This window comes from Lissotriton vulgaris, chromosome 9 (assembly GCF_964263255.1).
Source record: "Lissotriton vulgaris chromosome 9, aLisVul1.2, whole genome shotgun sequence".
Classification (NCBI taxonomy): Eukaryota; Metazoa; Chordata; class Amphibia; order Caudata; family Salamandridae; genus Lissotriton; species Lissotriton vulgaris.
Genome location: NC_141697.1, coordinates 1,117,819,321 through 1,117,891,409, shown reverse-complemented (window position 1 = coordinate 1,117,891,409; position 72,089 = coordinate 1,117,819,321). Strand labels below are relative to the sequence as shown.

The window sequence follows — 72,089 nt, the reverse complement described above, 5'->3', positions numbered from 1 at the left end:
TATAAGTTCTGTTTTTGAGCCTCCCATGATGAAGTCTGTGGCAGAATTTTAGATCTCTTTAGGAGCAGGCAGCACAGACTATACTAGCACAGGCAAATTCAGTATTTACTACGGTGCCTAGGAGACCAGCTATTATAATGTAAAGTTTACTTGGTAGGTAAAAGCATTTACTTGGGGCCAAATTATGAGTCTGGTGGACCGAGGACCGCCAGACTTGCGAGACGTGATGGTGGCCTTCCAGCCACCACTGCAACGACAGTACGACTGCCGCATTATAAGTCTGGAGGCCGGACAGCCATTGCACCACCACAGTCACCAGGGAACCGTGTTCCATGGTGGTGGCGCAGCGTTAAGGGCCTCAGTAATAATCTGGTGTTGCCGCTGTGGCACAGCTGTGCATATTACAGGTTTCATGATCGCCAGCGGTGTTATGGAGGTCTTTCCTCACTGAAATTCCTGGCGTCCCGAAACAATGGGGGCCATACAGGGCCCCCTGTTTCCCATTTGCATAGGGATGCATGCAGGGGGCACAACATGTGCCCCCCTATGTGCATGCGCCCCACTTCCTGCACAGCATGGACTTTATAGTCCAAGCCGTGCAGGACTGCATATCAACCACACCAGGTAAGTAATCCTGGTGGGGGTCAAAGCAGGGGGCAAATGAGATTAGTTCAAATAAAGTGCTGTCCCATCGTGGCCCTGCGCAACAATGGAAACAGTTGCCTGCTACCACAAAGGGCTGAAAAATTGTTCCCTAAAAACAACTTTGCAAACATCTCACTTCACACAGCATTCATCCTTTAAACAAACACTGCAATGTGGCAAAGCAAATAACTAAAACGTTGCACATCTCTTCTTTAAATCCGATCATCACGCGCATAGTTACCGGGTGAGTGTGTTTTAAAATGTACCTTTCTAAATATTTTTCACCTATTCCTCTTCGCACACTAAAATCAATAATGCAAAATATATGTATATATATATATATATATATATGTATATATATATATATATATATATATATATATATATATATATATATATTCTGTATTAAACCTTTACTTATCGTACAATTTTCACTCACACCTACAGATATCGACAGAGACATTTTACCCCATTGCCCCTATTTTATGCTGCATTATTATTAGAAACCATGCCCCATAGTTGCATACTCCTAGCATTAGGCATTGGATCTCATGGTCATTCTATAAGAGGCTGATGAGAGGTATTTTGTCAGGAACTAATTTATAGGTTTTTTACCATAGGACAGCGCAGCAGCCTTGCTGCTGTGCTGCCCTATGGCTAAAGAAAAGGGCAGGCATGCGGTGTATTTTATGTGATACAGCGCATTCCTGTCCTTTTTCTCTGGGCCGGACGACAGTGGGCTGCTGTGTGCCAACGCAGGCACCTTTGCACCTTAGTGCAAGGGAGCCTGTGTTGCTGAGATAATTCTTTTTGTGATTGCAGCACACTTAGAAAGAGGAAAAACAAGGAGAAATAAAAATATTTCTACTTGTTGTGCCTCCCTTACGCCCCCCCATAGGGGGTTGTACATTTTTGGCACTGTCTCGAAATCTGGGTCAGTGTCAAAAAGCCATGGATGTTGCTGGATCACCCCCATTCAGATTTCTGCGTGAAGCGAACACATATTTATACAGCCATGAAAATGCCACATAACATGGCCTTATAAATATACCAGTGGCACATTGCACCACCGGAACGTAAAAAACATGCATTGGCATAGCCAATAGGTCTCACATTTGGGACCTTATAAGTGTTTAGTTATCCAGCACAATATCCTTGGTGCAACAACATCCAAGGTTGCATGGCTAAACCCTTATAAGGTCCCAAAGGCGAGACCTATTGGCTATGCCAATGCTTGTTTTGAGTGAGTGGCTCGTGCAGGTATGCTACTGTGAGGTAGAGAAGCTTTACAGACGCCCCTGTGACATTGCGCCTCTTCAAAATGTATCTTGGGTCTGGTGTATTACTTCTAGCCCCTATTCCTGTCTTCTCACACCCAATGGATCCTCAAAATGTCCCATGTACAGCCGGGGTTGACACTCATATTACCCCTGCCCTCCAGTGACACTTTACCCATCAGGGGTTGTGGTGGGGGGGTGGTGGTGAATGTGGTGGTGGGCGTGGTGGTGGACGTGGTGGTGGTGGACGCAGTGGTGGTGGACGCAGTGGTGGTGAACGTGGTGGTGGTGGTGGATATGGATGTGGTGGTGGACGTGTTGGTGGTAGTTGATGTGGTGGACGTGGTGTGGACGTGGTGGGGGATGTGGTGGTGGTGGACATGGTGGTGGTGGTGATGGTGGACATGGTGGTGGACGTGGTGGTGGATGTGGTAGTGGTGGACATGGTGGTGGACGTGGTGGTGGACATGGAGGTGTTGTTGAACCTGGTGGTGGTGGATAAAGGTGGTGGTGGATGTGATGATGGACGTGGTGGTGGATGTGGTGGTGGTGGCGGTGGACATGGTGGTGGTGGTGGGCGTGGTGGTGGATGTGGTGATGGATGTGGTGGTGGTGGACGTGGTGGTGGAGGATGTGGTATTGGTGGACGTGGTGGATGTGATGGATGTGGTGGTGGTGGTGGACGTGGTGGTGGTGGTGGACATGGTGGTGGTGGACGTGGTGGTAGACATGGTGGTGGTGGATGTGATGGTGGTGGTGGATGTGGTGGTAGTGGTGGTGTTGGATGTGGTGGTGGACCTGGTGGTGGTGGTGGATGTGGTGGTGGTGAACATGGTGGTGGTGGACGTGGTGGTGGACATGATGATGGTGGATGTGGTGGTGGTGGGAGGACATGGTGGTGGTGGATGTGGTGGTAGTGGACGTGGTAGTGATGGAAATGGTTGTGGTGGACATGTGGGTGGTGGTGGATGTGGTAGTGGTGGACCTGGTGGTGGATGTTGTGGTGGACATGGTAGTGGTGGATGTGCTGGTGGTGGATGTGATGGTGGACATGGTAGATCGGTGGTGGATGTGGTGGTGGTGGACGTGGTGGTGGAAGTGGTGGTGGATGTGGTGGTGGACGGGATGGTGGACGTGTTGGTGGTGGACGTGGTGGTGAACGTGGTGGTGGTGGATGTGGTGGTTATGGTGAACGTGGTGGTGGATCTGGTGGAGGATCTGGTGGTTGATGTGGTGGTGGTGGACATGGTGGTGGATGTGGTGGTGGACATGGTGGTGGATGTGGTGGTGGACGTGGTGGTGGTGATGGTGGATGTGGTGGTGGACATGGTGGCAGATGTGGTGGTGGACGTGGACTTGGTGGTGGTGGTGATGGTGGACGTGGTGGTAGTGGACATGGTGGATGTGGAGGTGGTGGACGTGGTCATGGTGGACATGGTGGTGGTGGATGTGGTGGAGGACGTCGTGGTGGTGGTGGATGTGGTTGATGTGGTCGTGGTGGACGTGGTGGTGATGGACTTGGTGGTGGTGGTTGATGTGGTGGTGGTGGACGTTGTGGTGGTGGACGTGATAGTGGACGTGCACATGGTGATCGTGGTGGTGGACGTGGTGGTGAATGTGGTAGTGGTGGACATGGTGGTGGATGTAGTGGTGATGGCGGACGTGGTGGACATGGTGTTGGTGGACGTAGTGGTGGTGGTGGTGGACATGGTGGTTGTGGACGTGGTGGGGGCAGTGGACGTGGTGGTGGTGGACGTGCTGGTGTTGGATGGGGTGGTGGTGGACATGGTGGTGGTGATCGACATGGTGGTGGTGCACGTGGTGGCAGTGGTGGATATGGAAGTGATGGACGTGGTGGTGGTGGACGTGGTGGTGGGCATGGTGGTGGTGGTGGACGTTGTGGTGGACATGGTGGTGGTGGTGGATGAGGTGGTGGTGGACGTGGTGGTAGACGTGGTGGTGGTGGACATGTGGTCATGGCTATGATGGATGTGCACATGGTGGTGGTGGTGGACATGGTGGTGGACATGGTGGTGGTGGTGGGCATGGTGGTGGGGGTGGTGGACGACTATTGGGTAGGAATGTGGAAGCAGAGGAGGATCCTGAAGGGGGCACATGGGAAAGAAGAAAGAGGCTGAATATTAAATAGTTGATGTTTAGGAGGTGGGAGGGGTGTTCTGTGCAGAAAGGCATTACGGCGTTCTAGTAAATTAATAAATAAAACAAGCACGGTATGCGAACTTGAAAGCGACCGCATTTGGAGCTGAAAGTGCACGCTGTGCTTAATAAGCCATGAAGAGGGAGGCAAGCTGTGCTTGCTCCCGCGGATCCTAGGCCAGGGCAAAGCGAAGGCGGGACATGCACCCGCCTTTGGCCAATTGCATGCTGTCTTTCTTAGAAAGATGCATGCAAAGGCCAATAGCGGGTGAAGAAAACAAAAGCACACAAACGAGCGTGTGTTCCAAAGTTTAACCCCTTCCGTGCTCGCGTCGTCTGTCGCGGGTGCTGCGCACGGCCGTTGGCCAACACAGCCCCGCCTGCGCAATAGAACACCCGCACCATGGCAGAATGTCCGCTGCGACAAACGGGTTAAAGCCTTTACTAAATGTCTCATAGTGCAGCCCATGCGCGCTGGCTCAGGGGAGACCGAAAAAGTGACGTTCCTGCAGTGCAAAAGTACTGCCCTCAGTGTGTCTTGCTGGTCTCGAGGGAGTAGCCAGAAAATTAAAATAACCCCCACTTCAAACCACACTTTTTATGGCAGCAAACAAAAAAAACAACTCAAAAGAGCTCTCTTGTCTCTTTCATCCAAGAATCCATCCATTCACTCTTCCATCCACCTGCTGATATCCACACTTTCACCTTTAAATTCTGTCAATCTTTCATTTTTTCATCTATCATTCAGAGTTTCACCATTAATTCAACCCATCTGTATCCAAACCTATCCGTCCATCCTTTCACTTATCCATCTCTCCACCCACTCTTTCACTCATCCATCCATTCATTCTTTGATCCCTCGATATTCCCTTTTATTCATAAATTGTTTTACTTATCCATCCACCCTTTCATTCATCCATCCACCCTTTCAATCATCCATCCATTTTTTCTCCCATCCATCCCCCCTTTCCCTCACCTATCCACCCTTTCACTTGCACACCAATCCAACCATCCTTTCACCCACTGAACCAACCAACCATCCACCCTTTCACCTTACGTATGAGTCTGTGTCTGCTGAGTTGCAGACAGAAGAGGCCCATCAAGAACTTTACCCCCACTGTAGTTGCTGAAGCAGGGGTGTACACTACGCCTCAGTGGTAAGTAATTTGAACATAAACATGAATGTAAAAACTTGCAGTAAGCAGGCTTATAACACATGCTCATAAGTGGCTAAATGTATTTATTTTATTTATGCAATTTATTGAGCGCACGATTACCCAAGGGTGTCTTGGCGCTATGATAGACAAAAATTGAAGGTTGGGCCCGGGAATCAAGGAGTTAGTAATTGAACAACCACGTCTTCAACTGCTTCCTGAATGATAGTAATGTTGGAGCATTCTTTAGGTGTCCTGGCATGGTGTTCCGTAATTTGGCAGTAGCTACTGCAAAAGACCTGTCTCCCCAAGTTGCTTTTTTAGTTTTAATTACTTCCAGAAGATTGGCATCAGCAGATCTAAGATTGCGTGAAGGTCGATAGGGATGAAGGGCATCTTTAAGAAAGGCTGGTGCTTTTTCATGAATGCTCTTGAAGGCAATGCAGAGGACTTTGAATGTAATGCGTTGTCTGATTGGCAACCAATGGAGATTACGGATGATATTAGAGATTGGCTTGAATTTTGGTGTACCTGTGACGAGTCGTGCTGCCGCGTTTTGGACCAGCTGCAGTTTGTTGACTACTTGTTCTTGGGCGTTAAGCATGAGTGCATTGCAGTAGTCGACTCTAGCCATTAATAAGGTAGATTTTTTTTATCATTTTGAGTATGAAAAAAGAGGCAGAAACTATAGAGTTGGCTTGTTGATTAAATGAAAGTTTATTATCAAAGATAACACCAAGATTTCTAACCTTGGTGACAGGATTGGGCGGAGGGCCAAGATCTTGCGGCATATAGAAGACCATGCAGGGGTAAGTTTCCCAAACACCATCACCTCGGTTTTATCCGAATTGAGTTTCAGACAATTTAAGTGCATCCAGTTACATATGGCAATCATTCCTTTCTGGACGTTGTTGGCAACCTCCATTCCATTGTTGTTGATAGCCAGGACAAGCTGTGTATCGTCTGCGTACGATGTAACTGCTAGACGATAGGCTTTGATGATCCTCGCTAAGTCTGCCACATAAATGTTAAAAAGTGTCGGGCTTAGCGAGGATCCCTGGGGGACTCCACAAGGTAGTGTAAAAGAGTCAGAAGAGAATGTGCCCATGGAGACTGATTGCTCTCGGTCTGTCAGGAAGGATGCCAGGAGTGAGAGAGCATCAGATGATATTCCAGCTTTTCCGACACGGTCGATCAGAATAGAATGATCGACCGTGTCGAAAGCTGCGGACAGATCGAGTAGTATGAGCACCGCGGTGCCTCCTTTGTCAAGGATCATTCGTATCTCGTCTGAGGCCTTTATTAATGCTGTCTCCATCCCGTGTCCCCTCCTGAAGCCAAATTGAGAGGCATCTAGACAGTTGTTAGAGTCTATATATTCGGATAGTTGAATATTCATGATCTTCTCAATGATCTTAGATGGATAGGGAATGCATGCTATCGGTCTGTAACTGGTTACTTTGGATGGGTCCAAAGTAGTTTTCTTGAGTAGAGGCTTAATGACAGTTTTTTTCCATATGGTAGGATAAATACAGGATGAAATCATGGCGTTAAAGATGTTTGCAAGAGCAATTGAAATCTTCTCTGGAGCCATTTTAATGACTGAAGGTGGGCAGGGATCATACCACCAAGCTCAACAGATTAACTTAATTAAGAAGTCATAAGAGCCTTAAAACTGTAAAACTTAGAACGAGTGTGAAAAATGATGAAAAGCTATCACTCCCTGCATAGAAGAGAATGGAGAACAGCTTTTGTTACAGTTGAAATTACCTATAAATATGTGCAAGTGAAACAAATAGAAGGTTCTCTATTATTACAGATAAAATTATGCTTCACTGCTTTCTCGGACTGCAGCTGATCAAAATCCGAGTGTCACATTCTTAGGAAAGGAGCCCTGGGCGTTGCAGTCCTATACAGGCCACTCATAAATAGCAACAAGCATTTATAATGCAATAGGCCTCGCATTACTGAACGTTTGAGCAATTGGCATTGCAAACAATAATGCAACATCAATAGCTGAAACTTTCAGTAATGCAAGACTTATTGCATTGGAAATGCATTGCAAAGCAAGGCTGCAGGTGCAGCAGCAGATTGAAGGGTTGATTAGCATCAATTGCAAAGTAATGTAGCTCTGAAAAATAACTCTTTCAGGAGTGAACCAAGAAGCCATCTTGGTGAAGTCTCTTCCCCATGGCACAAAGAGCTAAACATAACAGCCATACTGAGAGGGTTCCCATCTGGATCACCTTGTTAATAGGCATCATGTGGTGCCTGAAAGTGTGTGGGCCGGGCAGTGATTTTTGTATAAGAACAACAAAACATGTCCGTGCTCACTCCTCCTCCCAGCCACCCGGCTAACGAGAAGGAACCTACATGAGGTTGTACGCTCGAGAAAAGCAAGGATGCAAACACCTCCATCAAGGATTACAGCTAACTTTTCTCTTTGGCAAAGTGGAGAAAACACACTTGCTTAGCCTTGACTGCGTGCACAAAGTTAGGCTGTTTAATACGTTACAAAAGTGGAGCTTCCACTCCGGTACCTGCTTTTTTAGGTCTCGGCTAAACGCGCGGAAGCGCGTCTCCGCCGAGATCTTTTGTTAGCGAGTGTGCTTCCCAGGAGACAGTTTCGGCCGCGCGCATCCTTGGAGCCGATTTGAAACGGGAACGCGCGCTGTGGCCAGGCGCTGTCTCCTGGGAAGCTCAAGCACCACACACGCATGCGCATACACACACACAAGCGCCCATGCACGCACGCACATACATACATACAGAGACACCCCCCTCTGACACATACACACACACGCGCACACACACAAGTGCACCGAGGCCCCCCCTCCCTCCCCCGCCGTCGCACACATACATACACACACGAGCATACACGCACACACACAAGTGCACCAAGCCCCCCCAGCCTTTTGGAACTTACCTGGCCAATGTCGGGGACTCTGCTCTCAGCACGCGGCGCCCAACCTCCTGCTGGCGCGGCCCCGGGGCTCCACACCGCTCAGAGGAGCCCCGGGCGCGAGACGCATTTGACTCGCCTGCCTCCTCTTCCGGTCTGGACGTGGCCCCGCCCCCGTCACAGGCGACCGTGCCTGACTTCCGGGGCGGCCGCAGCGGGATTCCGGGGGCATTGTCAACCCTTCCCACGTTATTAGCTGCAATCTCACGTGTTGAAAGTGCAAGTGATGTGTTTTGACATCGCCTGCATAGTGCGAAAGACATTCCACCCGTTCAACTTAATGGATGCCCTGCCACAGAGATCACATGAAGCGAAACTGAAACGACGTCCAACACGGAATTGCGGAATTTGAGCATTACTGTTTTAGTTTTTACACGTCGAATTTCCTCGAGGGCCTAATGTCTTTAAATCTATCGATTTAAAACCGATGTGCTCTTTTGGTTATTTCGTTTTCCAAGCAATTTACGATATGACTGATTCAAATGGTTCCTTATAATTATTTGCAACTTTGCGTTCTACACTATCAAAGAATGCTTATTTTTAAATATGTATATTGCATCTCATGATTATCCAAGTGAAGTTGTTATTTCTGATAAAATTGTTAATAAACAGCTTCTTGGTTCAGCATAGTTTCTATATCGATTGAGGAATACAAATGCTGCCTTTTATCAAGTTAGGAATACACTGATACATGATTCATGAATCGAACTGTGATACTGAGTCATGCATTTATGGACTTTCTGCCCTTTATTACGCTCTATGCACTTTAAACCCTTAATCAAGCTCATATCCACCTTAGTGCAGAGTAGTGAGTGCAGAGTAGTAATGCAGAGTAGTGAGTGCAGAGTAGTGAGTGCAGAGTAGTGAGTGCAGAGTAGTGAGTGCAGAGTAGTAATGCAGAGTAGTGAGTGCTGAGTGCAGAGTAGTAATGCAGAGTAGTGAGTAGTGAGTGCTGAGTGCAGAGTACTGAGTGCAGAGTGCAGAGTGCAGAGTAGTGAGTGCAGAGTAGTGAGTGCAGAGTAGTGAGTGCAGAGTAGTGAGTGCAGAGTAGTGAGTGCATAGTGAGTGCAGAGTAGTAATGCAGAGTAGCGAGTGGTGAGTGCAGAGTAGTGAGTGCAGAGTAGTGAGTGCTGAGTAGTGAGTGGTGAGTGCAGAGTAGTGAGTGCAGAGTAGTGAGTGCAGAGTAGTGAGTGCAGAGTAGTGAGTGCAGAGTAGTAATGCAGAGTAGTGAGTGCTGAGTGCAGAGTAGTGAGTGCAGAGTAGTGAGTGCAGAGTATTGAGTGCAGAGTAGTAATGCAGAGTAGTAATGCAGAGTAGTGAGTGCTGAGTGCAGAGTAGTGAGTGCAGAGTAGTGAGTGCAGAGTAGTGAGTGCAGAGTAGTGAGTGCAGAGTAGTGAATGCAGAGTAGTGAGTAGTGAGTGCTGAGTGCAGAGTAGTGAGTGCAGAGTAGTGAGTGCAGAGTAGTGAGTGCAGAGTAGTGAGTGCAGAGTTGTGAGTGCAGAGTAGTGAGTGCAGAGTAGTGAGTAGTGAGTGCAGAGTAGTGAGTAGTGAGTGCAGAGTAGTGAGTGGTGAGTGCAGAGTAGTGAGTAGTGAGTGCAGAGTAGTGAGTGCAGAGTAGTGAGTGCAGAGTAGTGAGTGCAGAGTAGTGAGTAGTGAGTGCAGAGTAGTGAGTAGTGAGTGCAGAGTAGTGAGTGCAGAGTAGTGAGTGCAGAGTAGTGAGTGCAGAGTAGTGAGTGCAGAGTGGTGAGTGCAGAGTAGTGAGTGCAGAGTAGTGAGTGCAGAGTAGTGAGTAGTGAGTGCAGAGTAGTGAGTAGTGAGTGCAGAGTACTGAGTAGTGAGTGCAGAGTACTGAGTGCAGAGTACTGAGTGCAGAGTAGTGAGTGCAGAGTAGTGAGTGCAGAGTAGTGAGTGCAGAGTAGTGAGTGCAGAGTAGTGAGTAGTGAGTGCAGAGTAGTGAGTGCAGAGTGCTGAGTGCAGAGTAGTGAGTGCAGAGTAGTGAGTAGTGAGTGCTGAGTGCAGAGTAGTGAGTAGTGAGTGCAGAGTAGTGAGTAGTGAGTGTGCAGAGTAGTGAGTGCAGAGAGTGTGCAGAGTAGTGAGTGCAGAGTGAGTGTGCAGAGTAGTGAGTGCAGAGTGAGTGTGCAGAGCAGTGAGTGCAGAGGAGTGTGCAGAGCAGTGAGTGCAGAGTGAGTGTGCAGAGCAGTGAGTGCAGAGTGAGTGTGCAGAGCAGTGAGTGCAGAGTGAGTGTGCAGAGCAGTGAGTGCAGAGTGAGTGTGCAGAGCATTGTGTGCTGTTGAGTGCAGAGTGCTGTGTATTGGCAATGTTAATGACAATGCCATTTATTTTTGATTTAAAGAAAAAAAAATGTCATGAGCAATGCCAATAGCTCTACCTTTAATGATGCCGAGACCATTGCATTGCAAATGCTTGTTTATTTCTGTAAGTGTTTCCTCTTGAGATTTAATTTTTGTGACACTGTCCTGGCATGCACCAAAAGAGATCAGATTCACCACCAGCAGCGTCAAGAAGACAGCGCCTATGTCATGTTATAAAGAAGTTATCTTGGAAAGGTGCAGCTGCCATTGTTACTGATTAGGAGTGGCGTGTTGCAGTGTTCTAAATAGAATGTAGAAAGATGTTGAAATAGAGTTGAGAGAGCCAACTGGCCGCCATTGTTGAAAATTAAGTGCAATGTGCTGCACCACTGTAAAAAAATGCTAATTAATACGAATTTTAAAAAAACAATCATAAAAGCGGGAACCTGCTAAAATATTATGCATGGAGCCTGTGCTGTTAATATGAAAGTAAAAAGCAGGCACTGTGCTGCAACATAAAGCGTGGCTCCCGTGCTGTTGATATAAAAGCAGGTGACATGCTGAAACCTCAAGCATAACGCCGGGGGGGGGGGGGGGGGGTATAGGGGGGATGGGGCTGTTACCCGCGGGCACCATTGTTCACTGTGCACTGTGTATTGATTGATTTGGGTGAGCTGCGCACAACATAAGAAATGCGCAGTTGCCATTCTTAAACCTGATGCGTTGCCTCGCTTTGAAAAAAAAGAACATAAAGCGCATCTTAAAAGCAATGTGCTTTGAAAAAATATATATTATGGCATAAGCAAGGTGAATGGCGAGCCCGCCATTTTTTAAGCAAAATAAATAACATAAGATAAAGGATGGCCGCGCTGCCTAAAAAAACAAGAGGTTGCAGAACAGCATGTCTTGCGTAAAATAGGAGTAAGTCATTTATAAAAATAGTGCTCGTAGACTGTAAATAAAGCATGCTGAGTAACAAAACACGCAAGAGGGCCAGTCCTTCAAAAGGTTGAAAAAGGAGAACAGGAGGTATTAAAGAGGGGATTACTAAGCCTATTAATGAATGAAAAGCAACTATTTAAAAAGGTCATTAACACAAGCCAATTGAAAAGATGGGCAGAAAATAAACAAAAAAGCAACAAGTCCATACCTAAATACAGCGCTGCCTAGGCAACACCTACAAATAAGCCTGTAGACTACAGACCCCAAGGAACAACTGTGTCTTGTGTATACAGTTGTGAGACAACACAGCCAGTACTGTGTTTCAGAGTCACATTTAAATTGAACTGGTGAGTTTGACTCCCTTAGAACGAATCTCTTTTTGCATAATAGGGCCCACCAACACCACTCCTGCTCCAGCTGATAAAGCAGGGGTTGCGAAGCCTCTGGCTGGTCTTCGTCTAGGGCAGAGGTCCTCAAACTTTTGGATGCCGAGACCCCCTGTCAACATTTTCAAGCGTAAGGACCCCCTCCTGACAAAAATTTCTAAACCTCTAGGTTATGAGGAAGGTGAGGACCAAATTATGCGACAGGCTTGACTAAATTGTGTGAGTAGAACATGTAAATAATGTTCTGTGATGCTGCGTATTTTGGGGTAGCATTGCTTTATTATTTAGAATTTTTTTAAACACAGTAATACTGAGGAAAGATTTCACCCCATCAGTACCAGTTTATAACCAAAATACAGCAATTAACATCAGAAAGGTGTCTAGTCAACCTCTGTGAAGGGCCTCCCAATCCACAGGATTATGCGCTGCCACATTAGAAGCTCACCTGGCCATGGCCGGGAGCAGCAAGGGTGCATTCAAACCGTGGCGGTCTTGTGCAGAGTTAAGCAGTTTACCCATGCCCCTTTCCTCTCACCCCCTTCCTTCCATCCCTCTCTTCTCTCCTCTCCCAACCCCGGATCCCTCTCTCACATTGCAGGCAGATGGTTATTAGCCCCAGGACACCTTTTGGTAACAGTAGCACACTACAAATGTAAATAATAGGCAGAAGCAGGGGATCCACTAGACCCGAACTTCGGGGGGGGGGGGTTAACACTCCCAGCCAGGGCTTGTCCAAGCACTGGTCGCACACGGTGCAACAGACTTTCCACCTTTTCCATGAATTCCCTCAGTACCACTCACCAACAATACACCTCATCTCTCTATAGCACCTGTCTGACAAACATTTCATTTTTTTATAGCGCTACTCATAGTTTACTCACACTCAGTTCTGTGATGTGCATGGTACATCTTCTTTGTACCAGGCACTTTAACCTTCTGCACTGTGTGGGTGACAAGAGTGCCCATGTGACTGCACGGTGAGCAATGCAACAGTGTGAGAGTAGGGTAAAAGGAGTGACTGCAGGGTGAGTGAGGTGACCATATGAATTTGGTTTCATCTGTAAGTGCAGAGTGGGACGAATTAGTGCATGGTTAGTGATGGCCTTGTTTGAGTGAGCTACAGATTGAGCAGTAGGGGGGGACAGGTGAGTGAAGTGTCACATGAGTGCAGGGTGAGAAGTGTGCTCGTGTGACTGCAGGGTGGGGTACAGGGTGAACAATGCAAGCAAAGTTTTAGTGCAGAGTGATCACTGTGAGAGCAGGGTGAGCGGGTGGATGTTCTGAGTGCATGGTGATCAGTGCGAGTGCATTGTGATCACTGTGAGTGCATTATGATCACTGTGAGTGCATTATGATCACTGTGAGTGCAGGGTGAGTGGGTGAATGTTGTGAGTGCATGGTGATCAGTGTGAGTGCATTGTGATCAGTGTGAGTGCATTGTGATCAGTGTGAGTGCATTGTGATCACTGTGAGTGCAGGGTGAGCGGGTGAATGGTGTGAGTGCATGGTGATTGGTGTGAGTGCATGGTGATTGGTGTGAGTGCATGGTGATCGGTGTGAGTGCATGGTGATCAGTGTGCGTGCATGGTGATCAGTGTGAGTGCATGGTGATCAGTGTGAGTGCATGGTGAGCGGGTGAATAGTGTGAGTGCATGGTGATCAGTGTGAGTGCATGGTGATCAGTGTGAGTGCATTGTGATCGCTATGAGTGCATGGTGATCGCTATGAGTGCATTGCGATCGCTGGGAGTGCAGGGTGAATGTGAAAGTGAAGGCGAGAATGAGAAGTGAGTAGTCTGAAAGCAGGGTGCATTCCCAGAAACTTGAAGCGTAGGGTTTCAGATATAAGTTAAACTGTTGCTTTAATGGCATTAATCAGGGTTCGAGGGTGGAGGAAATAAATAATGTGCTGATCCTGCAACAAACTTCCAGTTTAATGATTAGGGTTACCAGCTCATTATTTTGATGGCCCAGAAAGAAGCAGTCACCTACAGCTGTATTTTTGCACTTATCTGTGAATATTTAGAACAGCAAATATAAATAGAAAGCACTTTTAATTGTGTTCTAGGGATGCCTCAATGATCTATGACTAATAATTAAAGAGAATAAAGACAGAAAAGTCACATAACTAATTAATACACACTTTTTTATTTATAACTCAATTTAGTGTCACAAGCAGGTCTCTGCAGGATCTTTAAACAACACATAGTAGGCATGTTTCTTTTGGCAACCCAACTTTATATTTATTTTCTTTAAATGCATTCTCACACTACATCAGTAAGTGTAAAAATACAAATGTAAGGAATAGGCAGAATGGGGGCCCAGGGGATACTGGAACCATAAAAAAACTAAGCTTTGGTAATCAGTTAACAAAGGCATGTAAATATGCTAATGGTCTTTAACCACATGCGCGCTAGGGTTATTTTGGAGCTATGCTGAGATTTTAAAAAACCCATTGTTCATGACGAGCTGGGCTCGTCATCAGTGTTTGAGGAGGCTACACCATGACGAGCCCAGCTCGTCATCAGCCTCGAAGGGGTTAAAGACCTGTGAAAAACTCGGGCCGGAGATAAGACTCCAGACACTGCCCAGTGGAGGCCACAGGAGCGCGAGCTGCACTGCAGCAGCCCGGGCTGAGACACAGGATGGGGAAGGAGGGGGGCTGAAGCCCTGGAGGCCAGGGCAGAAGTGACACTGTGAAGGCGCGACCCCCTTTGCATCGCTCCACAGCCCCCCTACGGGTCGCGTCCCACATTTTGAATACCCCTGGTCTAGGGTGATGAGGATGTTGTTCATAAAGTTTGCACTCACAGTCTCTGTTCCACAGGGAACGGAAATGTAATTGCTGGTTATAACTGGCTTTGGTAGCCCGGTTATATTGGTTTGGTACTAGCTTCTTCCACAAGATAGTGATAATGGCCATTTTAATCAGATCATAGAACATGTCCTTGGAGCAGAATTATTTTATCATACTTCCGATGTTGGCTGTGATTTTAGGCAGGATATACTTAAAGTCGCCCACTGCTATTGGTTGCACTATCAAGTTTGATGCTTTGATTTTATTAAGGCTCACCCCAACCTCTGATATTCTCCTATCAAACTGTTGAAAGAGAAGCTTGAATGTTCAGGGGGATATTAATGAACCATGGTAGCTCAATGAGGGAAATAAATTCACAAGTTTTTACGGTTTGGCTTAACTACGTAGCTTTCTCCCAAAACTTTTGTGAGCATCACTAGAGAGAGGTTTTGACTCTGCCCACATATTGGGACCAGGGGTACATGATTTCATTGGGCTAAAGTTGTGTGTTTCCACACAAAGAAATGCTTGCCCTCCACATAGCTGTGATAATTTTGTTTATTTATCTAGCTGTCTGAGGTTGAACATTCTGAGGCGCACACATGACATTGTAGTGTCTTAGATAACTAGATAATTTATTGTGTTTTTCTGCGAAGTATCACAGATGGGAGGAGGGCAGTCATTAACCTAAATGGCTTTTTATGTCTGGCTCGACAGTGCGTTAACAAGTCACTAATGCATGGCCAATGCTCGATGTACTGTGATATCAAATAAGAAAAAAATTGGGAATATCTGTTGTTGACGATTGGTCGTTTTAACCTGTTTTCCAGTTTGTGTTTTTTGTCTTGCAATAGACGGTTACCTGATGAAGGCTGACAAGCCGAAACGAGCGTAGTCTCTATCTACCCCATTACCTCCATCGCCTTTCTTGTCTAACGCTATGAGTATGTCTGTCATGTGCTTTTTATGAATTTTTATAATGCTGCTGTGTAAATAATGGATCACACCCTGAACACATAACAGTATAAAATATAATTAATAATCGCAAAATAAGCTTTTTGATTACTAAAAATGTAAGAATTTTTCTAGTAAGTTGGTGATTAGTCCATTTCATGTGGGTCTTTTAATTGTTTGCTTAATTAGTTCTTATCTTTATTCTTGTGTTCTAACCTGGCTATAGGCCTTTTTCAAACCCATTGGAGTTCCATAAATGTCCCAGGGGAATGTTTTCCACATTGTTTTCAAATGCTGAGTCCAGTTTTTGAAGGTCCCAGAGTCTGCCTTTTATTACAATCAACCGGTCGGTCCCTCAGTTATGCAGGAGCCGGGAGGTCAGGCAGACGCGTTTGTTGAGTTACGGTGCTCCCACGCTGCCTTCCATGTCGTTAATACAGACACTGATCGTGTAGGCCAGTTTTGCTGCTCTACTTTTTCGCTTGAAAGGTAAATATTTCACGAGACAGGCAACCTGTATCACGGGGCTGCCTCCTGTCGGACTTGAATTTAGACTAATTCAGGGCCTCACGTGTACTTATGTTTCAGACCATTTTGGGGCAATTGGCTCACCCTTGATGAAGATTTTTTCTCCCTACATTAATTACTTTGGCTGACAGGGTTTTCGGATACCCTTACAATGGAATAATCTCCACTACACCGCAACCGCTGTGTGGGTAAGCCAACACTTGGTTCACTCATATTGATTGATCGCATCTTTAATTAGGACTAGAAATCTTATGTGCACCTCCTTCTTACAGACTACCCACTCCCGGGAGCTGTGATTAGGCCAACCAACAGGCACCTTTGAATAGGTTATTAATAAAGACACATTCAGGCCTTTTATCATCCTATTAACTTCATGGCATTGAATCCGATTTTATGATTAATCCCATAGGTTGTCTCCCAATTCCCCAGTCCTGAGGAAGACCCGCGAGCTGAGGATGTAGTTACCCTCTATGCATTTAAGTCAGGTCGAAATGTTGACATTCATTCCCAAGTGGGCCTGTACCCTATACCACCATTATCCCGTCCAACCTACAGATGATGTGTCTCTGTTTACTTGAAAATTATCGAGAATTACAATAGAAATGATTGATAATGGATAGGCCATGATTAACTGGTTTTGATGCTACTTATAACCAGTTTCGATTGTAATAATTGTAATTATTCTCTATTTTGAACAATCTTCACTCTGAAAGCTCCGCTTTTTTCACCTTACTTATTTCAAGCTTGAGCACTACTCTTTTCACTTCCTTTGGAGAAACGTCTTAACTATTACAGAGCATAGTAATGTTTAATATGTGTCTGTGAATAAAAACAGATATCTTCAGAACAGAATCAATGGGTGTCATTATTTTTATGTAAAAGTACACATTTGAGAACTTTGTATGTATTTGTCACCTTTTGCTGATCGTATGCATGCCTAAATTGTACTCCAATATCTTTTGACTTAATTGTGTGATAAATAAGTCTAGGACCAACAGCTTTCTATACTATAGCCTTATAGCCCGCCGTAGAGCGCTATACCGGCTCTTAAAGGCCCTCTCCAGCGTTAAAGGCCCGAGCCGAAGGGCTATAAGGCTATTAGAACATTCTGCGACTAGAGGGCAGAATGTTCTAACAACAAAAAACAAAGCCTTATGGGAGTGTGAGGGGATTGGAATCCCCTCAGGCTCCTTGAATCCTTTGTTCACAGCCAGAGCAGTGAACTAGGAAACTTTGGAATGTTAGAGCTCCAGGCTTATACCAGCCATTATAAGCCTGGAGCACTCCCTTATTTTCAATGGAGTTCCCAACATTCCAATGTTCTAATGTAGCCTTATAGCCCGCCGTAGCGGGCTATACCTGCTATTAAAGGCCCGCTGAATCGTTAAAGGCCCGAGCCGAAGGCGAGGGACTTTAACGAGACAGCGGGACTTTAATAGCCGGTATAGCCGGTATAGCCCTGCTACGAAGGGCTAAAAGGCTATTAGTACATTCTGCCACTAGAGGGCAGAATGTTCTAACAAATTAAACAAAGGGTTCTCGAAGCTCGAGGGGATATAAATCCACTTTAGCTTCGAGAAGCCTTTGTAGAACATTGGAATGTTGCTCTGCGGGCCTTTACCGGCCCGTAGAAGCAGGGAGCACTCCATTGTCTGCAATGGAGCTCCCAACATTCCAATGTTCTAATACTGAATACAACTTGGATTTACTAGATTTACCAATTGTGGAAGAACTTGACACAATTTTTCCAGCCAGAAAAATTGCATGAGACTTTTGGCTGCAGTAGCAGAGAGCTTTCATTGTGTCTGTTTTTGTATTGGGTGAAGCATACAATACTTTTCCCTGCTAGAAAAACACTTTTACCTTCCCACCACTACTTCACCCACCCTCCCCTTCACTCCCACCCAATGCACCAACCCCCACCTGCTCAAAGCGGAAAGCCACATGGAATGATGACTTCTTGCGGTTTTATGGCTGAATAAATCTGCTCACACGTTAATTCCCCATTTTATGGAGCTAAATTCATAATTGTATGGTATTGGAGTGATTTTATCGCATGTTAGCAGTAAATTCTCCCCAATTCCCGGCAACTCATAATTAGGGCCTGAATAATAAGCTGCAGCATTCTTCTCAAATAGCACACTGTGCTCCAGTATAAACCGATGGCTCGAACAACCAGTACCAACTCCTCCAGTGAAGAGGAGCACTTAATACATTACAAAAGATGGGAGACAACTAAATGACAAGCCTGCAGCAATTATCCCCAAATGCATTAAGTTATAGTATAGAGGACTCTGCTTACCGATATATTTTATAGTATTCGCTAATACGCGCAAGCACAGCCAGTGCATTTAGCAAAATGTATTCACAAACAAATTGTGTACTCAAGGGCCAGTATATATCAAGAAGTCCCTCAACCCAGGGCAGCAAGTAAAGTTACTGTTCTGCATTGCATGAAAGGGAGAAAGAAGAACAACTTCTTGGATGTGGCGCTGTACCGCTCTATCCCTGCTCTGTAGGCAGCGATGCGCCAACACAGACACCCTGGTGCCATAGTGCAAGACTATCTACATTTTCTGAAGCATAGTTTTTGTATGGATAGAGCCCTTTCCCAGAACAAAACCTATGCTGAAGACTGTTTCCCATTGTATGTGGCTGTGCAATACAGCACACAGAAAAAGTGAAAAAAAAACAAAGAGTAACGGAGAACTTTTTCTAGAGAGGGAGTCTTATCAAAAGTCATGACTGGTTGCCTGGGAACACCCATGCACCGCCCATGGAACACCTTTTTGACGCAAAGTAGCGCAAGGCAATGCATTGTATAATTTGATTTAATTTGGGTTACCATGCATCGCAAATTACAATTTGTGTTGGATAGTAAATCTAATTTGAATACTTTGTATCAGATTTGAGTTAGAAAAGTAATGCAAACCAGATGAAAAGCATCTGTAAATGTGGACCGTGATTTGCGTCAGGCAAAGATATTGCCATCTCCCTCATTCACACATTGGATGTGCCCTTTGTGCACATTCCATCATTCTTTTGCAGGTCTGCCTAGGTACAACGCTGCTGCAGTTGAATGTGCAATCTGTCCCATGACCTACACATCTGCAGATACAGTTGGCCTGCTCATAGTTCACCCACGTGGCTCATTGGAGCTTATGATATGCATCCAGGGGTCATATCATGAACTCATTTGTTGCTCTGCTCAGAAGGTGTCTGTGCATTTTATTGGTGTGTTTTGTGCACGTAAACTCGAAATATCTTTGACTTAGTGTATTTTTTGCTGACAAAAAGTTCGGAAACACAGGAAAGTAATTGCCACTTTGTGTTCATGAGCATTGCTGTCTGCAAAACATGCACTAACTGGGGAATATTTTGAGTTAATGTAGGCACTGAAGATGCCAAAAAGAAACACACAGAATCATTGGTGCAGAACACGGATCCTAACAGTGCCCTAGATTCTCATGAACCTGACTTATAACATGTGTTTTGCTCCAACACATATGCCACAATAAAGGTTCCGAATGGCTGGTTGAAGAACATAAGTGGGCAGTGCTTAATTTGAGCTGGTGGTTTCCGGTGCTTAGCACCAGCACTTATTCATCAACACAGGTGCTTTCATGAGCACCAGTTAAGGATACTTCAATTAAGGTAGATACGGGGGGATTAGGGGCAATATGTATGAAGCCAATTTGCGATAGTACACAAAAACTCCCTTGCAAAAGAAGGAATCACACATTTTGCGAGTCCTTATTTTGCAATTGCATTTAAGAAATCGCAAATTGCGATTCCTTAAATGCAATGTAAGAAGCACAAAAGAAAGTTTAATTTGACCTTAAGGAATCACAAATTACCACCAACTTCAAGTTGGTAGTAAATTGCAATTTCACATAAAAATACACTATTTTGCATTTTTTAAAGTGTCATGTGCCCTTAGGGCATGTATGTGTGCCACATGTGCACACATGCACATTTCAGGGGTGCAACAGGGCGTCCTTTTGACACCCTGGCACTCTTGAAATTGCATTCTCAATTTGTGATTCTCTAATTGCTAATCGCAAATTGAGAATACCTTCTCATTCATCCCTATGGGCCACCTAGCCTATAGGAATGAATGGGAAGGTACTCCTTATTTACAAATCTCAATTTGCGATTCGCAAATGAGGAATATGTAGGATTCACTAAATTTTTTGCAGATCCTACTTACATTGCATTTTGCGATTCTCTAATTGTGATTCTCTAAAAATCGCAATTTGAGAATCACAAAATGGTTTCTTCATACATATGCCCCTAGGTGATTTACCTAGACTCACTGGATGTTGAGCCGATGCCGAACTTCAAACCTGGCTCCGCATCTCCAAAGTCGGCAGCTCTGGCTATTACGCCACATCCTCACCCCATTTTCATGGTTAGTAGTTAGTAGTTGGTTCTGCTTAAGGCCGTGCTAGCAGGAGAAATGGGCTGGTGCTAGCTGCCTCTTGACAAGAGTCCTGGCACTTATATTTTTTACAAATGAGCTGCAATGCAGGCTCTGAGCTTCATACAAGTACATACATTTTCTTTAAAATTTTGGGACCGATTCCAATTCTAAATGGCACGTTGTCACTTGCCAGTCATACCATATTAGCGTCTACATTTCTTAGGCAGCCTTTCTGGCGAAAAATGCTGAGTCACTGTACCTACTGTGTGCAGAGAAAGTTGTATTGTCGAAAACGATTAAACTGTTATATTTTTTGAGTCCATGCAGTGGGAGTCCGGGTTAGTACCGAGATTTATTGCTGGGCCTATTGTGCTTTTATCATGCTGTGATTTCTTTCGATTTCTTTGCGACCTGAACACTTAAATCACATTTAAAGACTGGCAGCAAACTCTGCCAGCAAACCACATAAAGCCCCAGACAAAACAAAGGAGTTTTCGAAATGTACAGACAAAATCAATGGTGTTAACTGTTTATGAAAGAGGGTGGTAAGAATAAGGAGGGAGATTCCAGGCACACACACTCCAGGAATGTATGTATTTTTATTGACTGACCAGGACAACTAAACAGCTCTTCAGTCGTCCGATGAGCACTCAGTGCTACAGTTTCAACACTGCCTAGGGAGCAAAATTATTGATTTCTATTTTCAGCCAGACCTGCCAAACTCTCATTTTGCAGTTAATCGTTAACAATTGCAGTTTAAACGTATCCCCTTTTCATGTATGACAATATTTTTTGTCATAAAAGATTATTTTAAACTATATCACTTATGATACACATATGCATGGTTGGAAATTGCCACAGCATTTCCTGTGGTTGTATATGATTTTATAGAAAAACAAATTCAAAGAATGCCAGTACTGAGAAACACTTTCACCTACCGGTTTCATTTAAACGTTCCAAATGTTCCAAACGTACCATTTAATTTTTGATGCAAACACATTCATTTAATGCTTTTTTACTTCCCTTTTTCGTGTTTTTTTAAAATATGTAAATAATATTTATCTTTAAAATATTCAGTTGCATAAATGTTTTCCCCTCATTTCCCATCCAAGGCTCTGTTGATGGTGAAGATTCACCATTTTTAGGTCTTGCCTAACAGTGCATATGTGCTGTTGCTGCGAGGGGTATTGTATGCAGTAAAGGACTTGGAGCCCCTCTATCACTTACCATTTACAGGACTCTTTGTAGCTGCCTCCTAATTGGCCCAGTATACCTGGCATTACTTCCTTTTATTTTTCTGGCGCATGGACAAAATACGAATTAATTTAGTTTAATTTGTTTCCTTTCGGTATTTGACTTGTGCTTTCAAGAACGTTTTTATTTACAACATTTATTTCAGATCGCCTTTTTTATTTTTTATACATTTCTCTTTTTTGTGCAAATATTTCGGATCAGCATTTTTTTCCAAACTTTCACTTTGTTCTTATGTGACTTCTTTCAATAGAACGGATTATTAAAGCAAGCCATGTGCCTGCATGTCAGTAGGTCCTGCCTTCAAATTTTCCAATGCTTTAGTAGGTTGGGTTCATTGATTGTTTTTTGTTTTTAGGTCTCGCCTGAGCAGCGCTAGCGCTGTCTCTTCGAGAAATGTAGTATTCAGGTATGGGCTTGAATCTCCGTCTTCTCTAAGCCCATATTTTTCATTGGCTTGTGTCATTGTCCTTTGTAATATGTTGGCTTCTGATTTATTAATAGGCATATTAGTCCCTCCTTAGTTCCTCCCTGTCTTCTGTTGTTACCTCCCATGAGGACTGGCCCTTTTACATGTGACCTTTCAAAGGAGCTTTCATTAGCAGTTCCGGGAACTACTTAATGGACATACACAGCACTTGCAGGATGCCAGCTTCATTAATGCAAGGCGCCACCCCGCATAGGGGGCGTGGCGCTGTTAGTGGCAGCCAAAGGGCCACATAGGTAGGGAAATCCCTTCCGGGTCGCACGACCCGGAAGGGATATCGAAGGGAAAAGAGGAAGCGCGTCACTAACAGCATCAGAGTGACCCGGAAGTAGCCGGGAGCGCGAAGCTTAAAAGCCAGCGCCTCATTGTAGGACCCCTTCTTTGTCCACTTGACCTCCCAGGAGTCCGACGTCGCATAAAGAAGTCATGGCGGGACCGAGTCGCAGCAGCCGGGGTGCGTGAAATTCATCCGACTTCAGGTGTAGGTGAGTGGGCCTCGCAGTGTGAGTGAGTGCTTGGAGATGTTTTTGCGAACTGTGCGTGGAGTGCGAGCATGGAGCGCAGGACGCTAGAGCTGGCGGTAGTGGGTGGAAGCTAATAACTGCTCCTAGAATCTTAGTTAAAAATAAAATACAATTTTGCTGACAGGTACAATGAGTGGCTAATCCGGAAGGTGTTGTATCATTTAAAAGTAGTGCTAACACTTTTCTATCTTTAAGTGCAGAATGCCGCCAAAACGGCCAACGAAGGGCAAAAAGGCTACAGCCAAAAGAGATGACTACCTCGCGTTAACGGAGCTGCTTGAGTTCACGAAGGAGAAAGGCGTCGATTGGGCGCTAAAGACAATGAGAGAAGGGGCAAGAGCGGATGCCCAGGAGGAAGGAGGGCGAGGCAAGCGAGCTCGGCGCACACCGGAAAGGTTTAAAGATGCGTCGAAGGAAAAGCGACCCAGGGCAGTCGAGTCCCAACCAGCATCCTCAGGTGAGAAGGAGGTGCTCGAGACAATAGACTTGATTCCTAACGCAACTAAAGAAAACAGTATCCCTCAGTCGGGCGTAGCTGGGGGAAGCAACATTCAGCATAACTCGGCGCAGCTGGGTGAGAAAATAGAAATCTTACGTGGCCAATGTGTCCCCTGCGTGTACCCCACGTTTAGTACATGTGCATGTCACCCATGCATTTTCCCCTCTCATGCCTGTAATAATAATGCCCCTGTATTTCCGTCCCACATTAAAATGTCAGTTACCAAGCCTTCCATGAAAGAAACGTTAATTCTGTAATGAGGCCTATGTTGCCAATGTATTTGCATGGTACGCGTTTAAAAAGTCGAGATGAACCCGTTTTGTGGCTCAGGTTTCTTGCCTCCAGACACTCTGAAAGCTGCAGCTCAGCTACGTATCCCTGAACTTTCGCATACTTCTGGCCCAGCCCGGCCTGCCAAGACAGTATTTTGCACACAGTTATCTACTTGCTCCACAGAATCACATTCCTGCTTAGTGAAGAAGGTAAACAGAACCCCTTCTGCAGAGATAGAGCCCAGCCTTTCTGTCTCCGTTTAAGTGATTTGCAGAGCTCGCATCCATAGAAAGCCGATGGCCCCCACGCAATGCACGAAGAAATATATGCACACACTGGCTCTTGGTGATGAGCAACCTTTGCTCGAGCGACCTTTACTTCAGATAATACATCCTCCTAACTCAAGATATCAGATAATACCAGACGTACAGGTCGTCCTGACACTGAAGGCTTCTCTACTAGATCGAAAGTCAGCTCCCCCCAGCTTCCCCCAGTTCCACGTTAATTGCACGTCATGACCAAGTTACGCACACAAGTAGGGTAAAGGTTCCAACTGACCATGCAGACCCCCTCCATGTATCCACCCATCTATGACTCATCTATGACTCCTCAAGTGAACGCCCACGTGTACGCCTCTTACACGCCCATATGCTCTTATCTCTCTCTTTCTCTTGCTCCGCCTGGAGCGCTCCGCCTTCTCAATGCAATGTAATGTATGTTTAAATGTATAAATAATGTACTCTGTGAATAAAGTTCAGAAGACCCTTCCTGAGCCCTAGTGGTGATGGAACCCGATTCTCCCTTAACTCGAGTTACTGAAATAAAGCCCTTTTGAATCAGACACCACGGACTCTGCCTCTCATTATATGCATGACCCATTGTTTAAGTATAGAAATTCCGACAGGGTAATATTTTATTTACCACATAATCTGGCGCCCGAACAGGAACAAGTCTCCTTCCCCACGCGCCGGTGATGTAGATCCAGCCCTTGCCCCCTTTTTCAGCTGTGACGGACTTCAAAGTGTACACGCCAGCGGGTCTTCCTGCTTACTCCCTCAGGCCCACGAGGAGGATGGACTGCGACCAGGCATCCACACGAGGCGGTGAGGATTGCGGATCATCCCGACCAGAGCCCAAGCCGTGAGAGAGCAAGGTCCGAGGTATCCAGAGGCCCACCTGTTCCGAGGCGCATGCGCAGCACCACAGTATCGCAGTATCGAGTTCACGCAGTACCAAGTTTCCGAGGCCTTCAAGTTCTGCTTCCCGGTGAGTACCGTTATAGGGGACGCATAAAGTTCAAGACGGGTTCATTTATTTGAACTCGGTAAAGACGTGTCTGTTCACACAGGCACGGTAAAGACATGCCCATTACGGGGGGCCCGGTAAAGACGTGTCTCTTTATGAGACCGGTATGGCTGTACTGAATCCCAGTGCATAAAGTTAAACTGTTTTCGAGTTCATGTTTTTTTCCATGTATTAGTTAGAATGTATCTGTTTTAGTGTTTTAGCGTTGTAGTGTGAATGGTTGTTTCAGTCAGTCTATTTTGGTGTATATTGTGTTTTCCGTTAAGACAGTTCCAACATGCCACTGTTTTCGAAACTACGTCAGATAGGGACCAGGAAAGGGATACTCGAGGAGTCAGTTCCCGTCCCGCCTAGAGACACACCTGGACATTTCATGTACAACAAGCATGGGCTAGATACCATATTGTTTTTAGACTTATGGGTAGATTACACGAAGGATTTAGAGGAAAAGTACAGATGGCCTGCTTCAGGAACATGGGATTCTGAATGCATTATGAAAGTAGAGGAAGCGCTGTGGAAAAGGAAAGTAAGACCGTCTCAGAAAGATGCCATTGAGTTATGGCGTAAAGAGTCACATAGGAGAGCAGAGAAAGAATTCCACCAAGCAGAGAGAAGTAAACAAGCAGCGGAAAAAGCCAAAGAAAAAGAACTGCGGGAGGAGGGGGAACGTGTCAAGGCAGAACAGGCTGAAAGAGAAAGAAATTCCCTCGTTGCTGGTATTTATCCCGTCCTCTCAGAAGAACTAGCTAAAGCGACCCCCTGAGAAGTACCCAGTAAGTTTCCACCACCACCAGTACCCTTTAGAGTACGTAGAGCGAAGCCAACAGCAGCTGAGGCTTTTATTTCCTCCTATCTAGAGGAGCCCGCACCAGACTATGTGAACGCAGAGTTCCCTCCGCCCCCACCAGCGGCTCAGCTCCAACAGTTTCCGCTCCAGCAGATCGTGAAAGAAGACATAGGGCCCGGGGCAGTGGGAGGGTGGTCACCGCCAAGGCCACGAACACCGATGGGGCCACCGCAAACACCACGAACTCCGCCAGCGACACGAACACCGTTAGGGCTAGGGCCACCACGTACGCCACAACTGACATCAACACCATTTAAGTATGTAGGTGTAACGATCCCATGTTGCATATACGATCCAGTACCAGGAGAAGGTGCAATGCTCGTGTATTCACTAAGATTAAGACACGCCACCGACTATTTGATCACATTACCAGGCATGAAGGAACACCTAGATAAAATATACCATTTCGTTAGAACGGGGGAGGGACCCGAGAGTGTAGAAGAGGCCATGGAACAAAGAAAATTGGAGGTTAAGAACTTCATTTTACGTTTTTTGATTAACTGTCTGATCAGGGAACAAGACCGACCAGACAAGGAGGTAAAGAAAGGACTGATGGAGTGGAGTGATAACATAACTGCCGGTCGGCATGATAAACAGGGACAGACAGAAAATATGTACAGGAAAATACGAAAGGCGATCGTAGAAATACACAAGGAAGAGTCTGACCGGCAGTATGAGTCATCATCGGAAGATGTTGACCCAGAAAGCGAGGAAAAGGACAAAATAAATTACGTAGGCAAAGCACGACAGTTTGACAGGCCCAAGTGTCTCGACTACCGTAAACAGGGACATGCGATAAAAGAAAGATTTTCCCTTGAAAATCTATTCCAAGCTACCGAAAAAGCTCTGAAACGACGGGTAGAGAGCGAGAGACCCCACACTCCACACGAACAGGAATTGGTCCGGTCAGCCGTCCAATGGGTGTCCAATTCTAACATATATAACAGTGATATAGTGGCCCAGACTTTCTTGAGCCTTCCACCGAACGAACAGCGTTTGGCTGGTATTTACATGGTTCAACATCTGATCACGTTATACGAGAACCGATATTCTGATCCCGGTCCATTGTATAAATTACTGGACGATATCCTTCTAGACAGATGGACCGGCCTAGGTACTGATTTAATTAATGTCATTCTGGACCAACGACATAAGTACTTGACTTCCCTGACCACATGCATGCTTCCTGCCCCACACCACGACAGAAAGAACTTGTACATGGACAGACAGAATCCCCTACGAGAGGTGCATCCCGTCAAAAATGAAGCGGGTGAGCTTCAACGAGTGTATGTTTACACACCCTTGACAAAAATAGAAATACTGGAAATGAAAAAGATGTTGCCCTGCCAGGAGAAAGATCCGGGGGGGTTTCACCGAGAATTAAAAGACATTCTCCGCATCGGAGATTACACGTACGCTGATATTATAAAGTTATTGAAAGTACTGTTGCCTGCTGGTATTTACGAAAAACTTAAGGAAAAAGACTGGGAGGTGGGAGAGAAAAAGATCAGTTGGGCAGTATTGGAAACAGAGGATAAAGGCCGGCACCCAGGTGTTGGTCTTGGGGAAAAATCTAGAGAACTACCTGAACTCCTGATACAGGTTTTGCCGAGACTATTGATTACTAAAAAGGAAGATTGGGATGCTATTTCAGCCTGTAAACAGAAACAAGACGAGGACACGAGTGATTTCTATTCTAGATTCGAGAAATGTTTTTCTATCAATAGTGGCCTTAAGCTCAGTAGCGAGTCATATCCACATCTTTTCGTGAGCAAATTAGTAGAGAATTCCTTACCCCAGATCAAGAATAGAGTACTGAAGGTTGAGAGTACTTGGCAAGCAAATAGTCCTTCGCAAATGTTGCAAATGTTACAATATCACCAGAACAGAATTAGAGAGGAACAGGATCATGAAAAGAGACGCATGAAAGATACGAAAATGAAAGTGCTGGTTGCCCAAACGGTACCAACCAATGCGAACAAAAAAGGCACGACACTTGTTGCTGGGAACTGTAATTATTGCAAACAGCCAGGTCACTTTGTGAAAGATTGTGCTGTCCTGAAACACAATATAGCTACAGGCAAGACAAAAGAACGACCACACGTTCCAAGGCAGAATAGCACCCCACAGAACACAAACCAGACAGTAGCGACCTTACCACCCCCACCGCCACCTGTTACTGCCCCGACACAAATGTACCAGTACACGCAGTCAGATTATCCAGAATACCAACAGTTCTCATGAAACAGCCTAGAGAGGGAAGTTGGCTTGCCCCTTATTGAGGTACCTGTAGATCAAGAGGGTCCCTATGTACATAGTCGTGTATTGGGAAAGGACAGAAAATTTCTGATTGACACAGAGCGAGCAGAACTACCATCAGTCATGACGAGGTTCCAGGGGCACCCCTTTAAGGCTCACAGAATGTTTCCCTGGGATTTTCAGGAAAGCCTATTGTTAATGAAGTATCGGAACCAGTTTCCCTAGGAGTTGGTCCATTGTCACGTACCACAGACTTGCTACTTACTAAGTCATGTCCAGAAAACTTGCTTGGTATAAAGACATTGAAAGAACTAGGAGCAGTTATATGTTGTTCTCCGGAAGGAGTACGACTGTTCTTACGTGATTTTAAGGGACATTATGTGTTAAAGGATTTTGACCACAGACTCCAGAATGTACCACAGCATCTATGGGCACAAGGTCCGACTGACGTAGGTTACATGCACATTACACCACACCGTGTCACTCTCAAGACAGGAGTAGTACTACCACGTATCCGACAATACAAGTTACCACCTTATGCCGTAGTAGCCGTACTGAAAATTGTTGACGAGCTCATTGCACAAGGAGTGGTAGTAGAGACTGACTCGAATGTATGTAATTCACCTATCATCCCTATTCTTAAACGAACAGACCCTAATGCACCACCTGTTTACAGACTAGTTATTGACCTTCGAGAATTGAACAAATGTATAGTACCTCAATACCCAGTGGTCCCCGACATTTCTTCATTACTGACTGCTATTGATTCTGAGGCAACGTTCTTTAATGTAATTGACTTGAAGAATGCCTTCTTTAGTGTTCCAATTCATCCAGATAGTCAGTACCACTTCGGATTCAGTTTAAATGGACGCAGCTTTAAATTTACAAGAGCTCCTCAAGGTTTTACAGAAAGTCCTAGCATTTACAGCCAAGCATTAAAAAGACAACTAGACAGTATTCATATGCCTGTCAACACTGCACTGCTCCAGTATGTAGACGACATCCTAATCACAGCACGATCAGAACCAGACTGTGAAAATGCATCACTGACAGTTTTACACTTTTTGGCAGACAAGGGGCACAAAGTGTCCCCTTCGAAGTTGCAATTCTGTGCACAGCAAGTGGTATACCTTGGACACTTGCTGTCCAAGAGGGGTAGACAGCTGACACAAGAACGCATTCAGTTAATTGCTAACCTTTCACATCCCAAGACACAAAAGGAAGTACGGGCCTTCATTGGCCTCACTTCATATTGCAGACAATGGATTCCCCAGTATGCCTATCTAGCCAAACCACTCATACAGTTGACAACACAGGAGGCAGCGTCTTCGACTATCCTCCCTTGGACACAAGAACATACATTGGCATTTGAAGAATTAAAAAGAGCCTTATGTCAAGCACCAGTTATAGCGACTCCTTGTTACAGCAAATCTTTTACGCTTTTTGTCACTGAACGAGATGGAACAGCATTATCTGTCCTTACACAAGATCAAGCAGGAAAACACAAGCCTTGCGCTTATTTTTCTAGTACACTAGACCCAGTGGCCCAGGCTCTGCCTGCGTGCCTGAAATCAGTTGCAGCAACAGCCCTAGCTATAAGACAGAGTGATTCTATAGTGTTAGGACACCCTCTGACAGTACAGGTACCACACGCAGTGGAAGTTCTTTTGAACAGGACACAGACACAGCACTTGACTGTAGCGAGACTGACAGGATACGAACTGACGTTATTTCAGCCACACATAGAGATCAGACGATGCAATATTCTCAACCCTGCTACACTCTTGCCCTCAAGCACAGTAGACACTGCACCACATGACTGTGTGGAAGTAATAAATACAGTGACGAAACCAAGACAAGACCTGACAGACATTGCACTGCCAGACCCTGACCTGACATTTTATGTTGATGGTTCATGCATGAGAACAAGCACAGGAGAGTTAGTGGCCGCATATGCCGTGACCACTGCTACTGAAGTCATAGAGACACAGAGAATAGACACATTGTCAGCACAAGCAGCAGAGCTCATCGCTCTGACACAAGCCTGCAAAAGAGCCAAGAACTTGAAAGTGAACATATATACAGACTCACAGTATGCATTCAGGGTTGTTCATGATTTCGGAGTGTTATGGAAGGAGAGAGGTTACTTAACCTCTCATGGGGCTAAAATTCAACACGGTCACTCATTCAGGCTCTGTTAGAAGCAATACATCTGCCTGCAGCCATAGCTGTCCTGAAATGCAAAGCACATACCAAAGTTACAGACACCATTTCCCAGGGTAATGACCTGGCAGACCGAACAGCTAAGCTGACAGCTCAGACACCAACAGACACGACAAAGACAGAGGTACCATTACTGACAAAACACATGACAGTCAGGGATCCTTCACAAGATGTACTCGACATACAGACACATGCCACTCCAGACGAAATAAAGAAATGGACTGAACAAGGAGGGGTCCAGACTGACCAAGGTTGGAAGACTAAAAGCAAAGCTACATGGTTTCTCCCAGACTCTATGGTACAAGTCATCATAAACACAGCACATAGTCCAGCACACTTAGGAGAAAAGGCAATGCTAGACAGCTTACAGAATATCTGGTTTAACAAGCACCTACGTGCAGCAGCGAAACAGAAAGTACGTACCTGTATGATCTGTTGCCAGTTCAATCCAGGCAAAGGCATCCCGGTGGAACAAGGCGGATTTCATCCTCCTGACCATCCTTTTGAAGTTCTCCAGATGGATTATATCCAGATGGATAGATGTAGAGGTTATAAGTATGTCCTGGTAGTTGTATGTGCACTATCTAGATGGACAGAATCGTACCCAGTCCCAGATTATACTGCAGTGACCACCGCCAGGCAACTGGTGCGTGAGTTTTTTCCTCGATATGGATTGCCCTGTGTCGTGTACTCAGATAATGGCCAGCCCTTTTCCTCTGAATTAATGAAACAAGTATCCCTTATGTTAGGTTATCAGTGGAAATTTCATTGTGTACGACACCCTGAAGCAGCTGGACTTGTTGAGCGCCATAATCAGACTCTTAAGACGAAATTAGCAAAAGTTTGTGCAGAAAAAGGCGTGGATTGGATGGTAGCCTTGCCGGTTGCCCTCTTTTACATGCGTATGGTAGCTCATTCCAGAACAGGCCTATCTCCTTACGAAGTGGTTTTTGGTAGACCACCGAATATGTGGGGTACGCCTACGCCTAAGAAAATAACTGATGTTGACAGTAACATGCTGACAGATTACCTGGCTTCCTTGATGTCTGCACTACTCTCTTGTCGTTCACAGGTTGCCGCCGCCTTCCCTGACAACACTCAAGTCAAAGAGCACGCCATCGTCCCAGGGAATTACGTTTACATAAGGAACTTTGATCGTTCAAGCCCTCTTGAGCCGCACTGGAAAACACCGAAATTAGTTTTGCTCGCCACGAGGACTGCCGTCAAGGTCGAGGGACGCAAGGGATGGCTGCATGCCCAACACTGCAAGAAATTTTTTGGAGATTCCGGAACTTTGATCAAAACTAAAGACAGTCCCGATTGCATTGACTCTAAGCCCCCTTTGCTAGAAAAGACTCCGCAACAAGAATATAGGTCTAAGTTACGATCTAGTAAGTCAGACAGCGTTTAATTGTTTAAGTCCACTAGGTGGTAAATCGGTTAGACAGGTTCCTGACATGTATAAGATCGTAGACCAGAATAGTAAAAAGAGCAAGATGAGAGAGAAATACTGCAAGATATTACGCAGTAGATGTATAGTAACTCTGATTTTCATGTCACTTTTGTGCATCACTATTATATGTATCAGCTTGACGCTACATGTTTTCTTTCCTCCTCTTTCTTCACGTATACACTTCCCCATTAATAACACTGCAGGACATACATTTAGTGATCTGCCACCTCATGAATTGTCATATCGACTAGCCCTGCGCAACAATACTTTTATTCGAATGTTGCACCGTTCTCATCATACCAGCAATGTGACAGATTGCTGGGTATGTGGCCAACTCCCACCTTTTCAAAAGACAAAAGGGGTTCTGCCTTTTTTCCCTTTTCCGTTCTCGCACAATGGTTCGTGCGGAGCATGGTTTGCCTTAATGACATCACTAGACAAAAAGTCCACAGTTTCAAAGGACGATTGGATATGGGGAGATTTGAATAAAGTAATGAATGAGGCATGTTTTCCAGACGAAGACGGACTTCCCCAAAGGAAGGGGACCGATTTAGAAACTGAAGAGTACGAGCAAGGAAATGCTTCCCTTAACTTTATGATTTTGAATGTTCAGCCCAAGCAAAATATAGGTCCACCGTTCATTAGAGTCCTACCAGTAAAAGGTGATTTGTGTGTCAGAAAGAAAGGATCGATACATTTGGGACACAGTGAATGTAATACTGTAGTCGAGTTTAATGATCAAGGAAAGTCCTCCTTCAATACATCTCGCCATTCCTATTTCATTTGTGGTCAGACAGCCTATGTACATCTGCCCTTAGACTGGGGTGGCACATGCTATATATCGTTCCTTCTGCCCCCTGTCTTTCTAGCCCCATCCCATTATCATCGTGATTCACGACTAGTGCACGTTAGACACAGGAGGGAGACTAATTCCCCAGTGATTGATCAGACTGAGACAGCTTGGGAGCAATATACAGATTTCAATAGAGGATTCTTTTTTTTCATAGGTCCCGTCCAAAACAGTAAACTCATACGTAGGTTAACAAGAACTCTAGAAGCATTAGTGAATGAGACTACAGCAGCCCTGGCGAACTTGACCCAGGAGCAGTCTGCCATGCGACTTGTTGTTCTTCAGAATCGCCTTGTTCTTGACGTCATCCTGGCAGATAGGGGCGGGGCTTGTAGAGTGATCGGCTCCAGTTGCTGCGTGTTTATTCCTAATAACGCGCCCTCTGTGTACGCAGCAATAGCAAGACTTCACAAGATAGCTCACGAGATACATCAAGACCCAGGCACATGGACTTGGTCCGGTTGGCTCTGGGGTGTAATATCAGCATGGGGATGAAAAGTGTTGTCGTTCCTAGGAATGATACTGCTTATGATATTCAGCTGCTGTCTCTGTCTGCAATGTGGCCCGGCGATTTGCGGCTTGTGTGCCACTGCCTGTATTCCCCATCCAAGTATACAAAAGAAAAAAGACGAACAAATGATGCTGTATGATCAGATATACGGTCTCATGAATATAGATGTGTCCTGAAGGGCACAGTAGGGGACAAGGAGGGAATGAGGAAATAGACATTTTACGTGGCCAATGTGTCCCCTGCGTGTACCCCACGTTTAGTACATGTGCATGTCACCCATGCATTTTTCCCTCTCATGCCTGTAATAATAATGCCCCTGTATTTCCGTCCCACATTAAAATGTCAGTTACCAAGCCTTCCATGAAAGAAACGTTAATTCTGTAATGAGGCCTATGTTGCCAATGTATTTGCATGGTACGCGTTTAAAAAGTCGAGATGAACCCGTTTTGTGGCTCAGGTTTCTTGCCTCCAGACACTCTGAAAGCTGCAGCTCAGCTACGTATCCCTGAACATTCGCATACTTCTGGCCCAGCCCGGCCTGCCAAGACAGTATTTTGCACACAGTTATCTACTTGCTCCACAGAATCACATTCCTGCTTAGTGAAGAAGGTAAACAGAACCCCGTCTGCAGAGATAGAGCCCAGCCTTTCTGTCTCCGTTTAAGTGATTTGCAGAGCTCGCATCCATAGAAAGCCCATGGCCCCCACGCAATGCACGAAGAAATATATGCACACACTGGCTCTTGGTGATGAGCAACCTTTGCTCGAGCGACCTTTACTTCAGATAATACATCCTCCTAACTCAAGATATCAGATAATACCAGACGTACAGGTCGTCCTGACACTGAAGACTTCTCTACTAGATCGAAAGTCAGCTCCCCCTAGCTTCCCCCAGTTCCACGTTAATTGCACGTCATGACCAAGTTACGCACACAAGTAGGGTAAAGGTTCCAACTGACCATGCAGACCCCCTCCATGTATCCACCCATCTATGACTCATCTATGACTCCTCAAGTGAACGCCCACGTGTACGCCTCTTACACGCCCATATGCTCTTATCTCTCTCTTTCTCTTGCTCCGCCTGGAGCGCTCCGCCTTCTCTATGCAATGTAATGTATGTTTAAATGTATAAATAATGTACTCTGTGAATAAAGTTCAGAAGACCCTTCCTGAGCCCTAGTGGTGATGGAACCCGATTCTCCCTTAACTCGAGTTACTGAAATAAAGCCCTTTTGAATCGGACACCACGGGCTCTGCCTCTCGTTATATGCATGACCCATTGTTCAAGTATAGAAATTCCGACAGGGTAATATTTTATTTACCACATGGGGGTGGCGCCCGCCGCTAATGCGGTGGCGCTCTGCGCACATGCACCCTCGCCTCCCGTGGTCGCGCAGCCGGGTAGCGGAATAGCCCAAGTCTGGGTGCAATCTGGGGGGATAGCGCAATCTCCAGGTGTAACAGCGACAACTTCATACGGGCAGGCTATTAGTAATTGCCCGGCTAGCGCAATGGTACTCTCCACAGCTTACCCTGGAATGCTAGGTCCGGGGGTTATGGGTCCAACCCAAAATGTTGTTCCTTTGTCCACTCAGGGGCAAACACCAAACTCCGGAGCACATTTGGCAGGAGCTTTCATCAGCAGTTCCGAGAACTACTTAATTGACATACACAGCACTTGCAGGATGCCAGCTTCAGTAATGGCAGGCGCTTCCTAACAGACTTTGCTTTTTTTTTGGGTTGTAACAAGTATTATCGCTCCGCACTGCATCTGCCTGCCGTCCCCTTTGAAATTGTACAAAGGCATAGCAGACATTCTCCAATGTTGTATTGAAATTTTAATGCTCAAGATGTGTCTGAAATTTTATTTTTGGAAGACACAGAGAGCTCATGCCGAGACTCGAACCACGTTCCCTAGTTCCAAAGTCCACAGCTTTGCATGTTATGCCACATCGCCTCTCTAAAAAAATCAGCTTTTTTTACGGAGTTTATCTCTGTTTCCCTAAGTCACCCTCCCACTATGCACCCACCCATAACCCCTTCCTCCCTTTTGTTTCCCTGAGCACTGTGCCAGCACAGGACTTGTCTTGCTTCCAGAGTCTACCTTCTGGGGCCCCTCCCTGCCAGCAATCACAACACCCACACGTCATGCATATCTTATCTCCCTCATTGGGACCAGGGCCGGATTTAGCGCTGGTGGCGCCCAGTGCGACAATCAGTTTTGGCGCATCCCTATGACCTCCCTCTGCATTCCCTGACTACCACTGGGCAAAAGTGCCCCTTCTCTCTCCACATCCCCTCTCTCACATAAATGTCATTCATTTCAAAGTACTGGTTAAGGCTGGCTTTACTAATTAGAATGTATATCTACCGAAACAACCCCTCATTAGCAACATTAGGACTAGATAATGAAAGACTGGTGAAAAAATATAACATACTAACTATATTATGCAGTTTGCATGCAGCTCTTTGATGACAGTTCATAACAGTCATTGTTCTATATTAGAGATGTATCTTATGTACTGTGGTAAGACAAGAATCTCTGTGATAAAAGCAGTAGTCCACTCAGCCATCCACATAAAATACAGATTTGTGATCTGCATGGTAGGTGTTCTTTGCAGCAGTCATATTAAGCCTCTGCACTACTTTATGCCACCAGACGACAAAACTCTGATATCTCTATCTAACAAGAACAATAATCACAAGAGTTATCTTCACATTTGTATTGCTGCCTGAATGCTGGATGCACAAGGAACTCTGCGGAAGGCGTTTCGAAATTGTAGGTTATTGCTAAGCAGGGTGCCCCCCTGAGGTCAGCACCCCTTTCCAGGTCAGCACCCAGTGTGGCTGCACCAGTCGCACTGCCCTAAATCCAGCCCTGATCGGGACCATAAATCTTCTCAGGCTGCTTAAACTTTTCTGTTTTTCAGTATCTAAAAAGTTGGTGGTTTGGAATACTTGCAGATCTTCCTTTATCAAATGCATCCAGTCATACTGGGTTCTTCCCGCTGTGCCTATTGCAATGGCACAACATCGGTGCTATTCATCTTAGCCTATATATATTGGGCTTGAATGCTGATGGACCCCGGACATGCATTCTTAATGTCAACAAGACGTCCTGCTTGTAGGAATGCTCTACGGGTGGAGCAAAAATAGCCTATGTTTTTATAATTCAGTACAGCTTAAAACTATACAAATAAAAAGCTAAAGCTCTAAACTCAAACTCAGATGTTTAGCCGCAGGTGTTAACTGTGCATCAGAATAAAATCTATAGTAATCTGATTTTTTTATTTGGGCAATCGGACTAGTTCAAGTGTAATGATGTTTTAAGCATCCAGATCCCCTGCTTGTGTTCAGTGCATAAATAGACACTCTTTATTGGTGGTGTGATCAAGACGACGAGGCTGGTTATCCTGTCCAGCCTCTTTACCAAGTTCATAAATGTGTGCCACTCATTTGGCCGCATACATAGTTATTTATTGAGTTCCTAGATATGATTGCAAATTTATATGATAATGTCATCTCCACGACTAAAAGATTCTGTAGATTTGGGGTCTTGCAGCCAATCAAGGGCCAGATGTAGGAGCCCAAATACCGGTCGGTAATGGCCGAATTCGGCCGTTACCGACCAGTATTTGGTGATTGGGATGCAGGGGCATAATTTTACAGATTCTGTAAATTTACCGAATCGGTAAATTTACTGATTCTGTAAAATACCGAATCAGTAATTTTACCGATTCGGTAAAACCCAGATGTAGGTGGGACTCTTCTGAGTCCCAAAGGCCTTACAGAATCGGTATTTTACCACCCAATCCAATTGGGTGATAAAATACCGAATTCAGGTGTGCATGCACATCTGTGCATGCACACCTGTGCAGTGTGACACACAGACATGCCCTTAGGGCATGTCTGTGTGCCACATGGCACACAAGTTCGGAATTGGGGTGCTAGAGGGTGTCAAAGTGACACCCCCTGCACCCTTGCAGGATTCGGTATTTACCGATTCGGTAAATACCGATTCATTGCCCATTGATTACTATGGGCTTCATTGCCCATAGGAATCAATGGGCAATACCGATTCGGTATTTACCGAATCGGTAAATACCGAATCCTACCGATTCGGTAATTCTCCATTTGGAATTACCTACATCTCCCCCCTTCATATTTACCGACTCTTAAATACTGAATCGGTAAAATTCGGTATTTAAGAGTCGGTAAATATGAATTACCTACATCTGGCCCCAAGTTTCTTAATTACCCACATGCTTTTTGATAGAATCCCAAGGATACAGATCTGGAGCTTGGCTCCTATTTGGTTTTTTTCATCAACAAAAAGGCAAAGTTATCCACACAGTTCCACGCCACACAATTCAACTCCACAAATTTCCAATCCACGCCACATAATTTGACACAAGGCCACATAATTCAACTCAACAACACAATTACACATTTATTTATTTATTTATAGCATTTGTAGAGTGCTCTGTAACCCTACGGGCATCCTGGCGCTTAGGTACATAGCTAAAGCTTTGTGGGGACAGGAGCATGAACGAGATGCTGAACCGGGTAGATTTATTTATTGCGAAGGGTTTTAGGAGGATTTTTTGGGAAAAGCCAAGTTTTCACCTTTTTCCGAAAGGTCAGAAGATCATTAGTTTTTCTGATGTCCAAGGGGAGTTTATTCTATAAGTGGGCTGCAGCAATGCTGAAAGCTCGTCCACCACAGGTGGCTTTCTTGATCCTGAGGATACTGATGAAGTTCAAGGATGAGGATCGAAGAGACCGGCTGGGCTCATACCACTTAAATTTGTACTGGAGTGGTCGGGGCCTAGCCCATGAACTGCCCTGAAAACAATACATAGGGATTTGAAGCAGATCCTTTGGTGTATGGGCAGCCAATGTAGGTCAGCCAGGGCAAGAGTGGTGGAAGATCTACGTTCACGGGAGAGTGTCAGTTTGGCTGCAGCTGCCTGGACACTCTGGAGTCTGGATATGAGATAGGCAGGGGATTCCAGCAGGAGAGCTTTGCAATAGTCCAGGCGGCTGAGGATAGTGCTCCTGACTATGTCCGCTCTGGTCTCTGGGGGCAGGAGAGGTAGCAGTCTTCGGAGTCCTCTTAGTAGGGCGAAACAGCAGCTAACCTGCTTGTTGACGTTGGTCTCTAGGCTTAGTTTGTTATTAATAGTGACTCCAAGGTTTTTTACAGAGCTCACTGGGGTGGGCGAGTCCCCTAGCGATTGAGGCCAGAAATCTGGCGGTAGACTTTTGGGGGTTTTTCCTACTGTGCAATGTAGTATTTCAGTTTTCTCACTGTTGAATTTTAGTGAGTTCTGATTGAGCCAGAGAGACATGTCCAGCATACAGGTGTGGAAAGTTTCCGTTGAGCTTGCTCGAGTTCCGTCCAGCGAGATTATCAGCTGGGTGTCGTCTGCATAGTTTGTCACGCTGATGCCATGGCTTTTGATGATCCGCATCAGGGGTTGCATGTAAATATTAAAGAGTATGGGGCTGATGGCATACCCCTGTGGGACTCCGTGCGGGACTTTCGTGAACTCGGATTGGTAGGGAGGGATGGATACTGCCTGCCACCTGTCCGTCAGGTAGGAGCGGAACAAGTCGAGCGTGACCCCTCTCACTCCGATGTTCCTTAATCTTTCAATCAGGATGCCGTGGTTCACCGTATCGAACGCGGTGGACAGGTCAAGCAGAATCAGAGTTGCTGATTCTCCCCTGTCCGCCCTCATTCGCAGGTCATCCATAACTGTCAGCAGGGCTGACTCCGTTCCATGAACTGGTCTGAAGCCAAACTGCTCCTCTTCCAAGATGTTGTTGGTTTCTAGGAAGAGGGCTAGAGCTCTACTGACCCATCTCTCTATGATTTTTATAGGATATACCACACCACCTACATCCAATCCACACCACAAAATTCCACATCATGCCACAAAATGACGCAGCACACGAACGCCACTCCATACTATTCTATAAGGCAAATACTATTCCACATATTTCACCCCATAACACAAAATCCCACTCCACATAATTACAGTACACTCAATACCACATAATTACTATCCATATAATTCCACTGCACATCATACCATATAATTCGACTACATAAATCCACACCACACACTTCCACAACTAACAATGCCAATCCAACCCACATAATTCCACTACACACCACATAGATACACTCCATTATACCTGGGTAAAATGCATAGTCATTTGCAAAGCCTATAGCTCTAACTCAACCAAATGCAAGACCTATTGCATTTCCAATGCTTGTTTTTTGTGTGTGATACCTATATTACTCTGTCTCTCACCCCTCTCCGTATTTCTCCTCCTTATTATTGCTGCCTTTTTTGTTTCTTTTCGTTTGCAAACTCATATAGCGTCAACCCTACCCGAAGGTATTGGAACGCTATACATGAGCACTTTTTACATTATATAGGGGCCCCACCCTCTCTCATTTATTTTGGTATGATATTAGCTTTGTAATTAGAGTGACAGTGAGTGTGACGTGTTATTTGAAAGGCTGGATGGGCATCCATTCGTTAGGTGGGTGCATGAACTTCTATGTTTTTTTAGAACATGAAGCCCACCTGCTTCCCGCCGGCCTCCCCTCCATCCCTGGCAGCCATTTGTCTGTGGTGTTCAGAGCAGCCATTTGACAGTGGCTGATTGGTGCAGAGGCTGGGAGCAAACAGCTGCTCGTTTGATGATTCCTAGAGCAGACTAAAGCATAGAAGCTTTACTTGCTAGTAGATGTGCTCTCTGGACATCTCTTTTTGGCGTTGTTAAATTTAAAAATGCGCATGTGTGAGCGCTTATCTATGACGCCAGCGCGCCCCCAGTTATTTCATGTGCACAGGGCTGCTGCCACACTTATGACACTTGAGGGACTCATCATTCGTGGGGCACAGTAATTCTCAAGGTTTGTTGATCAGCTTGCACATCCCAAACACGTTTGTATTTTCTTCAGTTTAACCTCTTATTTTCTTGGTATGTGTTTCACTTCATTTAGATGTTCGTCTTAGCTTTTATGCAGTGACTGCTTTGCTCGTGCTTTATTATCCAAGCATCTTGCTTCAAGTTAAATTGACCTTTCTTTTCCTTAAAACATGCACGTGTTCCTTTTTTCACACACGAAGCAATTGCAAGCTGCACGAACCGTGGTATCTGACGGGTGGATCGTACAGTATTAATTTAAATTAAATCTTGTATTCATTCCTGAGGCTTGTCTTATATGCGGGCGGTGAAGTGCTGTCATGTTACACGCCTTTCTGGGTTGCACCAGATTTAGGGCCAGATGTAGGTATCCAAATACCGGTCGGAAACGGCCGAAAATACAGATTTTCGGCCGTTTCCGACCGATATTTGGATATTGAGATGTAGGGGCATGTTAAATTATAGAATTGGTAATTTTACCGAATTTGTAATTTTTTCCGATTCGGTAAAATACCGAATTGGTAAAATTACCGATTCTGTAATTCAACATGTATGTAGCACTGTAATCAGTGCTACAAGGGTTTAAGAATTCGTTATTTACCACCAACTAAAAGAGATGCAACAGCAGCGCAAAAGTGTCGCAAGGGACTTTTAAATAAGCCCCAATCTATTGATGAAGCCTATAGATCTTCCTAATATGAGATATATTGGCTATGTCAATATTTTTAGCCATGCTGCACAGATTCTATACAGCATGGCTAAAAGTAAAAAAAATAAAAAGCTATGACGTGGTCAACACTAGTCACGTCATAGCGGTCTTTTTCTTTACTTTCAATCACACTGCACAGCAGCCACACTGCTTAACAACATGGCTTAAAAATACTAACAAAGCCATAAAATACATCTGTTTGTCTTTGCAATTTTTGTTGCCATGCTGTCCAGAAGTGCGGCTGCCGGGCAACATGGCTCAAAGTAAAAGAAATCTAAAACGCTATTGCATGGCCTGCATTCACTGCATCATAGAGTTTTCTTTTTTACTTTTCAGCCATGACTGTACTGCATGACTCAAAAAAACATTGACAAAGCCAAAAGATCTCTTAAAGGCGAGACCTAGTGGCTTTGCCAATGCTTGTTTCAAATTGGTGTTTCAAGGGCTTACCACCTGCCTCCCTTTCCTCTTTCCAATGCTTTTCCCCCTCACATTGCTTCCACTCCTTTATCCTTCGATTTTGTGTTTTTTGGGGGAACACTCCACCCAAATCTCACTTCTTCACCCTTTTTTTTAGGTTTTGCCTAGCGAAAGCTGCGCTCTGCGCAGCTTTTTCGCGCAGGCGAAAACCTGATGAGAAGTGTAGTGTGCTTTGGGTCGGCCCTCGTCATTGATTGGCTGGCTCCGTAAACGGAGCCTTGCCATTGGACGAGGGGCCTGTCCGTCAATGCCGGACCAGACACGGGGGCGTTCCTGACATTCTTTGGCTTTTGCCGACGTCACGCGACGCCGGGAACGCCCCCGAGTCTGGTCCGGCATTGCCGGGACCTGCGTTTGCTGACGTGTCGGGTTTCTTTGTCTGTGGCGGAACAAATTGCAGGTAAGCGAAGGTGTCTTTTGTAATCTAAATGACTGTCTCTTTTGAATGCCCCAGCCGAAATGTTTAATGACGTCTTTTTTTGTGTTTTTCTCTGCAGGTTGCCGGGACCTGCCTTTGCTGACGTGTCGGGTTTCTTTGTCTGTGGCGGAACAAATTGCAGGTAAGCCATGGTGTCTTTTGTAATATAAATGACTGTCTTTTTTGAATGCCCCAGCCGAAATGTTTAATCGCGTATTTTTTGTTGTTGTTCTCTGCAGGTATTTTGCGACGGCCCGGTGGGTGGAACAATTTCCGGTCGGGATCCTTGGCTCGCTGTCTGTCTCCGTCTCCGTGCTCCAAGGGATTTCTTGCAGGTAAGCGATGGTGTCTTTTGTAATATAAATGACTGTATTTTTTGAATGCCCCATCCGAAATGTGCGACGGCCCGGTGGGTGGAACAATTTCCGGTCGGGATCCTTGGCTCGCCGTCTGTCTCCGTCTCCGTGCTCCAAGGGATTTCTTGCAGGTAAGCGATGGTGTCTTTTGTAATATAAATGACTGTATTTTTTGAATGCCCCATCCGAAATGTTTAATCGCGTATTTTTTGTTGTTGTTCTCTGCAGGTATTTTGCGACGGCCCGGTGGGTGGAACAATTTCCGGTCGGGATCCTTGGCTCGCTGTCTGTCTCCGTCTCCGTGCTCCCAGGGATTTCTTGCAGGTAAGCGATGGTGTCTTTTGTAATATAAATGACTGTATTTTTTGAATGCCCCATCCGAAATGTGCGACGGCCCGGTGGGTGGAACAATTTCCGGTCGGGATCCTTGGCTCGCTGTCTGTCTCCGTCTCCGTGCTCCAAGGGATTTCTTGCAGGTAAGCGACGGTGTGTTTTGTAATATAAATGACTGTATTTTTTGAATGCCCCATCCGAAATGTTTAATCACGTATTTTTTGTTGTTCTCTGCAGGTATTTTGCGACGGCCCGGTGGGGGGAACAATTTCCGGTCGGGATCCTTGGCTCGCTGTCTGTCTCCGTCTCCGTGCTCCAAGGGATTTCTTGCAGGTAAGCGACGGTGTGTTTTGTAATATAAATGACTGTATTTTTTGAATGCCCCATCCGAAATGTTTAATCACGTATTTTTTGTTGTTCTCTGCAGGTATTTTGCGACGGCCCGGTGGGGGGAACAATTTCCGGTCGGGATCCTTGGCTCGCTGTCTGTCTCCGTCTCCGTGCTCCAAGGAATTTCTTGCAGGTAAGCGACGGTGTGTTTTGTAATATAAATGACTGTATTTTTTGAATGCCCCATCCGAAATGTTTAATCACGTATTTTTTGTTGTTCTCTGCAGGTATTTTGCGACGGCCCGGTGGGGGGAACAATTTCCGGTCGGGATCCTTGGCTCGCTGTCTGTCTCCTGGTCTCCTCCGTGGCGTGACGACTTGCAGGTAAGCGATGGTGTGTTTTCTAATAGTGTTTTCGTGTCGGGTACCCAATTTACATTTTTATGTCATACTTATTTTGTTTACAAGTCTTTAGCCTATTTGTTTTATATATTTTGCGCTTGTTCTCTCTAATGTTTCCGTGTCGGGTCTCCTCCTTGGCGTGACGACTTGCAGGTAAGCGATGGTGTGTTTTTTAATTTACATTTTTATGTCGCTGTAATTTCTTTTATGTGTTCAGCCTATTCTGTTTTTATTGTAATGTATTTATTTTTTGTGCCTGTTCTCTCTAATGTTTCCGTGTCGGGTCGCCTTCGTGGCGTGACGACTTGCAGGTAAGCGATGGTGTGTGTTGTAATTAATAAATGACTGTCTCTTTTTAATGACTGTGAGTTTTTGTAACTTTGTCAAGCTTTTTTTAGCATTTATTTATCTCACTTCTTTTGCAGGTTTTTTTCGGCGTCGCTGCGTGGTCCCGGTATCTGGGCGTGGTCGCGGTTTCCGGTCGCCATTTTGCGCTCGGTGTCTGTCTTCGTGGTACGATGGATTTCAGGTACGCGATTTTAATTTGTATGTAATTGTAATTTGTTTTATGTGTTCTACTTTTTATAACTTTGCAAAGTGTTTTAGAAATTAATTTATCTCACTTTCGTTGCAGGTTTTTTTCGGCGTCGCTGCGTGGTCCCGGTTTTGGGCGTGGTCGCGGTTTCCGGTCGCCATTTTGCGCTCGGTGTCTGGCTTCGTGGTACGATGGATTTCAGGTACGCGATTTAAATTTGTATATAATTGTAATTTGTTTTATGTGTTCTACAGTCTTTAGCCTATTTGTTTTATATATTTTGCGCTTGTTCTCTCTAATTTTTCCGTGTCGGGTCTCCTCCGTGGCGTGACGACTTGCAGGTAAGCGATGGTGTGTTTTTTAATTTACATTTTTATGTCGCTGTAATTTCTTTTATGTGTTCAGCCTATTCTGTTTTTATTGTAATGTATTTATTTTTGGTGCCTGTTCTCTCTAATGTTTCCGTGTCGGGTCGCCTTCGTGGTGTGACGACTTGCAGGTAAGCGATGGTGTGTGTTGTAATTAATAAATGACTGTCTCTTTTTAATGACTGTGAGTTTTTGTAACTTTGTAAAGCTTTTTTTAGAATTTATTTATCTCACTTCTTTTGCAGGTTTTTTTCGGCGTCGCTGCGTGGTCCCGGTATCTGGGCGTGGTCGCGGTTTCCGGTCGCCATTTTGCGCTCGGTGTCTGTCTTCGTGGTACGATGGATTTCAGGTACGCGATTTTAATTTGTATGTAATTGTAATTTGTTTTATGTGTTCTACTTTTTATAACTTTGCAAAGTGTTTTAGAAATTAATTTATCTCACTTTTGTAATTTGTTTTATGTGTTCTACAGTCTTTAGCCTATTTGTTTTATATATTTTGCGCCTGTTCTCTCTAATCTTTCCGTGTCGGGTCTCCTCCATGGCGTGACGACTTGCAGGTAAGCGATGGTGTGTTTTTTAATTTACATTTTTATGTCGCTGTAATTTCTTTTATGTGTTCAGCCTATTCTGTTTTTATTGTAATGTATTTATTTTTTGGGCCTGTTCTCTCTAATGTTTCCGTGTCGGGTCTCCTTCGTGGCGTGACGACTTGCAGGTAAGCGATGGTGTGTTTTTTAATTTACATTTTTATGTCGCTGTAATTTCTTTTATGTGTTCAGCCTATTCTGTTTTTATTGTAATGTATTTATTTTTTGTGCCTGTTCTCTCTAATGTTTCCGTGTCGGGTCGCCTTCGTGGCGCGACGACTTGCAGGTAAGCGATGGTGTGTGTTGTAATTAATAAATGACTGTCTCTTTTTAATGACTGTGAGTTTTTGTAACTTTGTCAAGCTTTTTTTAGCATTTATTTATCTCACTTCTTTTGCAGGTTTTTTTTGGCGTCGCTGCGTGGTCCCGGTATCTGGGCGTGGTCGCGGTTTCCGGTCGCCATTTTGCGCTCGGTGTCTGTCTTCGTGGTACGATGGATTTCAGGTACGCGATTTTAATTTGTATGTAATTGTAATTTGTTTTATGTGTTCTACTTTTTATAACTTTGCAAAGTGTTTTAGAAATTAATTTATCTTAATTTCGTTGCAGGTTTTTTTCGGCGTCGCTGCGTGGTCCCGGTATCTGGGCGTGGTCGCGGTTTCCGGTCGCCATTTTGCGCTCGGTGTCTGGCTTCGTGGTACGATGGATTTCAGGTACGCGATTTAAATTTGTATATAATTGTAATTTGTTTTATGTGTTCTACAGTCTTTAGCCTATTTGTTTTATATATTTTGCGCTTGTTCTCTCTAATGTTTCCGTGTCGGGTCTCCTCCATGGCGTGACGACTTGCAGGTAAGCGATGGTGTGTTTTTTAATTTACATTTTTATGTCGCTGTAATTTCTTTTATGTGTTCAGCCTATTCTGTTTTTATTGTAATGTATTTATTTTTTGTGCCTGTTCTCTCTAATGTTTCCGTGTCGGGTCGCCTTCGTGGCGTGACGACTTGCAGGTAAGCGATGGTGTGTGTTGTAATTAATAAATGACTGTCTCTTTTTAATGACTATGAGTTTTTGTAACTTTGTAAAGCTTTTTTTAGAATTTATTTATCTCACTTCTTTTGCAGGTTTTTTTCGGCGTCGCTGCGTGGTCCCGGTATCTGGGCGTGGTCGCGGTTTCCGGTCGCCATTTTGCGCTCGGTGTCTGTCTTCGTGGTACGATGGATTTCAGGTACGCGATTTTAATTTGTATGTAATTGTAATTTGTTTTATGTGTTCTACTTTTTATAACTTTGCAAAGTGTTTTAGAAATTAATTTATCTTAATTTCGTTGCAGGTTTTTTTCGGCGTCGCTGCGTGGTCCCGGTTTTGGGCGTGGTCGCGGTTTCCGGTCGCCATTTTGCGCTCGGTGTCTGGCTTCGTGGTACGATGGATTTCAGGTACGCGATTTAAATTTGTATATAATTGTAATTTGTTTTATGTGTTCTACAGACTTTAGCCTATTTGTTTTATATATTTTGCGCCTGTTCTCTCTAATATTTCCGTGTCGGGTCTCCTCCATGGCGTGACGACTTGCAGGTAAGCGATGGTGTGTTTTTTAATTTACATTTTTATGTCGCTGTAATTTCTTTTATGTGTTCAGCCTATTCTGTTTTTATTGTAATGTATTTATTTTTTGGGCCTGTTCTCTCTAATGTTTCCGTGTCGGGTCTCCTTCGTGGCGTGACGACTTGCAGGTAAGCGATGGTGTGTGCTGTAATTAATAACTGACTGTCTCTTTTTAATGACTGAGTTTTTGTAACTTTGAAAAGCGTTTTTTAGAATTAATTTTTCTAACTTTCTTTGCAGGTATTTTTCGGCGTCGCGGCGTGGTCACGGTTTCCGGTCGCCATTTTGTCTTTGGATTTTTGCCTCGCTCGGTGTCTGTCTCCGTGGTACGATGGATTTCAGGTATGCGATTGGCATTTGTATGTCATTGTAATTTATTTTATATGTGTTCAGTGCATTTTGTTTATATTGTAATGTATTTATTTTTGGGGCCTGTTCTCTCTAGTGTTTTTGTGTCGGGTCTCCTCCGTTGCGGGACGACTTGCAGGTAAGCGATTGTGTGTTTTGTAATAGTGTTTTTGTGTCGGGTACGCAATTTACATTTTCATGTAATACTTATTTTGTTTACAAGTGTTTTTCCGATTGGTCTTATATATTTTGGGCCTGTTCTCTAATGTTTCCGTGTCGGGTCTCCTCCATGGCGTGACGACTTGCACGTAAGCAATTGTGTGTTGTGTAATTTACTTTTTTATGTCATTGTAATTTCTTTTATGTGTTCAGCCTGTTTTGTTTATATTGTAATGTATTTCTTTTTTGGGACTGTTCTCTTTTGTGTTTTTGTGTAGGGTCTCATTCGTGGCGTGACGACTTGCAGGTAAGCCATGTTGTGTTTTGTAACAAATGACTGTCCCTTTTCAATGCCCGGGAGTTTTTTAACTTGGAAAAGGTATTTTTGAGTTTATGTATCTTCCTTTCTTTGCAGGAATTGAACGGCGGCGGCGTGGGAACGATTTCCGGTCGCCATTTTGTCATGGGATCTTTGGCTGTCTGTCTCCGTCTCCTTGGTCCAAGGGATTTCAGGTACGCGATTTAAATTGTAATGTAATTAGTATTTCTTTTACAGGTGTTCAGCCTTTTTGGTTTATATTCTTTTAATGTTTCTTTTTTGGGCTGTTCTCTCTAGTGTTTCCGTGTAGCCTGCCGTGACGTGTCGGGTTTCCTTCCCCGTGGACGAACGACTTTAAGGTAAGCGCTGTGGTCATGTATTAGTGCGACTCGGTGTAGATAGATTCAAATGTAATTTGTATTTTCTTACAGGTGTTGTAGATTTAACGTAACAGGTGTTCGGGCTATTTGGTTTATGTTCTTCTGATGTTTCTTTTTTGGCCTGTTCTCTCTAGTGTTTCCGTGTCGGGTCTCATCCGTGGCGTGACGACTTGCAGGTAAGCGATGTGTTTTGTAACTAAACAATTACTGTCACTTTCGAATACCCGGAGTGTTTTTTTACGTTTCAAAAGTAATTTCTAACTTCATTTCTTTTCCTTTATTTGCAGGAATCTGTCGGCGGCGTGGTGTCGTAATTCTATTATGCTTACTTTAATACTTATTTTATATCGTGTGCTTTCTGTGTAGGGAATTATTGCAAAGAGCTATCGTGTTTTTCTACTTTAACAAAATGATATTCACCAGCACTTCTTTTTGTATTTGCAGGCAGCGTGGCGCCAACTCGTCTACCACTAAGCTTTGATATTCAAGATCGGCAAAAGTCGCACATAGCCACTAAGTACTCCAACGAGTCACAGCATCCACGACCTTTTCATTCGGCCAGACAGCCTCCTATCGCCAATTTACATATGTCGAGACAGCAACATCCTAAACAACATCTCACCTACATGTTCTTAACAACAAACTTTGCAAGTCTTTTGTTATTTAATGAACTAACTGCGTTTTTTTTTGTCTTCCACAGTATGTAAAGGACTACAGCCACGGAAAGAAACATTTCTTCGAGCGAGCTCAGAAGGTATACTTCGTGACAGTGGACTGGAGCCTCTCGATTTCTCGACCGATCTCAGGAGGTATACTTCGAGACAGCGGACTGGAGCCTTTCGACATAAACTGTAAGTTCCTTCCTGTCTGTGAAAGTAATTTGTCCTTTTGAGCAGCGGTATTACGACCACAATTTTCAGTTTTACACGCGCAAACAAAGCAGTAATAATATGAATCACTTTAGAATTAAATTGTGTTGCCTATACGTTTGTCCAATTTCACCATGTTTTTGTTTAATGCGTTTGAGTTCTTTTTGGTACATCGCCAATAGGTACATTTACGATATAAATGTTGTCGCATGTCTCCTTTATTCATGAACTTTTCAAATTCAAACAAATGCTTACATTGTAAGGACCTCTGTTTATTCAAATTCGCCATTATGTACATTTTGGATGCCTTGTTTGTGCGATGCCACATTTTATTTAATATGCAGAAATCGTGGGGCTGAGTTAGCTGACCACAAGCATGTATTTGTCGCAACACTAGATTTAGTCAAAGCATGAAGGCCTGTTACATTTACTGAGAGCATAAAGAACAGTTAGGATAAGGTGAGACCGACGAGTTTCAGTGCAAAGTTATACATCGGCAAACTGTGCATGTAGGAGGAAAATGTCGGTAGATTTACGATATAAATGTTTGCGCATGTCTACTTTATTCATGGCCTTTGAAAATTAGAACACATGCTTACTTTGTAAGGCCTTGCTGTTTAATGCAATTCGCCATTATGTACATTTTGGATGCCTTGTTTGTGCGATGCCAGATTTTATTTCATATGCTCAAATCGTAGAGCTGAGAGTTAACTGAACACAAGCATGTGTTTGTCGCAACACTCGATTTAGTCAGAGCATGAAGGCCCGTTACATTTACTGAGAGCATAAAGAACAGTTAGGATAAGGTGAGACACGACGACTTTCAGTGCTAAGTTATACATCGGCAAACTGCATTTAGGAGGAAAATGTTTGCGCATGTAAGTTTAGCCCTTTCTGTGAAAGTAATTTGTCCCCTTTTTTAGTTAATATGCTCAAATCGTAGGGCTGAGAGTTAGATGAGCACAAGCATGTGTTTGTCGCAACACTAGATTTAGTCAGAGCATGAAGGCCCGTTACATTTACTGAGAACATAAAGAACAGTTAGGATAAGGTGAGACACGACGACTTTCAGTGCAAAGTTATACATCGGCAAACTGCATTTAGGAGGAAAATGTTTGCGCATGTAAGTTTCGCCCTTTCTGTGAAAGTCATTTGTCCCAGATTTTATACTGAGAGCATAAAGAACAGTTAGGATAAGGTGAGACCGACGAGTTTCAGTGCAAAGTTATACATCGGAAAACTGCATTTAGGAGAAAAATGTAGGTAGATTTACGATTTAAATGTTTGCGCATGTCTACTTTATTCATGGCCTTTGAAAATTCGAACACATGCTTACTTTGTAAGGCCTTGCTGTTTAATGCAATTCGTCATTATGTACATTTTGGATGCCTTGTTTGTGCGATGCCACATTTTATTTCATATGCTCAAATCGTAGGGCTGAGAGTTAGATGAGCACAAGCATGTGTTTGTCGCAACACTCGATTTAGTCAGAGCATCAAGGCCCGTTACATTTACTGAAAGCATAAAGACCAGTTAGGATAAGGTGAGACACGACGACTTTCAGTGCAAAGTTATACATCGGCAAACTGCATAAAGGAGGAAAATGTTTGCGCATGTAAGTTTAGCCCTTTCTGTGAAAGTAATTTGTCCCCTTTTTTATTTAATATGCTCAAATCGTAGGGCTGAGAGTTTGATGAGCACAAGCATGTGTTTGTCGCAACACTACATTTAGTCAGAGCATGAATGCCCGTTACATTTACTGAGAGCATAAAGAACAGTTAGGATAAGGTGAGACACGACGACTTTCAGTGCAAAGTTATACATGGGCAAACTGTGCATTTAGGATGAAAATGTTTGCGCATGTAAGTTCAGGCCTTTCTGTGAAAGTAATCTGTTCTTTTGAGCAGCGGTATTACGAGCACATTTTTCAGTTTTTATACGCGCAAACAAATCAGTAATAATACGTATCACTTTAGATTTAAATTGTCTTGCAAATACATTTGGCCAATTTCCCCATGTTTTTGTTTAATGCCTTTGAGTTCTTTTTCATACATCGCCAATAGGTACATTTACGATATAAATGTTTGCAAACTGTGCATTTAGGATGAAAATGTTTGCGCATGTAAGTATGCCTTTCTGTGAAACTAATTTGCAGTAAGAATACGTATCACTTTACAATTCAATTGTGTTGTATATACATTTGGCCAATTTCACCATGTTTTAGGTTAATCCATTTCAGTGCTTTAGGTACGACTAATCTTTCACACACACATATATATATATATATGTTCAGTTACAACTTTAGTTCACAAACTGCTTTGCACGATGCGAGAAATTAAATAAAACACTGACAACATTCCTTCTTTTATTTTCACTACGTGCATGCGCGGATTTCTATATTTTTAAAGGCACATACAAACCAGTAACGTGACGCAAATAATTGCCATACTATTACATTAGAACGCATTAATCGCTAATACGCAAAGCTTTAGCTAAGATTCAATTTGCACAGTTTGCATGAGAAAATCACTGCTTTTTTTGCCTGCACTCATAATATTTTGCTAATGCTATTTTTGTTTTATAGGGTACAAAAGTACACGTTTGTTGCAACTGACCCATCGACTACACAATTTGAAATTCGTTATATAAACACGGTATGTTAATACTTTATTTATTTTACTTAATACATTTCTTTTTTTAATAATTGCTGTTTGTACTGAGCATTCTTTGCTGTATACTTATACACAAAATTTCGCTCATAAAGCACATCTTATGCTTTTGTACAAGAGCAGCACTGGTAAAGTTGTAGTCAACAGAGAAGGAAAACTTATAACAAACACTTTTTTTACAGGTCCCTGTAGGAAATGCTTTGACTCATTTACCACACGCAATATACATAGATCTCTTTCTTTCCTGCCTTCCCTTTCAATTTCTTTCTTGCCTTTCCTTATGTCTCTCTTCTGCATGTACTCTGCATCTCCTTCACAATTTTACATTCACTGTCCTTTCTTTCACTCTCGCATTATTCTTCTCTCCTTTTCTCCTACTTTCTCTTTCTTTTGCTCTTCTTCTCTCTCCTGCATCCTCACTCTTCTGCCCTCACCCTATATATTCATCCCCACCTTCTTTACAGGTCCCGGCAGCAAATGCTTACATACTAAGCTAGCACATGCAACATACATACATTTCACTCTCTTGACTTCCATTTCAATTTTGCATTTTTGCCTTTATCTCTTTTGCATTTACTCTGCATCTCCTTTCCCATTTTGCCATCAGTCTTTCTCTTTTATTTACTCCTGCTCTATTCTTCCCTCACTATTACACCTACTTTCTTTCTTCTTCTCTTCTCCCTCTTTTTTTCATGCCCTCTCTTATACCTTCTCTCTCCTGTTTTAATCTTCTTTCCTTATATCATGCACACTTTCTTTTACTCCCTCTCTATTCAGCTCTCACTTTTACCCATCCTTTTCTTCTCTCTCTTGCTCTCTATTTTTTGCGTCCTCCCCCTTCTGCTTGCTATCTCCCGACTTATCTATTATGCTTATCTCTTTTACCTTCTCTTTTCCTATTCCTTCTATCTTTATTTCTCTCACTCTCTTGATATCTTAACCTTTTGCCCCTCTCTTCTTCCATACACTTTCCACCACTCCTTCTTTCTCTCCTCCTTATATCTCGCTCTTTTGTATTCCTTCTTTATTTCTCTCAATTTTGCACTCTACCCATCTTACTTTCACACTCTTGTGCTTTTCTTCTTTATATACCCTTTTTCACATTCTTTTGTCAAAATCAAGTTCCTCCCGTTCTCTCTTGCACTCTCTCTTCCTTTTTTCAATTACCAGCTGCTCTCTCCTTCCTTCTTGCTCCCTCTCTATTATGCTTCACTCTTTATCTATCTATCATACTTCTATTTCCTGCACTCTCTTACTTCTTTATTTTTGTCTTTATCTTTGTCGTCTTTTCACTTTGCGTTCTCTCCTTATCAAGCTTCTTTTTAACTTGCACTGTTCATCATCCTTCTCCTTTTTTATTTTCACTCCTTCTCTTTTTGCCTATCCTCCCCTCTTTCTATCCATCTCTCTCTTCTTCCTGACCTCTATCTCTTTCCACCTTGCTACTTTATAGTCTTTACTACTATACTAGTTACTCTATAATACATAGTGCTTCTAATTCTCTATTTACAACTTCTAATATACTTCACACAAATGTCCTCACTCTTTTCAATCTTTTGCTAACAGTATATTTTACTTTTACAGGACAAACAATTTGCCATTTGGTGCAACTGCCCCATCGAGGACACATCTTTCAAATTCGTTCATTCAACACGGTACGTTCATACTTAAAACTTATTTTACTTTAGACATTTTTGGGTAGTACTTCCTGTCTGTACTGGGCATTCTTTGCTAGATAGTTATACACAAAAGTTTGCCTCATAAACAACATTTAATTTAGTTTGGAGATGAAAGCAGCACTGGTGAGGTCGTAATCAGGAGAGAGGTCAAAGCTAAAGGAAAACTTATAACTAAGACTTTGTTCTTTTTGTCTGTACTTGGCATTCTTTGCTGGATATACACAAAAGTTTGCCTCATAAACAACATTTAATTTAGTTTGGAGATGAAAGCTGCACTGGTGAGGTCGTAATCAAGAGAGAGGTCAAAACTAAAGGAAAACTTATAACCAAGACTTTGTTCAACGTCTCTACACACACCCTATATCTTCTTCCACATCCTGCAGCAAATGCTTAGATACTGAGACAGCACATGCAACATATATACATCTCCTTCTCTTGCCTTCCCTTTCAATTTTGCATTCTTGCCTTTCCTCTCTCTTGCATTTACTCTGCATCTCCTTCATGATTTTGGCAGCAGTCTTTCTATTTTATTTACTCCTGCTCTATTTTTTCGTCACTTTCTCCTACTTTCCTTCTTTTTTTCCTCTCCCTCTTTTGCATCCTTTCTCTTCTACACTCTCTCCTGTATTCCCCTCTTCTCTTTCTTTCTATCATGCACTTTCTTTTACTCACTCTATTCTGCTCTCACTTTTACTCCTCCTTACCTTCTCTCTCATGCTCTTTCTATCTTGCGTCTCGGCTTGCTCTCTCTACTTATGCTTGCTCTCTCCCTACTTATCTATTATGCTTATCTCTCCTTCCCTCTCTTTTCCTATTCCTTCTATCTTTATCTCTCTCCCTCTTGCTCTCTTACCTTTTGCCCCTCTCTTCTTCTTGCATACCTTTTCATCTCTCTCCTTTCTTTCTCTACTTCCTAGATGTAGCTGTCTCTTGAATTCATTCTTTATCTCTCTATTTCCTGCGTCCTTTCTCCTTTCTGCTTCCCCTCTCCCTTTTCTATCATGCTTATCTCTCCTGCCATCTCTTTTCCTATTCCTATCTTTATCTCTCTCCCGCATGCTCTTACCTTTTGCCCCTCTCTTCTTCTTGCATACTCTTTCCATCTCTCTCCTTTCTTTCTCTCCTCCTTATGTCGCTATCTTGTATTCCTTCTTTATTTCTGCTTCTCTGTCCTGCACTCTCCTTCTTTTCTAATACTCTCTGTGTTCCTCTTCCTCCCTATCTTTCATTCTTCTCTCTATCTCTTTTATGCTTTCTTTTCTCTCTACCATCCCTCTCTCCTGCACCCTCTTCCATCTGCTCTCTCTCCCTCCCTCCTTGCTCATGCCCTACTTCTTACTCTTCCTTTACCTTCTGCCTTTCTTCTTACTCCTGCGTATTATCTCCTTCCTGCCTTCACTCTCCATCTCTGTCCTTAAAAGACACCATCTCTTACCTGCAAGAAATCCCTTGTACCATGGAGACGGAGACAGACAGTGAGCCAAGGATACAGACCGGAAATTGTTACCCCCACCGTGCCGTCGCCAAATACCTGCAGAGAACAACAACAAAAAATACGTCATTAAACATTTCAGCTGGGGCATTCAAAAGAGACAGTCATTTATATTACAAAAGACACCATCGCTTACCTGCAATTTGTTCCGCCACAGACAAAGAAACCTGATACGTCATCAAAGGCAGGTCCCGGCAATGCCAGGCCAGAATCGGGTTACAAAAGGGGGTGGTGATGAACAGAGTGTCTGAATTGAGCAGACCACTCTTACCCAGTCCAAAGATCAGGGCTTGATCCATCACCGTTATTTATCTCACTGCCCCATCCCAGCTCAGAATCTGGCTATATGCAAATCAGTCTGTCCCTGGCCCAGTGCATCATGGGAACAGGGCAGACTAAACTACCAAGCCAATTCTTTACCAGAAAGGAGACAAGCTACCGGGGACCGGTTTCTGGCATTTCAGCCTCTTCGGCCCGGCTTGCTTGAATCCTGATGGAGCAGTGAGAAAGGGACTCATGTCTGAGATCTGAGATGGCTCAGATGTGAGTCCCTTGCTCATTGCACCATCAGGATTCAAGCAAGCCGGGCCGAAGAGGCTGAAATGCCAGAAACCGGTCCCCGGTAGCTTGTTTCCTTCCCAGTGTAAGAATTGGCTTTTGTAGTTTGGTTTGCCCTGTTCCCATCATGCACTGGGACAGGAACAGACTAATTTGCATACAGCCAGGTTCTGAAACTGGGATGGTGCAGTGAGCTAAAAAAACGGTGTTGGATCTAGCCCTGATCTCTTGACTGGGTGAGAGTATTCTGTTTAATTCAGAGACTCTGTCCCTCACCACCCCTTGTTGTAAATATTTTTGTCCACCCTAAGCGTGGAAGGGTATGCTCAGATGTGAGTCCCTTGCTCATTGCACCATCAGGATTCAAGCAAGCCGGGCCGAAGAGGCTGAAATGCCAGAAACCGGTCCCCGGTAGCTTGTTTCCTTCCCAGTGTAAGAATTGGCTTTTGTAGTTTGGTTTGCCCTGTTCCCATCATGCACTGGGACAGGAACAGACTAATTTGCATACAGCCAGGTTCTGAAACTGGGATGGTGCAGTGAGCTAAAAAACGGTGTTGGATCTAGCCCTGATCTCTTGACTGGGTGAGAGTATTCTGTTTAATTCAGAGACTCTGTCCCTCACCACCCCTTGTTGTAAATATTTTTGTCCACCCTAAGCGTGGAAGGGTATGCTCAGATGTGAGTCCCTTGCTCATTGCACCATCAGGATTCAAGCAAGCCGGGCCGAAGAGGCTGAAATGCCAGAAACCGGTCCCCGGTAGCTTGTTTCCTTCCCAGTGTAAGAATTGGCTTTTGTAGTTTGGTTTGCCCTGTTCCCATCATGCACTGGGACAGGAACAGACTAATTTGCATACAGCCAGGTTCTGAAACTGGGATGGTGCAGTGAGCTAAAAAACGGTGTTGGATCTAGCCCTGATCTCTTGACTGGGTGAGAGTATTCTGTTTAATTCAGAGACTCTGTCCCTCACCACCCCTTGTTGTAAATATTTTTGTCCACCCTAAGCGTGGAAGGGTATGCTCAGATGTGAGTCCCTTGCTCATTGCACCATCAGGATTCAAGCAAGCCGGGCCGAAGAGGCTGAAATGCCAGAAACCGGTCCCCGGTAGCTTGTTTCCTTCCCAGTGTAAGAATTGGCTTTTGTAGTTTGGTTTGCCCTGTTCCCATCATGCACTGGGACAGGAACAGACTAATTTGCATACAGCCAGGTTCTGAAACTGGGATGGTGCAGTGAGCTAAAAAACGGTGTTGGATCTAGCCCTGATCTCTTGACTGGGTGAGAGTATTCTGTTTAATTCAGAGACTCTGTCCCTCACCACCCCTTGTTGTAAATATAGGCCAGAATCGGGGGCGTTCCCGGCGTCGTTTTGTCGGCAAAAGCCAAAGAATCCTGAACGCCCCTGAGTCTGCTTTAAATTGACGGACAGGCCCCTCGTCCAATGGCTAGGCTCAATTTATGGAGCCAGACAATGAATGACGAGGGCCGACCCAAACTCACACTACAGTTCTCATTAGGTTTTGGCCTGCGCAAAAAAGCTGCTCCCTTTGCGCCCTGCGTCCTTTCTCCTTTCTGCTTGCTCTCTCCATCCTTTTCTATCATGCTTATCTCTCCTGCCCTCTCTTCCTATTCCTTCGATCTTTATCTCTCTCCCTGTTGCTCTCTTACCTTTTGCCCCTCTCTTCTTCTTGCATACCCTTTCCATCTCTCTCCTTTCTTTCTCTGCTCCTTATGTCGCTATCTTGTATTCCTTCTTTATTTCTCTTTATTTTGCCCACTCCATCTTATATTCACACTCTTGTGCTTTTCTTCATCTACCCTCTCACCTTCTTTCTTCCATCCCTCTCTTTACATCATGCTTTTTCTTTCTCTCCCTTGCTCTCCCTTTTGCCCTCTCTCTTACTTTCACTTTCTATCTCCTTCCCTATATTGTGCTACATTTCCATCTTGCACTCCTCTTTCTTGCCCTCTGACTCCATTCTGCACTCTCTTCTCTTTTCTCTCTCCTTTTTGCTCTCTTTCTTCTTACTCTTGACCCCTATTCCATCTGCTCTCTCTCCTTCCTTCTTCCTCCCTCTCTATCATGATTCTTTTTTTATCTCCCTTCTGCTATTTTCCCTTTGCCATCACTCTCCCTCTTGCCCCCTCTTCCAACTGCTCCCTTCTTAATTCTTTCTTGCTCATGCACACCCTCCCTTTAACTCCTGCTTTCTCTCTCTTTCTTGCTCTTCCTTTTGCACTCTGTGACTTTCACTCTCTATCTCCTTCCCTATGTTGTTCTGCCTTTCCATCTTGCACTCCTTATATTTTTTGCCCTCTGCCTCCATTCTGCAGTCTTTTCTCCCTTTCTACGTTCTCTCTCATGATCTCCATTTATCTTGCATCCTCTCTACTTCCTTATCTATCATACTTCTATTTTCGGCACTCTTACTTATCTTTCTCTATCTTCTTTTCACCTCCTCTCTGCATACTCCGTTCTTTCTTGGCACTCTCTCTTCCTTTTTTTTAATTACTTCTTTATTCATTCTTCTCTATATATCTCTCCTTTATGCTCTCTTCCTTCTTCCTGCCCCCTATTCCATCTGCTCTCTCCTTTCTTCTAGCTCCTTTTCTATCTATCATGCTTCTCTGTCCTGCACTCTCCTTTTTATTTTATTTTCCTCTTTCTAATACTCTCCGTGTTCCTCTTCCTCCCTATCTATCATTCTTCTCTCTATCTCCTTTATGCTTTCTTTTCTCTCTACCATCCCTCTCTCCTGCACCCTCTTCCATCTGCTCTCTCTCCCTCCCTCTTGCCCATGCCCTACTTCTTACTCTTCCTTAACCTTCTGTCTTTCTTCTTACTCCTGCGTTTTATCTCCTTCCTGCCTTCACTCTCCATCTCTGTCCTCATCTTGTCTTCTCTTTATATCTTGCACTCTTTGGCTCACTGTCTCAGTCTCCATGGTGCAAGGACCCCCATAGAGAGAGATGTAGATGGAGGGCAGTAAGAAGAGAGCAGTTGGAAGAGGGGGCAAGAGGAAGAGTGATGGCAAAGGGAAAAAAAAGCAGAAAGGAGAGGGAGATAAAGAATAAGGATAGATAAAGCAAGAGAGAGTATGCAGAGAGTGAGCAATAGAAAAAAAAGATAAAAAAGAGAAAGTTAAAAGGATAAAAGAGGGAGCAAGTGCAAGAGAAAAATAGTACATAGGGAGGAAGAGAAAAAAAAGACAAAGAAACGTAAGGGTAGAATTAAGTCAAAAAATCCTTTTCAAACTTAAAAAAAATCCGGTCATTCAAAAGAGACAGTCATTTTTTTGTTACAAAACACATCGCTTACCTGAAAGTTGTTACGCCAAGGAGGAGACCCAACACGGAAACACTAGAGAGAACAGCCCCAAAAAAAACATATTATAAGAATATAAACAAAATAGTTAAACACCTGTAAGAGAAATACTAATTACATTACAATTTAAAACGCATACCTGAAATCCCTTGTGCCATGGAGACAGCGAGCCATGGATCCCAAGACAAAATGCCGACCGGAAATAGTTACTATCTTGCACTCTTTGTTTCCTATCTTCTCGCTCCATTGTACACTTACTTTTCGTCTTCCCTCTCTCTTCCTCCCTCTCTTCCTCCCTATCTACTATTCTTCTCTCTTGCACATTCTCCCTGTTTTATCCCTTTAACTTTCTCTCTTTTCTATCTTTTATCTGTTTCTTCCTCTTGCTCACTCTCTGCATCCACTCTTTCTCTCCCTCCTTATCTATCATTATTCTCTTTATCTCCATCTCCGCTTTTTTCCCCTTTGCTATCACTCTTCCTCTTGCCCACTCTTCCAACTGCTCTCTTCTTTACTGCCCTCCATCTACATCTATCTCTATGGGGGTCCTTGCACCATGGACACTGAGACAGTGAGCAAAAGATCTCAAGACAAAATGGCAACAAGAAATACTTGCCCAACCCTGCTGTCAAATACTGCAACAAAAGAAAAATAAATTTTGTCACATTCGGCGCATTCAAAGTGACAGTATTATCAGCTTTACAAAACACAAAATTGCTTACCTGAAAGTCTTTACAACACTGAGCTGGCCCTCTTGCTCCTGCACCTTCTTCCATCCATTCCTCCTTCTTGCTCATGCCCTACATCCTACCCTCCCTTTTTCTCTCTCTCTCATGCCCTCTCTCCTTCCTGCCTTCACTCTCTATCTACGTCTCCATCTTGTCTTCACTTTCTATCTTGCACTTTTTATTTGCTATCTTCTCACTCCATTCTGCACTTACTTCTCTTCTTGCTTTCTAGCTCTCTTGATCTCTCTTATGTGTCTTCTCTCTTCATCAACACTTTCTAGCTACTTTGTGTGCTTTACACACATTTATCCACTTCACTTTACTAAGTTAGTGTGACCATCCCTATAAGGCTATATAGATATATAGATGATGTTAACTATAGTGTTTATTTAGGAACACTATGCAACAACTATAGAACACCCTGGACAAACGCAATGACTTATATTTACAACTAATTGTGTGAAAGTTTTATATGTTTGTCTGTTATTTCTTTTACAGGTGCACAAACACTCCGCAATTAGGAGTATTTTTGGAATGAGCAATTGCTCTTCCCCCTTTTTTTATGCACTAAATCATTTTTATGATATTTTCACTTTCACGCCCCCAGGTCAGGGTGGGCGATTAGAGAGTCCATACCGCCGGGGTATAATTCTGTCATTATAAATGCCTAAGTAAATGTAAACAACTGTAAAAGATGAAACATGTTGACTGACTAATTAGTATTTTAAATTAACAAATCCATTACCTTGGGCATTAAATTCAGACACATAACTCTTTCATTTGTGTACTAAGCATCAAGAATTATAGATTTTTACTTGCACATTAGGCAGTTTTAATTATAAAACTCACAACATGCCTTTTTCACAAAACCTGCTCCGCAGTCTTCTGGCGTCGTAGCACACCAAAGAGGCATTCGGCCTCTTTGGTGGGGCCCAATGATGAAGCATGACACTGACTAGGTCGGTGTGTGAGGGCTTTCTTTTCCACCTAAAGTGAGTGTGCAATTCCCCAGTTGCATCACTCAGTCTCTGTGGCAATTTCAGATTTATTTAACGTCTCTTCTCTTGTTTATTTAGATTTAACAAGGGATTAAGTGTTCCTTAATCTCACTACCTCTCCTATTCCTTTGTACTTGCTTAAAATTACAAACAATGCATCCAATACACTCTTTACAACTTCTAATAAAAATGACATCGTGTAATTTACATTTCTATTTTTTTTTAGCTTCCTTTCTACACTTCTATATCCTCTCTTCCTTATCATACTTCTCTCTTTTCCTTATCTTTCTCTTCATCTTTCCACTACTCTCAATATTGCCTAACCACCCCTCTTTATTAACATCTCTTTTTCCTGCCCTCCATCTCTCTTTTATTATATAAATATGTAAACTCAATATTAATGCTTGTTTCATTCTTCATTAGATTGCCAATTGATTGAATAACATCAGACGTTCAGAATTGTTTGACACAACATCAGTGAAAACACCATCACGGTAAAAGTATCTATTTTGCTTCTGTATTGACTTGTAAGTATAGAAAGAGCAAGGAAAAAAATAAGACACATATATCAACACACACACACACACATATATATATATATATATATATATATATATATATATATATATATATATATATATATATATATATAGTATATACTTATAATTAGAAAATATCATATAGAAGATTTCCATAGGTAACATTAATCTTAAGAAAAAAAATTAGTTCACAAAAAAGTAAAACTAATTGCTTTTTATTTTGCTACCAGCTCCAACTATAAAACAAGTCCAAAACAACAATAGAGTGGATTTAGAGAAAAAAAAACGTGACCTAATCATATATATAATTAGTTATAAAAATAATTATATATATATATTTATATACTTACCATTGAAAATTATTTCTTTTATAAAGACAATTGCTAATTGTTTGGAAATATATACAATTAGAAGTATGTTTTTTAAATAAGCTACCAACCTGTAACTTGGAATATATTTAACAGTAAAATAATTATATATATATACATATAAATATATCCAAATATATATATATCCAATATATATATATATATATATATATATATATATATATATATATATATATATATATATATATATATGCTAATAGTATAACTTATAGCTAGTACATCACTAAAATTGTAAACAAAATACATCTAAAGCTGCTACCTAAAATACAAAGCATAAAAATAGTGTTCAATTAATTGTTGCATTATAGTTAACTACAAAACAAATATAAATTAGCAAAAGATATATATATATATATAAATATATATATATATATATATATAAATATATATATATAGAGATTAAATAAGAGAGAGAGAACGAAAAAAGACTCGCGTATAACAAAAAAATCTAGCAATACTGTAGCGATATCAAATTATTTCATAAATTAGCTTAGCTAAGATGCAAATACTAACAGCAGATTATCATCAAGGTCATGACAAATTTACATGCAATTCTAGAGGTTTTCAATGCTTGCCAAATAGTACTTTTGCAATTATACACAACTATTACAAAGATGCACATACATGGACTAAAGAAGACTTGCATTACATTATGAAATTAGGTGATGCTTTATATATAGATATGCATTTACTTAATAGCGAACAACTTAGGCATCCAGATGAGTTACCAAATTTTATTGAACACAATACTACTATCTATTCTCTTAAACTTAAAGAACCTTATTATGGAGACATATTACAACAATGTGACCCTTCGTTTCCAAATCTCAACAAAATATTAAAACCTGCACTTGATTCCAACTCCGGTGTTATACTTTGCATGGAAATTTATGTTATTTCCATTTTTAAGAAAAATGATTCGTACTTTGTATTTGACTCACATAGTCGTGATAACACTGGAATGCCTCATCCAAATGGAACATGTATTACTATACAGTTCACATTTGAAAAACTTCTAGAGTACATCACTAATCTGGCACACTATCTTAAGAAACCAAACATGAATTGTGTGCCGTATGAATTAACTCCAATACAAATAAGTACAATTACAAAAGAATCACTTCAAAAAGCAATGGTGCGTCATGAAAAAAATAAGAATGCAGTAGCACCGAAAAAAATTTATGTGTATTCTACTAAAGGTAGTGAAAAAATTTTCACACAAGCATTTGAAATGCGTATAGAAAATGCCAAAAAAATCATTCAGAGATGTCAATCTAAAAAAAAAACTTTTTGGAATAAGGAACAGCCATTAGCATTTTTAGATAATACTCCTAGTACTAGTACGTATTCCTGTGCAATTCTCACTACAACAGGGCCTAATAATCAATCTAAAAAGAACAGCAAGCAGATCAGCACAACACAATATACTAATACACCAGAAGAGACTACTCCTACTGACACATATGCAAGTATACTTAAGAAAACACTTAAGAGCAACACAGAAAGACAACATATTAATAGCACACACATAAATGTACAACAAACAATACCAGCAAGTAATTTAAATACCAACACATATTCTACTAATGACATTAATAACACACACATAAATGTACAACAAACAATAAACACAAGTAATGTACATACAAACACATATTCAAGTGATTACTATAATACATATAAACTTATTACTGGAAGTAATGACAGTTTACTTCATGATAATATACACAATAGCACATTGCAGAACAAGGAAAGTAGCACAAATAATACCAATATAGATTCAAATATTTTAACACAAACACCACAAGAAATTCCCTTTTTACATAACACACATCCACAGGAAAAAAAACCACATAGTGATAAAAGTATTCACTATACACATTGTCTTCAAAATAGTATATTTGCTATTCTAAAGAACTACTGTAAACCAGCATATATTTGGGATAGTGTAGACTTGCACTGTATTATGAATCTTGGAGATGCTTTGTACAATGAAATGCACTCTGTCGATGAACAAGATTGTATGCAACCTCTAAAGTTACCAAATTACATAGTTAGCAATGACATAATCTATTCTACAAAGCTCAAAAAATGCTTTAGCGAGGAACTAACAAAATCAGCACAAACTTTACATAGTAAATTTATATCTGCATTAACTTCTACAATTAATTCACAAACTGGTATATTGATCTCTATAGGTAGATATATAATTTCAGTCTTCAAAACTATACATACATACTCTCTATTTGATTCACATAGCCAAAATGAAAATGCAATACAACATCCTAATGGAACATGTATTGCTATCCAAATTGACTCTATTAATCTTATTATAGAATACATCCTAAAGTTAGGCAATAGAGAACAAATTACTAATTCGGAGAGTATTACTTTAGATTTAACTACAGTGAACATAACAACAATTAGCAAAAAAGGATTACACCAAACACAACGGAATCATAAACAAGGAAATGTAAAGTCTAGAAAAAGCATATATGTGCATACGACACATATATCTATAAATGCATTAGGGGAAATTCCTTCGAATAACTTACAAGTAGAAAATACAATAATAAACACACAAAACAGCAATAGTCAGGACAATAGACTGCATGTAACAGAAGACAGTTATTTAGCTTCACACATAGCTCTTAACAATACTGAGATAATAAACACATTAACAGCTGATGTTGAATCACTAATTCAACCAACCAATATAGAAATCCTAGAAATAAACAGTAATAGAAAAAGAAAACGGACACAAAACAAAGAGAATGAACCTAATCATAGACATATAGCAGGTCAAACAACAAATGAGATAATTAGGATATTTCAGGAAGAAATACGATATGGACCCGAGTACACTTGCACTATTTGCAATCAACTATGGCATAAGCAAAGTCTTCAAAATACACACAGTATTAGTAAGAGAGCTAAATTCATAGAATGTAATATTAGCAAATACAGAACAAATGAGATATGCAGAACATGTTACACATATATATCTAAAGACAAAATACCTCCATGTTCAGTATATAATGGGATGACATTTCCTGATATCCCAGCAGTCTTACAGTTGCATAACTTAGAAGAAAGATTAGTATCGCCAAGAATACCTTTTTTACAAATTAGAACATTACCACGTGGATTCCAAAAATCTCTATCAGGTGCAGTAGTAAATGTCCCTGCAGACGTTATGACAACAGTAACTGTTTTACCAAGGCAAATTAATGATAACATGAAGATTCCAATAAAATTAAAAAGGAAATTAAGTTATAAATCTTATACCCATTATGAAAATGTTAGACCAAACAAAGTTAAACGTGCAGCTTTATATTTAGCCACTACAAGCACTTTGTTTCAAGAATATGGAATCACTATTAATAAAGATTGGGATTATACAACACAAGATATACATTCTTGTGATGAGACTTCAGATACAAGTAATACGTCAGATTCCTCAGACAACATTCCAGCAGGAAATTTAGATACTATGTTAGATAATGAAACTATTACTACAGAAACAAATAATATTTTAAGTTTAGCACCTGCAGAATATAACACACCAAGAGGCCTGTATGAAGACAAAGATTCTGAATATTTGGCATTCCCAACTATATTTTGCGGAAAACGAAGGCCGACTAATGAAGAAAGGCATGTCCCAATACATTACAGCACAATCTGTCAATCAGAAGTAAGAAGTAATGATCTAAGAGTAGCAAAGTGTGTTACTAATCTTTTCTTTAAATTAAAAACATTACACATTAAACAATTACAGAGCAAAATATTTATATCTCTTAGGAAATACTTTAATAATGGAAACATTATAACTGCCAAAGACATAAAGAATAAATTAGATACAATTTTGCAGTATAATGAAGGATACAAAATACTTAAAACTATCCGTAGTTCACCACCATATTGGGAGCAATGCAAAAAAGACCTCTTTGCTATGATTAGACAATTAGGATTACCAACATTTTTTTTAACTTTATCTGCTGCAGAAACGAAATGGTATCACTTAATTAACATATTATTACGTACAGAAAAGAGACCAGAATGCACAAAAGAAGAATTTAACAATATGTCATGGGAAACAAAATGCAAATTAATACAGCAGAATCCCATTACATGTGCAAGACATTTTGACTTCCAAGTTCGGAAATTATTTAATTCTGTTTTATTGCATGAAAGTAATCCAATTGGCAAAATTATTGATTACTTTTATAGAGTGGAATTCCAACAACGGGGATCACCACATATACATGCTATACTATGGATAGAAAATGCTCCACTATATGAAACTTCTGATAGAAATGAAGTCACTACTTTCATAAATAAGTATGTTACATGTGCAAAAACAGAAGAACCAGATATAGAGTCTTTACTACCTCTACAAAGACACGGCCATACCAAAAACTGCCGTATCAAACATAAAAGAACATGCAAATATCATTATCCCAGATATCCAATGCCTGAAACTTTTATACTAGAACCAATAGAGCTAGACAAAACAAATAACGAGCTCTTACAGCAAATTGAACTAATACATCTAACTATAAATAGCCAAGAATTTTCAAATTATACTTTTGAACAGTTTTTACATTCAATGAACATAGATCTAAAACAATATACTTTATGTATACAATCTATTATACAAAAAAAATACTATTTTCTTGAAAAGGACACCAGCTGAATGCTTTATAAATAACTACAATCCAACTATTTTGAAAGCATGGCAAGCAAACATAGATATACAATACATCTTAGATGCATATGCATGTGCTGTGTATATTGTTTCATACATTAGTAAATCACAGCGAGGAATGAGCAAACTAATTGCCCAAGCTGCTAAAGAAGTACATGCCAATCCAAGTATTAAAGAACAACTTAAGCATATAGGGAACAAATTCTTAAACTGTACAGAAATAAGTGCACAAGAAGCAGCATATCTAATACTACAAATTCCTTTACGGAAAAGTTCAAGATCTTTTGTATTTATCAATACAAGTCCTAATGAAAAGCGTACATACTTATTAAAAGACATCGAAACTATCAATTCTTTACCACATGAGTCTTGTAAAATACAATATGATAATATTATAGTCAGGTATAGTAAACGCCCTGTAAAATTAGAAACATGTACATTAGCTGACTATGCATCTATGTATAATGAAAAGAAAAAATGTAAAGGAAAAGAAGAAACAGGCCATGACAATTTCCTTATTGAAAATAACTTTCATAGCTCAGATGACGAAGAACTTGAGATAAATTTAGTAGACGAAACAAACTGCATAAAAAGAAAAAAAGCAAGAGTAATTCGCTATTGCAGATTTAACATCAAAAATGACTCAGAAAAACACTATAGAGAATTGCTCATGCTTTTTTACCCATGGCGAAATGAACATAATATAATTAATAACAAGGAAACTTATTATGAACGCTATCTAGAACTTAAAAATGCAGTTGATTCAAACCATAATAAATATAATAAACATAATAAACAACTAACAACTAATAGCAATGAAACTAGTATATTAGATACATTGCTACCACCAATAGATACAGAAGAAGATAACACCATATTCCATGAAGTGCAAAATAATGAAAACCCATTGTATGACCTATCATTTGATTTAGGGATTAGAAGTACAAGTAGAGAAGAATCAATAAGCAATAACATAATGCCAAAAGAACAATATGATAGTATAATGCAAAATCTAACAGCAGAACAACTTAACTTTATATATCATCATTTGCATTGGGTTAAAACAAAAGAAACACCATGCTACACATTTTGTACAGGTGGTGCAGGAGTAGGCAAAAGTTTCCTTATAACAGCACTTTACCAAACATTAGTACGTTATTACAATACAAAAGCAGGAGAAAACCCAGATAACATATATGTATTGCTTACAGCTCCAACTGGCAAAGCAGCACATAACATTCAAGGACAAACACTACATAGTACTTTTAAAATACCTATTTCACAAACACTAACTCATAGACAGCTAACTCATGAGAATAGAAGCACACTACAAGGTCAGCTAATGCATCTTAAATTGCTAATAATTGATGAAATATCAATGGTAGGGGCTAATGTATTCAACTTTATACATAATAGATTGCAAGAGATAAAAATGTCTGATCTCCCTTTTGGCGGAATATCTATTTTAGCAATTGGAGACTTTTACCAATTGAAGCCAGTTGTTGACCCATACATATTTGACAACCCAAAACATTCATATAGGCCAGTAAGTACTAATTTATGGCAGACACATTTCAAGTTATTTGAGTTGACTAAAATAATGAGACAACAAAATGACTTGCCATTTGCTCAACTACTAAACAGATTAAGAGAAGGGAAACAAACAAATGAGGATATTATACAGATAAAAACACGAGAAATAGAGCCACCTGAAAACATTAGCAAAACGATCCCTTACATTATGGGAACTAACAATGAAGTCAATAGCATAAATAATGCAGTTTTATTAGAACATATAACCCATTACCCAGTTTACACAGCTACAGCAATAGATACAGTTGCAGCAGACTTAAGTGAAGCAGTAAAAAAAAATACTCAAACAGTTGCCCACAGATTCTACTAAAACAATGAGCCTGCCATCAATATTACATATTGCATTGCAATTAAGATATGATTTAACTAACAATATAAATGTCAATGATGGTTTAACAAATGGTGCAACAGGTATAGTAGAATTTGTAGAAACTATCAATAACAGCCCAAATGTAATTTGGATTAATTTTGATAAAGAAACAGTAGGCAAATTAACAAGACAAGAAAACAAACACATATATCACAGTAATATTTTGCCTCATTGGACACCCATTCATGCTATTACACGGCATTTCCAATATACACAGAAATTTATAACTATTATACGCAAACAATTCCCATTGAGACAATCATCTGCAAGAACTATACATAGAACACAAGGAGAAACAATTGAGCCCATTTACATTCACTTTAACAACAGTAAAGTACATCATCTACATTATGTAGCTTTAAGCAGAGCTAAATCTTTAGACAACATATACATTAGAAACTTTCAGCAAGACAAAATAGCTGTACATCCAAAAGTGCATGAAGAAATGACACGTTTAAGAACACACATGCTATTACAAATATCAGTACCACAATTAGATAGCTATAGACAACAGTGTAATATAATTGTCCATAACATACGGTCCTTGCAAAGAAATTACACTGCTATGAAATCAGACAAAAATATCATGAACAGTGATATTATATGCCTCACTGAAATCAACACAACTAGAAAAGCAGATAAGAATACGTTCTTAATAGAACAATATCACCTAGTATTATTTGATAAATTTCACAACCAGCACACTAAGCATGGTATTGCCATTTACTACAAAAAAAACATGCTTTTATCGCCAATATATCAAACACAACACGAAATTGACTTTTTAATTTTCACTCAGCATCTTAATGATTCAGAATACTTATTTATTATACTGTACAAACCACCACATGTACTTTTGCAGACATTATTACAAGCTTTAAGTAGCATAATTTACTTGTATCCAAATTCAAAATATGTCATCATGGGAGACTTCAATATAGATTTAACACAAATGTCACCAAACAGAACTTTGCTATTAGAATATATGCTGCAGCAATTTCAATGCCAGCATAAAATACAACAATACACAACAGACTACAATTCTACACTAGATCACATCTATACTAATGACAACATCATGCACTACGGTACATTAGAATCATATTATAGTGATCACAAAGCATTATGGGTGGCAGTTTAAAATGCAACCACTTCATTAACATGCTATTTTATTACAGGTAATAGCAAAAGGGGAAAAATTTATGCTCAGAATGTGTACTAACATTTTCTCTCATTTCAGATGATTTCCATAGAAGACCTCAAAAAAATGAAACATGAAGACAACAAACCTTACCAAAAAACAATCCGAGCCAACGTAATAAAATGTTCGACAAAAACAAACTATACAAATGCTAAACAAGAGCACAAAGTCATGTATCATCTAGCTCTAGCTGATGAAAGTAGTTGCATTAAAGCAACGTGCTACAATGAGCCATTTTACCAGCAAACTAAAGAAGGACAAGCTATTATGATTCGCAATTTCTTAGCCAAAAACAATGTGATTATCATCACGAAACAAACGAAACTATCACGCATGATGCCCTTATCTATACCTCAAGAAATAATACAGGAGGCACAATATATCCTACAACCCCCTGCTCCACCAATATCACCGATAAAAACAGTTAAAGCAGCTTCACTACGCTCATTAATGAGCATTTCTGGGACTATTGCTGAGGTAAGCTTATAAAAAAAAAAAAACACTCACCCTTTTACACGCACACTATGTACCAAAAACTCTTGCACACAATACTTACACCTTTGACAAACTCTCACTCTTTGACAAAGTCTCCCTCTTTGACAGACTCTCTCGCTCTTTGACAGACTCTCTCGCTCTTTGACAGACTCTCTCTCTCTTTGACAGACTCTCTCTCTCTTTGACAGACTCTCTCTCTCTTTCACACACTCTCTCTCTTTGACAGACTCTCTCTCTCTTTCACAGACTCTCTCTCTCTTTGACAGACTCTCTCTCTCTTTGACAGACTCTCTCTCTTTGACACTCTCTCTCTCTTTGGCAGCCTCTCTCTCTCTTTGACAGCCTCTCTCTCTCTTTGACAGACTCTCTCTCTCTTTGACAGACTCTCTCTCTCTTTGACAGACTCTCTCTCTTTGACAGACTCTCTCTCTTTCACTCTCTCTTTGACTCTCTCTTTGACTCCCTCTCTCTCTCTTTGACAGACTCTCTCTCTCTTTAACAGACTCTCTCTCTCTTTGACAGACTCTCTCTCTCTTTGACAGACTCTCTCTCTCTTTGACAGACTCTCTCTTTGACAGACTCTCTCTCTCTTTGACAGACTCTCTCTCTCTCTTTGACAGACTCTCTCTCTCTTTGACACTCTCTCTCTCTTTGACAGACTCTCTCTCTCTTTGACAGACTCTCTCTCTCTTTGACAGACTCTCTCTCTCTTTGACAGCCTCTCTCTCTCTTTGACACTCTCTCTCTCTTTGACAACTCTCTCTCTTTGACAGACTCTCTCTCTTTGACTCTCTCTTTGACTCTCTTTGACTCTCTCTTTGACTCTCTTTGACTCTCTCTTTGACTCTCTTTGACTCTCTCTTTGACTCTCTCTTTGACTCTCTCTTTGACTCCCTCTTTGACAGACTCTCTCTCTCTTTACAGACTCTCTCTATCTTTGACAGACTCTCTCTCTCTTTGAACAGACTCTCTCTCTTTGACAGACTCTCTCTCTTTGACTCTCTTTGACTCTCTCTTTGACTCTCTCTTTGACTCTCTCTTTGACTCTCTCTTTGACTCTCTCTTTGACTCCCTCTTTGACTCCCTCTTTGACAGACTCTCTCTCTCTTTGACAGACTCTCTCTCTCTTTGACAGACCCTCTCTCTTTGACACTCTCTCTCTTTAAAGCAGACTCTCTCTCTCTTTGAACAAACTCTCTCTCTTTGACAGACTCTCTCTCTTTGACTCTCTTTGACTCTCTCTTTGACTCTCTCTTTGACTCTCTCTTTAACTCTCTCTTTGACTCTCTCTTTGACTCTCTCTTTGACTCTCTCTTTGACTCTCTCTTTGACTCCCTCTTTGACTCCCTCTTTCACAGACTCTCTCTCTCTTTGACAGACTCTCTCTCTTTGACAGACTCTCTCTCTCTTTGACAGACTCTCTCTCTCTTTGAGCAGACTCTCTCTCTTTGACAGACTCTCTCTCTTTGACTCTCTTTAACTCTCTTTGACTCCCTCTCTTTGACAGACTCTCTCTCTCTTTGACAGACTTTCTCTCTTTGACAGACTCTCTCTCTCTTTGACAGACTATCTCTCTCTTTGACAGACTATCTCTCTCTTTGACAGACTCTCTCTTTCTTTGACAGACTCTCTCTTTCTTTGACAGACTCTCTTTGACTATCTCTCTTTGACTCTCTCTTTGACTCACTCTCTCTCTTTGACAGACTCTCTCTCTTTGACAGACTCTCTCTCTCTTTGACAGACTCTCTCTCTCTTTGACAGACTCTCTCTCTCTTTGACAGACTCTCTCTCTCTTTGACAGACTCTGTCTCTTTGACAGACTCTGTCTCTTTGACAGACTCTCTCTCTCTTTGACAGACTCTCTCTCTCTTTGACAGACTCTCTCTTTGACAGACTCTCTCTCTCTTTGACAGACTCTTTCTTTGACAGACTCTCTCTCTTTGACTATCTCTCTTTGACTCTCTCTTTGACAGACTCTCTCTCTTTGACAGACTTTCTTCAACAGACTGTCTCTCTTTGACAGACTGTCTCTCTTTGACAGACTGTCTCTCTGACAAACTCTCTCTCTCTTTGACAGACTCTCTCTCTCTTTGTCAAAGAGAGAGAGAGTCTGTCAAAGAGAGAGAGAGTCTGTCAAAGAGAGAGAGTTTGTCAGAGAGACAGTCTGTCAAAGAGAGACAGTCTGTCAAAGAGAGACAGTCTGTCAAAGAGAGAGAGAGTCTGTCAAAGAGAGAGAGAGTCTGTCAGACTGTCTCTCTTTGACAGACTGTCTCTCTGACAAACTCTCTCTTTGACAGACTCTCTCTCTTTGACAGACTCTCTCTCTTTGACAGACTCTCTCTCTCTTTGACAGACTCTCTCTCTTTGACAGACTCTCCCTCTTTGACAGACTCTCTCTCTCTCTCTTTGACAGACTCTCTCTTTGACAGACTCTCTATTTGACAGACTCTCTCTTTGACAGACTCTCTCTCTCTTTGACAGACTCTCTCTCTCTTTGACAGACTCTCTCTCTCTTTGATAGACTCTCTCTTTGACAGGCTCTCTCTAATTTCTATTACCAATTTTGTCTTACAGGAAGAAGAAATAAAAACAATTGTTATTGCCGGACAAGATACAAAACTTAAATCAATAACTGTGAAAGATACAACGGACTCAGTAAAAATTACTCTTTGGAGAGATGCCACAGACTTTCCCATAGAAATTGGATCCTACATTAAGATGACGCACCTGACAGTGCATGAATTTAACAACAATAAAATGTTAAACACAACAAGGAATACACAATTTCAAGTAAGTACAAATTATGAAAATATTAATAACTTGCTCTACTACTCAATCTATACTATCTACTTTTTAAAACACCATCAAACTCTATATTCACTAATTACAATTCACTCAAACTCTCGCTTCTAATACTCTCTATCTAAATGCATTAAGCTATACTATGTATTATACTAATCACTACTATAAAACTAACTAATACTCTCCACTTTATTAAAACGTATTTTTACTAAAGTAGCTATAACATTACAAAACAGTCTATAATCCTCTATTATACCTTTTCACTATACGTACTCACAATCTATCCTTTCTTAAACTATCTTCACTACTTATTAACATTATTTAAGACTGCATATAACAAGAAATTTTTCCGTAGGTCAACACAAGAAAAGAAATAAAATAA

General features: G+C 42.1%; 1 long non-coding RNA gene across 1 annotated transcript; it reads left to right on the top strand.

The window, feature by feature from the left end:
- The first annotated feature begins 52,417 nt into the window (after positions 1–52,417).
- On the top strand, positions 52,418–71,542 carry LOC147692887 (uncharacterized). Its single transcript, XR_015299846.1, has 4 exons — positions 52,418–52,489; positions 60,034–60,104; positions 68,450–68,887; positions 71,480–71,542. It is a non-coding gene; the product is annotated as an uncharacterized LOC147692887 (long non-coding RNA).
- Positions 71,543–72,089: the final 547 nt, after the last annotated feature.